Source organism: Rhineura floridana, chromosome 6 (assembly GCF_030035675.1).
Source record: "Rhineura floridana isolate rRhiFlo1 chromosome 6, rRhiFlo1.hap2, whole genome shotgun sequence".
NCBI lineage: Eukaryota > Metazoa > Chordata > Lepidosauria > Squamata > Rhineuridae > Rhineura > Rhineura floridana.
In genome coordinates, this window is record NC_084485.1 from 75,230,152 (window position 1) to 75,298,848 (window position 68,697).

General features: G+C 42.9%; 1 protein-coding gene across 1 annotated transcript; it reads left to right on the top strand.

The window, feature by feature from the left end:
- The first annotated feature begins 11,358 nt into the window (after positions 1–11,358).
- PI16 (peptidase inhibitor 16) lies at positions 11,359–50,212 on the top strand. The gene is made up of 5 exons (XM_061632458.1): positions 11,359–13,451; positions 36,606–36,824; positions 38,372–38,481; positions 44,918–45,006; positions 46,273–50,212. Exons 1-5 carry the CDS (start codon positions 13,281–13,283, stop codon positions 47,175–47,177), a joined length of 1,494 nt encoding a protein of 497 aa, XP_061488442.1. The 5' UTR covers positions 11,359–13,280; the 3' UTR covers positions 47,178–50,212.
- The last annotated feature ends 18,485 nt before the right edge of the window (positions 50,213–68,697 follow it).

Below are 68,697 nucleotides of genomic sequence, written 5' to 3' on the forward strand. Positions count from 1 at the left end.
GTGTAAGAGAGGAGTGAAAAAATATATCAATGGTATTTGACCCCATTACATTTTAAAAATCAAATCCTGAAAATGTCATAGTGATCACACAGATATGTCTCAGGTTAATGGCTGCTCCTTTGTCTAAATTACACTTGGGTTGAAGGTGTCATTCTTCAAAGAACAGATATTTGACTTAAATTGGATGTATTGTCCTTTATTTTGATCCTTTTTAAGGATAGCTAACAATTGGCAATTGTTGCAAAATGTGTATATGGCAAAAATCATGCTAGCATGCCATAAGAAAGTGGCATCAATATCTACTATTAAGAGAAAACAACACAGTCTTATCACATCTTAAAGCATGATTATCTAACTTGTGGCCCTCCAGATGATGTTGGGACTCCAACTCCAGTTAGACCCAGCCAGCATGGCCAGTAGACAGTAGGGATGGGTGAGAATTCCGCTGAATTCAGATTCAGAACTGGATTTTTCAGTGGTCCACATATTCTTCATCTTTGCAGAGCAGCAGTGGCTTTCCCCTGACACTGTTTTTTTCCCCTTTGAAGATTTCCTTGAATGTATTGTTCTTGTATTGGTTTTACTCATAGCACAGCATTACATCTCTCTCTCTCTCCCCCCTCCCCCTCTCTCCCACATTGACTCCAGGCGGTGGGGGCCCCACTGCTTTCCTCCTCAGCCGGTCTCTGCTTGCTAACATGAAAACTGACCAGCCTCAGTCATAGCAGAAAAAGAGGCAGCGGCAAAACTGCTTTCCTTTTCTTTTATCAATATTTTCTTTCAAATTATCAATATTTTCTTTCTTTCAAAATACTTGTATTTTCTTTTATTTACCTATATTTCCTTTCAAAATATCAATATTTTGAAATAAAACATCAATATTAATATCAATAGTTTTGGAAGAAAACATCAATATTAATATCAACATTTTTGTAGAGGGGAAAAATTGGACTCGTAAAAGCAGCAGAAAGTGGACAAAGAACAAACTCGAATCGATACTGCCTGTTTGGTTGACAGAAAACTTTCTAGCAGCACCAGCTAACGGATCCCATCCCTAGTGGACAGGGATGATGGGATTCATAGTCCAACATCTAGAGGGCCACAGGTTTCCCTCCCTTGCCTTTAAGACTGACACATTTATTATGGAATAAGGTTTCGGAGACTAGAGTTTATTTCATCAAATGCATGAAGTGTAATCTTTAGTTGGCAAGTATATATACACAGTATTGGGAGGGGGAAACGATAAGCCATAAGCAGTGAGATCAGAGGGAAATGAAATGCAAAACAGTGCAGATCATAACAATTATACTAAAGCCTGAATGTATGTAAAATTACTATAGTGACCATTGTGGTGATACAAACATCCTGGCATTGGTAAGTTGATTAACACTTGCAGCAGCGTAAAACCTGTTACCTTGATTCAGGCCACGGTGGTAGAATTGAGCTTCTTGATTAGTTGTAAGTGGTTTTATGTTGGAGTCTACCTTTTGAAGGTCTTCTGGTCAAGAATGGCTACCAGTAGCCCTCTGGAAATGGTTGCTATTAAAGAATAGGTGATTTAAAGATTTAGATAAATCTGAAATGAGTACATTAACAGATAAGGTGCAGCAAAGGATGGTGATGATGATGACTGATTATTATTAAATTTATATCCCACCCTTCCTCCCAGAAGGAGCCCAGGGCAGCAAACAAAAGCACTAAAAGCACTATTAAACATTTTTAAAAACAAAAGGCTTTAAAACATACTAAAACAAAAAATATTTACAAATATATTAAAACCAAAAATCTTTAAAAGAAATCTTTAAAAACATCTTAAAAAGCAATTCCAGCACACACACAGACTAGGATAAAGCCTCTACCCAGGCCCTCACCTGCAGAGTGCAGTGATCAACTAGGCATATAAGGGGTAAGACGATCTTTCAGGTATCCTAGTCCCAAGTTGTGCAGGCTTTGTACACCAAAACTAGCTGGTGTTTTGTAATTTCTGTTGGTTTTGTTGAAAAATGAGACCACTTTGTTCATGACAGGCACATGAAACCTCTGGCCCATAGGCCAGATTAAGCCCACTAGGAGTCCTGATATGGTCCATGAGATCATTCTTCCCTAGCCATGCCCTACATCTGATGTCAGACCTGACATCGGCAAAGGAACAGTTGGGAACATCAGAGTGCACTCCTGCTTGTTCTTTGGCAAGTGAGACTTCCAACTGGTCCCTTTTAAATTTGGCACCATATGCAGGCTCCATCCAGAGCCAATCCCTGAAGCAGGGATCAGCCTTTGCAGACACAGCTTAAATTCCAGCTGCAACTGCAAAGGAAGAAAGGAAAGGTTTGGGAACCCACTCCCAATTCTTTTCTTTGAAGTTAAGCCATGTGTTGTTATGGTGATGTTGTGTGATTGTAGGTGGGCATTTCTGCTCACCTGTCAAAGTGGCCCACACAGGTGGAAGAATGGATCAGTTCCTGTTCCCCTCTCCTGGTATATGTCTAACTGTCATGGTATCCAACTGGAAAAATACTTGTTCTTCTAATAGAAAGTGAGTAATTGAATGAAAATTAAGAGTATGGGACCCTCACTATTTAGGTACATTGAACTGTATCTGAAAGACAATAAGAACCCTATACTCTGGGGCACCAGTGTATTGTGCTCTTGTTAGCCCACAGAAATCAGGCGACATATGGTCTCATTGTGCACCAACTCACGTTTCTAATTGAACCTGAGGTGTGTATTGCAGTAATCGAAACCTAAAAATTATGACGGTATAAATTATTGTCATCACTAAGGTTGAATCAGCCATAAACGGTTATAGTCTTCTCACTCAGTGGCGCATGGGAACAGAATGCTTGAACCTTACTGCAACCTGAATATTCAAGCACAGCACTGGATCCAGGAGCACTGTGAACATCAATCTGTCTCTATTTTAGAGCTCTGAGCATCAATCTGTCTCTGTTTTAGAGATCAAAACTTGGAAAAATTAGAAGGCATTCCCTTGTGAATGAATTAAACATGCATTGTGCAAACATATATAACTCTTCCCACTGGAAGGATCCCCTCCTCTGGATCTAACTCTGAAGGAGCAGTGGGACTCCCACCGTCCAACGTTCTCTCCCCACGGCTCCCTTTGGCTTTCTCAAGGCTGGAATGCTGATCTCCAGTATGAGATGAAGTTTTCATGTCCCAGGATTTGACTGTTAGGTGTCAATGTCCCACTTTTAACCTTTTCAAATGAAACATGTGTAAAGCTATGAGTGTGCCAAATTTCTAGTTAGATTGAAAGCTCATACCATTTTTAGTAGAATACCTCTTTCCCTCCAGTTGCTGGGGAGAAACTTGTGTTCTTTAGCTTATTGTAGCTGTGTATTCACCATATGCGTACACCAAATGTCATCTCTCTCATATTTGCTTGGAAAGTAACTACATTGTTTGGGCTTGGTTTTGAATAGCCCATTTTGCAGGGAGGAGAGAGAGATGGATAGATGCCAGACTTTTTAGATTTTTCTAATCAGGGTGTGTTAAATGTATCAAACTTCAGATCTCTCCATCACGTGCAGGTATCCTTGGAATTTTGATACTCCAGTAAAGCCCAAGCATCTTCACAGATTTCTGTAGGCAGTTTTTAAATGGAACAGTATATTAGAATGTGCAGTGTAGAAAGAGGGATATGTTGTTTAGACAGCAATCAAAAATGTTTAGCACTGGAGCATTTAATTATCCCAAAGAAAGTTTTTTGGCCTTGAGACAATATCGAGCAATTGAATGAAGCCATCTTATAGCTAGATTAACCCACATCTGCCCGCTGTGGGTCTTGGCATTCTTCTGCAACATCTGGCTTTAGTTGTCCTTTGAGGGGACATATTGGGATAACTGCATTGCAGCTCTGAGCCAGTAGGACCGTTCATATGTTCCTAAAAGTTTTATGTGCAGAAATACAGGGCCTCACTGCAAGTCTGTCATCTTGGCTTCAAGTCTACAATGTGTCAAAATGTGAAGCACATGCAGCTGTTACGTAGGCACATTTGTTTTTCCCTAGTTACAACTCAGCTTGTTATAGTTGGACCATATATTTCTATGTTAAAGCACTTAATAATAATGAGAGCCACATTTTCGTATGCTTAGTTAATATTTGTCTAGCAGACCCTGTAAAAGACATATTTGTCAGTCTGTGGGTGGGTAGTTGATCTGTCTTCTAGAATTTGTTGCTACAAATATCAGTTCCAAAACAAACTATTGTGGGTAGGATTCTGAAATGAAAAAAAATCACCTTCCCAAACCACTTTTCGTTATTGTTCGGTGTAAAAGCATAGGTAGATGCATATAAATGTTTCAGACAAACCAGAATCAACTGTTGTTTTGTATTGATTTTATGTACTGTAATATTTCTCAACCTTTTTTAACCCATGCTCCCTTTTAGCTAACATAAAAATCCCAAACACCCCTTCAAACCTGGCGGCTGTAATTATTTCATTTGACTTTTCAAAAGGTTTGAAATATCATGACTTTTAATGATAAATAAAATGATAAATACAATTTTAGGCTTAATAAAAATGAATCAAAGTACTACCAATTTTTTAAAATTATATTTAATCAAACTTTGAAAAATCCACATGTATTTTCAAATTTCAAGGAGTCAGCATGTTATTAATGTGAGCATTGATGCTGTATGCTTGTCACAAGGTTTTGGACTCTGGGCACCATGGAAGGCAGAGCACATCTAAGGTCTCTTTCAACATCCAGTTTGTTGCGCTGCTTGTTTTAATATCCATAAAAGCAGAAAAAACAGCTTTGTAAGATATGTGCATGAAAATGGAATAATGATGCACAGAGCCTGCTCTCCTGTTTGGGGGTATATAGGGAGATATTTCAACCGTACTGTTTCCAAGCTGAATTGTTCTAAATCATCTTTAGCAGTTGAATCAAACTTGAGTTCCAAAAACTCCTCTTGGAAATACTATGGCAAGCACTGAATGTCAGTGATAAAGGGTTTCTCACAAGCTTCCAAGATAATGTGGAGGGGGTGTTCTGCAACTGACAGGAGGCTGGCCCTCCCTGGGTGTGAGATTGGAGGGGGAGTAGATGTGCCCAGTTTGAAAGATATTGAGTGGGTCTGGTACAGTTCTAATAATTCTGTTCTCAATTCTCTTAGAGTACTGTGATAACTGGTTCTGGTAGGTTTTGTTGGTGGGCTGTTTTTGTTTATATCACATTTAGGTGGAATCTCAGGAAGGAGAGACATATGTGATGCCAGTCCAGTTTCAGTGATAATCGGAAGAGGGAAGTATAGCCATGGGTGGTGGTGGTGGTAGTGGTAGTAGTAATAATAAGTCACTATGGAAGATGAGAGCAAGGCTATCTACATCTTGTTCCTCACTCTCACTCCTCCCATGGAGAGGTTCCTGGTTGCTCATGTGCTGTGCCCACAGGCCTGTGTGTGCTGTTGTTTAATGCCAGCTTGGTATGAATAAGACCACACTTTTCCATGATTTGATCATGGATGAGTGTATTATTATTATTATTATTATTATTATTATTATTATTATTTATTCAACTTTTATACCGCCCGACTAGCAATAGCTCTCTGGGCGGTGAACACAAGTTACTGATTTGGTGTGTATTACTGAGACCCAAGTGGGTGAGCTGGGCGGAGTTGATCTGACCCAGCTTTGCCCACCTGAATACTTGGTGCAACATCAGCAGCACAGACTGCAGGGATGAGGGGAGGAGGGGTTGCTGTGGTCCACAGAACTTCCATCTCTCACCAGGAAACCACTCCGTCTTAAGAGCTGGCTGTGAGGGCCTGCACCTGGTGTGTGGCCAAAGAGACAGTAAACTAAGGTTGCTGATGGTGTACAGTCCACCCTGCTGCCCAGCAGCTTCTCTGACTGAGCTGGCAGAGGCCATCTTGGCTGTGGTATTGGAGGAGCCCAGAACAATAGTCTTGGGTGATTTCACTGTCCATGCTGAGGCCGCCTCTAGTGTTCTGCCTTGGGACTTCAGGGCTTCCATGACAACCATAGGGCAATCTCAAGTTGTCACTAGTCCAACACATAGAGCAGGATGCACCCTTGATTTGGTTTTTGCTCCAGATGGAAGAAGGGATGGTCTGGAGTTGGGGTGGTGGTGGTGGCTGTTACCCCATTGTCATGCTCAGATCACTTCCTGGTGAAGTTTTGATTTAGGGCTCTGATCTTCCCCTGCAGGGGTGGTGGGCAGACTAAGATGGTCTGCCTCCAGAGACTAATGGAATCCACTGGATTCCTGAATGCCCTGGAGGGGTTTCCAGTAGATAGAACAAGTGGTCCTGTTGAAGCTCTTGTCATAGTGTAGAACAATGAGACATATCAGGCTATTGACACGGTTGCCCCTGAGTGCCCTCTCCAGTATTGTGGAGCCTGTTTTGCACATTGGTACACTAGTGGTGATCAAACAGGCCAGACACCGGATAGAGCGCAAGTGGTGAAAGACATGCTGTGAGGCTGACCTGGCATGAGTGAAACAACTGCGTACTGTGTGGTGGTAAGGGTGACAAAGAAGGCCCACTTCTCTGCCTCCATTGCATCATCAAGTAGCCATTCAGTGGAATCTTTTCATATTGTCTGGGATCTGTTAACACCTACTCTAGCAAAAGGAATTTTAGACCCTTCAGAAGCCTACTGTGAATTGTTTGCAAGGCACTTCAAGGTTAAAGTTGCTGGCCTCTGTAGCAATCTTGTCACCCCATCCACATTTACTGTAGTCCCCAGTGAGGCATCCAGTGCAATGTCTGTTGCAAATTCAGTTGATGTGGCCTGATGATGTGGACAAGGTGCTTGCAATGATGCATAATATCTTCTTGACCCTTATTAAAGCTTGCTGAAGGGGGTATGAATGAGTCAATCCAGTGTGTGGTCAATTTGTCTTTGTGAGTGGGAAGCCTCTCTGAAAGAGGCGGTGATGGACCACCCCTGAAAAAGCCCACCTTGGATCCACTGGTTTGTGACAATTACCACCTGGTCACAAATGTCCCCTTTTTAGGGAAGGTGATTGAGAGGGTTGTTGTGCAGCAATTGCAAATACACTTGGATGAAACAGATTATCTTGACCCATTCCATTCTGGGTTCAGGACTGGTTATGGGATTGAATCGGCCTTGGTCAGGTGACAGGGGGAATGCAACCCTGTTATTCATTCTTGATCTCTCTGCAGCTTTTGTTACTATTGACGATGGTATTCTTCTGAGCTGACTTGGTGAGATTGGCATTTTACAGTGTCTCCAATCCTATCTCAGGGGTTGGTTTCAGAGATTAGCATTGGGTGATGGTGTTTTGCCCCCCTGGCAGTTGTGCTGTGGAGTGCCTCAGGGTACCATCTTGCCCTGATGCAGTTTAACATCTATATGAAGCCATTGGGAGTGGACATTAGGACATTCGGGGTGAGGTGTCAGCAGTACGCTGATGATACCCAGCTCTATTGCTTGGTAACAACTGAATCTGGAGAGACCATGCAAGCGCTAGACCAGTGCCTGTACTCAGCAGGGGACTAGATGAGGGCAAAACTGGAGGCACTGTGGGTAGGTGGCTCCTGAATCCAAATATTTGGTCAATTGCCTGCTTTGGGTGGGATCATATCTTTAGCATTCACTGCCCTTAAATATTAGACAGGTGCTGTCTCTGTTGTGTTTTCAGTTCCTATTGAACACCCTCCTCTTTCAACAAAACTTTTAAGCAGAGATCTTAGCCTGGTGTGTATCTGTGTTGGAATTAAGATTTTTTTAAAAAGATTTTTTTAAAAGATGCTTTGTTTTTAAGATGTTTTATAGATATTTTTACTATTTTATCATTTGTTTTCTGCCTTGGGCTCCTTCTGGGAGGAAGGGATATACATTTAATAATAACTAATGATCATGAGATAATGCCAAACTACAGCACACCTGTGATGTAGTGCAGATCACGTAATAATCTGCATATGATCTTTTCACCTTTGAAAACATAACATTTCATACTCTTATATTTTAATATCGATTTTTTACTTATATTGTACATACTTTTTTTGAAACACTCAGCCCCACCCACCTGAGATCTTCATGTGCACCTCCCTCTCACCCCGGTTGAGAAACACTGGTGTACTATATTTGTTGTCCGCTCTGTAATTGTTCTATGGCGGAAGTGTCCAATAAATCCAATAAATAATGATTTGGGACTCTGCAACCTCATGGGAAATGGATGAAGTGCAGATGCCGTTGGGTAATTGTATTGTAAGCTTGTGGGATGGAATAGATCAGAGGTGGTTAGGCAGGGGCTTTTCAGACTGGACTTTTGGGGGATCCACTTCTGCTGTGATTAAAGTTGCCTCAGTTGATCTGTTGTTTTTCTTCATCCTTGTGTTTTCTCTCCATTCCTACTGGAATGCCTGCTCACCTGCTTGTTTATCCCCTTTTGGAGTCTTCACTGATGCAAAAGCATACTGATGAAATGCTGCAACCAAGGATTTAAGCAGCTCTTTTTGAATCTCCAGTTTCTCTTTTGCAGCTTATAAGTTTTCAAAATGTTCCCTGAGCTGCTTTCACTCTGAATAATTTCTTCTAGGTTATCGGCCAATAAACTTAGTGCAGTCTGTTGGTAGTGCTATATTGGTTTTTAAAATACTGTGTTAAAATCCTTGATGTTCTGCATTTTAATCCCTGTACTCATCATCTGGAAATTGGTCTGGAGCATGGTAGAACAAAAGCAGTGTGTGTATATTGGTAAGTTGAGTTGCTGTCCGCAGCATGGGGATAGTCAAAAGCCCTGCTTCAGTGTAATACTGCGAAGGAAGCACTTGCATGATCTTCCAGGAAACCCAGAGCTTTCTCTGAACTGCTGTCATGTTTGTTCGATAGCTGATCATGGATAAACCCTCTAAGTCTTCTTTCATGCTCTCTGTGCATTATCACATATAGCACAATAGGCATTCTTCAAAAAATAGCATGGCTGTGGGGTAAACACCTCCTAGACACAGCCAGTTTGCCTGGGTGAGGAATATGTCATGGACTCTTGCTCCACTGTCAGAAACTGACCAAGAAGGCATGGCATAAGACTTAACAATTCTGTGGGAGCAGGCCATCTCTGCAGCTGTCTCTTGGCCCCCTTTGACCTGGCTCTTGTCTGTTCGGACAGTTGCCATTACAGCTTTCTCTGGACTCACCATGAGTCCTCTTGCTTCATCTAACAAGCTGGCTCCAACATTGCTTCAACTTGTTTTTGGCGCTTAGTCTAATGCCCTTGGTGTCACTTGCAGTCTATAGCACTAAGGTAGCAAGTGGGTTGTGTGGATGATTTCCCCCTTGAGTTTGAGACCCAGCTCATTCTCAGAGCATGCCCAAGAAGTACACATTGAAGACTTGTACATCAGATGAACTGAAAAAGATTCATAAGAAGCCGGATGTGCCAGCAGCAGCAAGGGAGCACTTCCACAGAGTCAATTTGTCAGTCTATTACATTGTGCCTCCTTGGTGAATTTCTTAACAATGGGTACATCTGTTGGTGATATATTTGTCACCCAGACAAAATGATTGTTGGTTGGAGAGAAATCTACCCCAACAGCTTTTTTTTTTTTTAAGAACACCTGTGTTTAACAGGTTTAGGCTGCAATCCAATATGCAGTTACCTGGAAATAAGTCCCATTGAATCCAATGGAGCTCACTTCTGAGTAGACATGTGTTGGATTACAGCCTTAACCATTCCATTCCCTCAGGGCAGTGTTTTCTCAACTGGTGTGCCTCCATATGTTGTTGGACCACAACTCCCATCAGCCTCAGCCAGCATTGCCAATGGTCAGGAAAGATGGGAATTGTGGTCTGACAACATCTGGAGGCACACCGGTTGAGAAACACTGCCTTAGGGATTACCTTGGACAGAAGCAAGTTAATGAACTTTCTTATGAAGTGATGATACCATACTACTAGCAGAAACCAGTAATGATCTGAAATGAATGCTGATAAAAGTTAGAGGAAAGCAGAAAAGCAGGCCTACAGCTGAACATCAAGAAGTTGAAAGTAATAACAGAAAATTTATGTAACTTTAAAGTTGACAACGAGGACATTGAACTTGTCAAGGATTATCAATACCTTGGCTCAGTCATTGACCAAAATGGGGACAATAGTCAAGAAATCAGAAGGCGGCTAGGACTGGGGAGGGCAGCTATGAGAGAACTAGAAAAGGTCCTCAAATGCAAAGATGTATAATTGAACACCAAAGTCAGGATCATTCAGACCATGGTATTCCTGATCTCTATGTACGGATTTGAAAGTTGGACAGTGAAAAAAGTGGATAAGAGAAAAATCAACTCATTTGAAATGTGGTATTGGAGGAGAGCTTTCTGCATACCATGGACCGCGAAAAAGACAAATAATTGGGTGTTAGAACAAATTAAGCCAGAACTATCACTAGAAGCTAAAATGATGAAACTGAGGTTATCATACTTTGGACACATCATGAGAAGACCTGATTCACTAGAAAAGACAATAATGGTGGGAAAAACAGAAGGGAGCAGAATAAAAGGAAGACCAAGCGAGATGGATTGATTCCATAAAGGAAATCACAGACCTGAACTTACAAGATCTGAACAGGGTGATTTACAACAGATGCTGCTGGAGGTTGCTGATTCATAGTGTGGCCATATGTTGTAATCGACTTGAAGGCACATAATACACATATTATTTTAAATGGAACTTATTTTGACCAGCTGTGCCGGTGTTTCCCTTTTAACTATAGCTCTGGTGAACTCTCAGTCTCCCCATGAGTTTTTACCAGCTCTTAGATATTTCATTTCTGCTTGAAACAGCTTTATGTTTAGTGTGACATAAAATCATAAGAAGGACTCTTCACTAGGCAAATTTTCAAGCTACCCTGCATACTCTACAAATCAGAATGGAAAAATAGGTAATTCTCAGCTATAGGCAGGACTGAGCTTACTTATTTACAATTTACATATAGGAGTCAGTTGGATTGCAAACCTGTTAGGACTTTATATACAGTGCAGTAAACTGCAGGGGGATATGAATGGGGGATACCAATGTCACATAATATTACAACAGATAGCCCTAAGGTTATAAGCACCTCAGCAAATCATATCCCAAACCCTCCAGCTATTATTTCACGTCAGTCCCATTCTAGGTAAAGACATAATCCACCAAACATATTGACTGGTTACAGGTAAATTCCAACATCCTTATTCTGTGTATTTTTCGTATCTGTATATTACTTTTAGCTTTTTATTGCTTTAATGTGTATAATTTTTATATTTTGCATCTTTATATTTGTTGTAAATTGCCTTGAAACCTTTGTGGTATAAGGCCAAAAAATAAAAAAAATACTCTGTGATGAGGGCCTTTCCAGATAATTTACAAAACTCCAGATAATCAAGGAAGGCTTTGACTTTTAAAAAAAATCTTTTTAAAAAAACAGATTTTAATGTATAAACTGTTGGAGCCCAAAACAGTGTTATGTTGTTTAAGAAGAAGCCTTTCTGTAGCGGAATAACCTTACTGTCCCATATCCTATGTTTGTATCTTTTAAAAATGTTTGGTACAGATGTGCATTCCTTGAGGGAGTGGGGAGCACACAGCCTTCAAAGAATGTGGAAAGAGTGTGTAAGAAGATGGAGAATTCACAAAATGTTGGGGGCATTGCTATGAGGGAAAAGTTAGCATTGCTGGCTTTAAGGGAAGAATGCTCCAGTGCTTGAATGTATAGTGCAGAGCATAGCCTAGAAAGGATTAAAAACTTGTATAATAACTGTTGTTGTTTAGAAACCCATTAACACTGCACAACTGTGATATCACAGGCATATCTAATAGTGCCCATGGCACGCAGCCATGTTCTACATAGTATTCAAAATTGCAATTATGTTCGCCTGGGAGAAAAAGCTTTCTTTTTTTGTTTTGTTTAGTTGCAGTAAGTTATTACAGTTGTACTTCTGGGAAAAGTGGTATTTCACACCAAGAACTATTTTGTGGAAATACATCTGGATCCTGTGCCAGAGAGGGCTTTTTCAGTTGTGGCCCCCACCCTGTGGAACTCCCTCCCAAATGATCTCCGCCATGCCCCTTCCATGATGAGTTTTTGCTGGGCCTTGAAGACCCGGCTCTTCATGCAGGCTTTTGGGGTGGACTAGATTTTATCTTCATTGTTTTTAGATTTTTAATGTCTAGGTATTGTATGCCTATTTTGTACATCACCCAGAGTGGCTGAACAGCCAGCCAAACGGGCGACTAATAAATTCAATAAATAAATAAATAAATAAATAATGTAACAACTTCACAAGTAGTATGCATAAAGCAAACCCCATTTGGAAGCACCATTAGCTACAGGGACTGCTTCTCTCTCACCAGATGTTTTCCAAAAGGTCCAGCTCTATATATGACATTATGTCCTTTGGAACATTTTTGCCCAAGGTAGAGTGACAAACTCATGGGTCATAGATCCTCATGTTGAGTTGTCCTGACAGATTGGTATGCAGATCCTTTCATTTCATGTTCAACTTACAGATGATGCCAACGCAGGATAAATACATCATGTGATTTTTCTCATCTATTTTGCTGTTGCGATCATTCATTGTTGCTGTTGAAGCAAACCTGCCACAAATATTTTTTTGAATGCAGTGCTCTGCATTATTTATAATTTGCATTCCACTACAATTCACAAGGGGCTAATTGTTGTTTGGACATATAGTTTAGCCCTGACCAATTTCCTCAGTTTGAGCTCTGTCGATAGACAATGGTCTGAAAGGATCACAGGGCTGATCCAAGTCTGAGGAAGGCTTTGGTCCTGTTTTTTTTTTTTAATTTTCTGGCTGCACCATCGCATGCAGTCACACTGTCTGGCAGAATTTTGCTAATGGGTGAAGACATCTTTGAGGGTAGTTTGTGAGTTTGGTTTACATGTAAAATGTTTGGAGAGGAAAATGGGGGAAGGGAGATTGGATGCACAAGTGGGCTGGATGTTTAGGGTGACTGGTGTGTTTCAGTATCAGGTTACAGCACCATGGACTCCAAAGTTCCTCTTCTTGTAGAAACAGTGGATGCATCAGTTTTATGTAGACAATTGATTTCATCGAATGGGCATGGCCGTCCCTTAAGGACCATTATTCTTCTTCCATCAATGATACTATGTGAGATGGGTGTGTTCCCTCCATGGCTCTGAAAGGCATTCTAATAAAAAGATAAATTTCCTCATTGCAATCTTGGGCTTTGGGTGTTCCTTATTCTGGGAAGAGATTTAAAGCTGTCTGCCAGACCCGTGGGCTGTTAAAACAAGACAGTGCCACAATGCTGAGCTCAGGCCTGCAAATTCCCCCCCTCCTCCTCCTCCTCCTCCTGTTGCTCACAGCGATGGAGCTGAGCTGGTCCTTTACAAATGAGGACAAGAAGCTGATTGTGGACCTGCACAATCAGTATCGTTCTCAGGTTTCCCCTCCAGCTGCAGACATGCTGAAAATGGTAAGTGAGCTGTGGATAGTCCTGGACTTTGCTGTAATATGGAAATTCAGAGGCTTTCCATCTTGCTCTGAATATTTCTCTTGAAATTGCAACTTTTTTGTTTGTTTGGTTTTAATAAAACACATGTTTAAAGTTTTCTTTTGTGAGTCTGCATCTAACTGGTGAGCTAAAGAAATGTGAGGCTTGAGATCTACCTGAATTCAGTTACTAGATTGACAACCTCTGTAAACCTTCCTGGCACACTTTTACAAGACAAATGTTTATTATAACCACTGGGATCTATTTGTGTGTAAGGTGTATCATTAACTTCAGAGTTCAGTTTCCGTAACTACTTTGGGCTTTGTAGGTAGCGCTGAGCATTTTATTGGAACTTTTTAAAATTAAAGGGTCATCTACATTTTATCAACATCCTGTTGTGAATTAGTGTAAGTTAAGGAAGACAAACTGGACCCAGCCACCAGAATTCTGCGTGTGGTTTTGATTCTGAGCTATTGTGTAATTTCTGGACAAGTTCCTTTTCCTCTGTTCTTTCCCACCCGTAGCGTTTTTACTAAGAACACACAGCTACTTGGACCACAATTCTACTAGAGCATCATTTGGGCTTCAATGCACACTAACAAAGAAAAAAAAGGGGGGGATATGGCTACACATTTGTAACTCATTAGTTGCAGGGGATACAAAACAGACCTCTTCCCTTTCAATTGTGCTACTGTTGCTGGGAACTTGCCAAATTGATGATTGAGTGCCATTGCTGATTAAATATGATTCTCCTTCCTGCAGCACCACCACTACTGAGATCCTCTGTGTAATATGGTTATATAGCTACCACAGGCATCTATTGGATAGTGCCTGCGCCATCACTGATGCAAGATTCATAATACCCACCCACCCATGTCTGCCCATTTTTTAAAAAGGTTTGTTTTGTTTGGGGGTTTAAGAAGGTTTTTTTTTTTGCTGGGCTAATTGCTTCTCTTCCCCTCTTAAGATGGTGGTTCAGGTTTGTTTAGGCTCAGGAAAGCAAAAACAACTCATTGCCTATTTGCCCCTATAGAGGAAGCTGAAGCATCCCACTGGCACCTGCACAATGTTTTGATGGAGAATACTTTGTGGTGGAGGCAGGCTGGTCTGCCTGGGATGTTGAGTAGCTGGTGATTGGACTGCAGCTGCTTCTTTTAAATCTGAGCCCCACCTCTTTAAACTGGAACCAGGAAATGGAACAGATAATCTGGCTGCTTTGAGGGAAGGCTTTGGACCACAAGTGAGGTGAGGAAAAAAGAGGATTCTGCCCCCTTTCATTTTTGATAGGGGCTAAAAGAAGTGAGTCTTTTCAGGTAAATAAATAGAAGTAGAATTGATTTAGAGGGCAAGTGTATCCAAGTGGGAAATTTGATGGTGGGGGAAATTTGAAAGGGAAAATATGGAGTATTAACGTCAAACTACACCTCTGCCTTGTGCGTTTTTGGTCTTCAGCAAGTCACTTCATGTAGTCACTTCTCTGTTTCTAAGAGTCAAAGTAGATGTGATGTGGGAGAGCTGTCAACTGATCTCCCAACTTTTGTTTTGTTTTAGATTTCAAAAGCAGCTGTGAAGAAGGGAGGGGATCTGAGCCATAGTGCTTGGGAGGTGGGTTAAACTTTCTTCCTGTGCCCATTATCAGATCTAAATTGCCCTCCCCCAGCTGGTATTTGGCCAGAGAGGGAGGAAATACAGGTATGCTTGTTTCCCCACCCCATCCCTGGTCCCTGCTTTTAAGTGTTAATCCATTGGGATATCCTGCATCACATCAAGGATGGCCCCAACAGTGGCTAGCCAAATGCATCAATGAAGCTTACAACCAGGGCATGGGGATAACATCACTTGACTATATCCTGTCTCTGAACTTGGCTAGCCCATTGAGCTACCATGGCTGATAGGTGGTGCTTCCATGTGTGGAGCCAGGTAGGAGATGATCTGGGTAGGGGGAGCCAAGGTGATGGGAACTGCTTGGGTGGATGCGACTTCTAGCAGCTCTACTTTTTGGAGGTGGCAGCTGCCCCCATTATGATGTAATTTTCTGTGCAGACTAAAAACTTTTTTTAAAAAACAACCTGGACTACGACCTGGGAGATCAGGGTTCTAATCCCCACATAGCCATGAAGCTCACTGGGTGACCTTGGGCCAGTCCCTGCCTCTCAGCCCCACAGGAAGGCAATGGTAAAACCACCTCTGAATACTGCTTACCATGAAAACCCTATTCATAGGGTCGCCATAAGTCGGGATTGACTTGAAGGCAGGCCATTTCCATTTTAAAGTTAGACAAGCTTACAGATGGAATGTGAGTGATAGTAATCAGATGACAAGCAATAGCCAGCCCTATTGGGTTTATCATTTTTCTCAGCTTTTGCAATGATTAATCATAGAATCATAGAGTTGGAAGGGGCCTATAAGGCCACTGAACCCAGCCTCCTGCTCAATGCAGGAATCCAAATTAAAGCATACCCAACAGGTGCCTGTCCAGCTGCCTCTTGAATGCCTCATGTTGGAGAGCCCATCACCTCCCTAGGCAATTAGTTCCACTGTTGTACTGCTCCAGCAGTTAGGAGGTTTTTCCTGATATTCAGTCAAAATCTAGCTTCCTGCAACTTGAGCCCATTATTCTGTGTCCTGCACTCTGGGACGATCGAGAAGAGATCCTGGCCCTCCTCTGTGTGGCAACCTTTCAAGTACTTGAAGAGTGCTATCATATCTTTCCCCTGTCTTCTCAAGGCTAAACAAGCCCAGTTCTTTCTGTCTCTCCTCATAGGACTTTGTTTCCAGTCCCCTGATCATTGCCCTCCTCTGAACCTGTTCCAGTTGGTCTGCATCCTTCTTAAAGTGTGGTGTCCAGAACTGGATGCAGTACTCAAGGTGAGGCCTAACCAGTGCCAAACAAATGGGAACCAATACTTCTGTTGTATTTCATAAAACAGAATGCTCCAGAAAGTTCCTTACATTCATGTTATTGAGAGTTTTTTATGGCATTTATACCCCACTGTTTAGCAAAAAAAAGGCTCTCAGCAGCTTACAAAAATCAGTACTAAGATGGCCCCTGCCCTCAGGCTCACAATCTGAAAAGGTATGACACATGGGAAAAGGGAATGGGAGGGAGAATGAAAAGCAAGGTCAAGCACAAATTCTTAAGTTAACACTTCTTAAAGTGACACCATAGTAAATACCTTCAGGAATAAACTATTATTATTATTATTATTATTATTATTATTATTATTATTATTATTATTATTGGACAATGCTTCCTTTGGGCAGATTTACACATATGTTATGATTTTACTCTTTGTTTTGTCACATGGAGACCCATAGCTGAGTATGTGAACTGTCCTTCCTTATTGCAAAATACTGTACTTGAGGTACTGGCAATCATCTGATGCTGCAGTCGTTGAGCTTTGAACATGCATTTATGAACACCCTCTCTTAAGCATAACTGTATAAGTGCAATATGAGAGTTAAAGTTTAATAAATGCTATTTGGAAAAACAAACTTTAGCTACATCCTGTTGTATTGTGAAATATGCTGGTTTCATATTCCACATAATAAGCACTGTAAGTCTTGGGCATTTCTAGGCTCACAGTCTCCTGTATTTAATTTTAATTTCACTTTTATACCTCCACTGTGCCTGTATTAATCTTTGCATGGTTCTCACACATATACATTTCCTTCTGAAAGATTTTAATTGTTTTCCTTATAAATACAGAATTTTCTTAATTGCACAAATGTATCCATACACATTCTGATACACTTGATCCTTAAAAGGGGTTGGAGCTTGAATCGAGATTTTAAAGTTACCAATTGCAGAATGCTGATATTTTATGTATTTAGTAAGTAGTTTCATTTTAAAATATTCTATGTCACCTTTGGGTGGTTTTAGAAGAAAAGGAAATGGAATTTAAAACAACAAAAAAGAATTAAGCCAAAACATTAAGAATAGCAACAAAAAGCAGAGTTGAAACAATGTCAAAAGCTTGTTATGTGCCTTCAAGTCGATTTTGACTGATGGTGACCCTATGAATCAGTGACCACCAATAGCATCTGTTATAGACCACCCTCTTTAGATCTTGTAAGTTCAGGTCTGTGGCTTCCTTTATGGAATCAATCCATCTCTTGTTTGGTCTTCCTTTTTTTCTAAATGTTGTTGCCCCCCTGCTAAAACTCACCAGGGATGGGGGCTAGTCTAGCCTTGCTAGGAGCTCCATGACCAGGATGCTGCCACTGAAAAAGCCCTGTCCTGCTGTTCCATCAACTAAATCTCTTCTGGTGGGGCGTTTAGCTTTTCCTAAAACAAGCTAGTTGCTGAGATCCATCTGTGGTGAGTGGTTGAATGGGTGCCATCCAAACAAAAAACAACAACAACCCAGGTCTGATCAAGGAGGAGGATAACTTAGTAAGACTGATTTTCTAACCTGTGGCCCTCCAGATGTTGCTGGAGTCCTACTCCCATCATCCTTGATCAATGGCCATGCTGGCTGAGGCTGCTGGGAACTGGAATCCAGCAACATCAGGAAGCCCGTAGGTCACCCATCCCTACTTCAAGATTTCTGCCAACATCAGTTGCAAAAAGTTTGTATCCCTTTAATTAGGTATGCCCTTCTACTGTTGGGGAAGGGGGTGGCTCAGGTGGATCAAGAAATATGGTATGAAGTCTATTTCCTTAAGTGATTTTCTGTAGCAGATTATCCTCTTTTTTAAATGATACGCTGTGTTTTCCATTCATGAGCTCAAATCAGCAAACAGCAAGACACTTAAAATCTACAAATAAAACATTACAATCAAGACTGGTATAATCAGACAAGAGAGTAATCAATCTCCGCAGAAAGGTGTTTTGTCAGCCATCAGTCTCCTACTGAAAAAGCCACATTTAACCAGCTAGTGGAATGCATACAGCGGCAGACAGACTTCCCCAGTGAGGACATTTCAACTTTTTGGTGCCATGGCTGAAAAGGTTCTGCTTCTTGTACCCACCCACCGCATCTCAGCTGAGGCTTCTGATGTTGATCAGAACACCCTGGAGAGAACATGCAGAAGCAGGCAGTCCTGTGATAGGCCTTGTAAACTATTTAAACCTCACCTAAGGTAAGAACCAGTACTTTTAAAACCTTGCCAGAGCATGAACAGGAAGCCACTGCAGAGTAAATACTACCAGAACAATTTGTTGCATCTGGCCTGCTGCAGCGTTTTGTGAAAGTGTGAAAAAGCTACAGTTTTGAATGGGTCCTTTTGCTTCTTAGTGGAACAAAATGTGGTGACTGTGACATGTATATATTTTCTTTCACTTCTAGCGTAAAGCATGGGGGAGACCTGTGGGTGCGTATTATGAGGTTGTTTCCAGCTTGAAGGCTTTTGTGAGTATCAGGCAGTGGTGGCTGGTGGCTTCATGTCAGTGGGGCAGTGGAATCTGCTCCAGGTTTTAGTTTTCACTTTCAAGGAGTGAACAGCATTTGGACTAAAACCCAGAGCAGATTCCACTGCCCCACTGACATGAAGTCACCAGCCGCCACTGGTATCAGATGTGCCACAGGTATCTTATGTTTGATTATACTTGCATTACCAATGAGGAAGGGGCTGCTGGTCCAAAACTGGATTTGCTCAGGTGGCATGGCAACCGCGGTGACTAAACAATGTTAGTTGTGCTAGTCCCTATGCTAGATGGAACCACTTCCTAAAATTACCTTTGCCCACTTCCTGTATGGCATGGCTGATTCAATCTCCTGGAAATGCTCCTTCAATCTGTCCAAAAAGTGGGTGCCAAAAGATTTCCTCTATGTACTTCAGGCTTTTTTCCTTTTTTATTTTAATTTTAAAAGACCAGGATTTATAATCGGCTTCTTCTGTTACCCCTCCCCCCCCGAAGTCACACTTTTCCATTTTGTTTGGCTCAGCAGAACTGGTTGCCTTGGGAATATTTATATACATTAAGCTGTGCTTGCCAAATTATATTTTAATGGAACAAGAAAACCAGCTGTTGGATCCTTGTAAATAGTCTGGCTCTGCCTCACAAAAAGGGAATAATAAACCCAAGCTGGACCTGCTACTTCAACCCCTCCAAGAACGTATAGCGAGGCGGTCTCTGCCCCATAAAGGGAGCAATTATGTGTTCCAGGGTCTGCCTGTCTGTTCTTCCATCCTTTCAAAGCCAGTGCTTCTGAACTGAGAGTGTTCATGAGAAAAGGAGTGATTACACAACAGACTTGAACAGGTTTTAAAAATCATACCTTCTCCCAGGGAATTATGAGCTAGTCTTGTCTCCTGAAAATGGAAATGGACTGCCTTCAAGTCAATTCCGACTTATGGCGACCCTATGAATAGGGTTTTCATGGTAAGTGGTATTCAGAGGGGGTTTACCATTGCCTTCGTCTGAGGCTGAGAGGCAGTGACTGGCCCAAGGTCACCCAGTGAGCTTCATGACTGTGTGGGGATTTGAACCTTGGTCTCCCAGGTCGTAATCCAGCACCTTAACCACTACACCACACTGGCTCTCCTTGTCTCCTGAATGCCCCCCAATTTTACAATCCTGTTTGGGAGTGGTGAGTTGGCATTGCCACCAGGTTTATGGGGTGGGCTTACTTTTTAGCAATGATGGTGGGATCTTTCATTCCTTTTAAAAACTTTTTTGCCACCACCAGAGATGGTGGAAGCAGACCCAGACACCATTGTCGTTACCTTAGAGTTAAGTAAATTGAGGGAATTGGTCTGAACGTAGCCTGGAGACAAACCCTACTCAAAGCATGAGGTGAATCTTCAAAACCCTCAGACCTCCTCCGCCAACTCGGATCAAAACATACATGACATCAGAGGTGAGGCAGGTACAGCTGCAGCTGGAAGGACCAACTGGGAGCTTCAAGTGCTCTCCCCACTGTTCCTTGGATAGAAGGGCTTGCTGAGAGTCTTGATAATCTCATTAGCACTGATAGCAAGGCATTCTGAAGTTGTCCATGTGCAGGCATAATTTAGATGTAAATTGCACGTGAAAACAGACGTTCTTCCTTTGCAGACAGCTTTGCCGGCCTGCAGAGGGAAAACGTTTGTTTGCAGACAAAGTTTGAATCCAAAATGGCAAAGTACGGCTCATTGTCAGTGCCAATTAGCTGATATGTGCTGACAAGCAAGTCCCTTTGAAGCTGTCATGATGCTGTCAGGTAACTGGCAGGTGGGCATGGCAACGTGGCCGGTGGGGGAGGTCAGGATCCAGGCCACTAGGCACATCCAGTTCCCTACACCCTGATCTAACAAATGGGCATTTTACATCATCACCCATTTCCAAGCTTTCTTTAGACACCACCTGAAGCTGCACTTGTCTGGGATGAAGAAGATGCTCTACCACCTAAGTAAGAACTGAAATACAGTGTGCTGTTTGGCCCTAGTTGCTAGGCAGCATATTTCAGCCTTGCGGGTGTGTCAATTTTTCCAGGGGTGACCATCTAACCTTTGAAAAATGGCCAGAGCAGCAGCTGTAACATCACTCCCCAGGAGCTTCATCAGTCACCCTTTCCTCAAAGAATGTATGGAGTGGGGTGGGGAGGAGGAATGTTACTTTTCTTGCACGGTTCTCTTATTGTCAACCCTCTTGGAGGCCTGTTGTCTCACAGGAAACCAAGTGTGTGATTTATTTATTAAATTTCCACCCTTCCTCCCAAGGGAGCACAGGGCAGCAAACTCATAAAACAGCAAAATAATACAATTAATTTTAAAAAATATTAGATAATTTCATGGTTGTCAGGAACAGAATATTTCAGCCATCAAATACTTGGCTGAACAGGAATGTTTTTAAATTTTGGCTGAATGTTAATAATGAAAGACACAGATACACCTTATCAGGTAGGGCATTCCGTAAATGGGGAGCTGTTACTGAGAGGCAGGCAACACTCAGCAGTGCCACCACCAACAGGGCCTCCTCTGCCAATTGTAAGGCCTGAGATGGTTGATATTGCAGCAGGGAGGTGGTTTCTTTTAGATACCTGGGTCCAAGCCATTTATGATTTTGTATACTAATTCTAACACCTTAAATTGGCCCTGTTAGCTGTCTGGCAGTCAGTGTAGCCCTTTCAGAACAAGTGGCACATGGTTTCTTCAGGTTGCTTCACCAATGCGACAGCTGCGTTCTGTGTTAGCTACAGCTTCCAGACTGTCTTCAAGGCAGGCCCAATGTAGAATGCATTGCAGTGGTCTAGATAGAGGTCGTTAAAGCATGGACTACTGAGGTCTCCATTCAGCCACAGATTCCAGGCACTGGTTTAACACCTTCACAGCCTCTCCTGATTCAGATAGAATGGAGAGATAAAGCTGATGACACCATGCTCCAAATCCCTGCATGATAGCTCCTAATGGTTTCATATGATGTACAATAGCATAGGAGACAGGATAGACCCCGTGGGACCCCACAGCTCAAAAGCCATGGGGCTGAGTAATAGTCTCTGAATTTCGCATTTCTCTGATTTTTGCAGTGCAGTTCTCCAGCTAAGCAATGTTTACAAAAATGCATATACTAAACTAAAGTGTGCATAAAATGTATGTATTAGTGAAAATTACATACAAAAATGCAGTATACAGTGGAAGCTCATTGTAACGCATCTCACTGTACTAGGTATTCAGATGTATCGCAGGTTTGACCTTGTTTCCCAAGTCAAATACTGGACACCCTACTTTTCTGTTTGTTATACCTCTTTTTTCATCCTCTGTGCGCTTTGTCCCCAGTGAATCCTCAGTTTTCCCCTGGGTGTTTCTGAGTCTTTTTTCCTCTCAGTGTTCTTTTAAAAAAATCTCTTTCCTGACGTCCCCCTCCCTCCTGCCCTTTTTCTTCCTGGTGGTTATTTCCTAAGGGACACTTATCTCCAGAGCCTTCTCCAAGTTCTTTTGTGACTGTCTATGGAATGTTATTTTTATTTTCGTTAACTTGTTTTTCTCTCTCTGTTACCTTCCTGCTTCTTCCTTCCCGTTCCGTTCCTCAGCTTCAGTGGTGGAGGATTTTTGCTTCTCTACGAACCAGAACTCATTGCTTTAACCCTTTCAGTGCAGTTTTCATTATAGCGCAGAAGCCCTAGAATGCAGGTGCATCCTTCATCCTCCCCCCCATGTCACAATGCGTTTTCACTACAGTGGGGTCTGGTGGCTCCATGTCAGTGGAGCAGTGAAATCCACTCTGAGTTTCGGCCCAAAATTTCAAGGAGCTGTCCAAGGTCCTGAACCTATCTTAGGAACAGATTTCAGTGCCTTCAACAGCTCCTTGAAACTTCGGACTGCAACTCAGAGCAGATACCACTGCCCCACCGACATGGAGCCCCCAGCCCCCACTGTTTCACTGTATTAGGAAAACTGTATACAAAAATGTGTATATTAAGAGAAAAATCACACTAAAATGCTGATGAGGACTTTAAAAAGGATTCACAAACGTGGAAATGTGGAGAACTGAATTTAATATTGGAAAAAGGAGAAACTGAGAGAAACTGAAATGGACAAATCTGGGCATCCCTTGTTTCTACCATCACATTCTGCAGCATTTGTGTGCTTTGTCTCCGTTCGCTCCTGTGGGAGCTTTAAAGTTTACATCGAAAAATGTGCAGGAGAGTAAACATTCCTATTCTGTTCCCTGTAACTGCTCACACTTCTTGGCATCCTCAACCTCACGCAACAAAATGAGCTTCAAGAGAACTTGCCTGTGCTACTGCTGGATCCCACCTGGGCAGAAAAAAGTTCCAATTATTTATTTAAAAATCACAGAAGATTCCTTCTCTTCAATACTTTGATTTATTCAGCACTTTCCCTTCCTTGTTGAAACACCACCAATATTACAATAAAATAGTTATGGGGAGCTAAAATCTTTCTTTAGCACCCACCAAGTTATATAGCCAAATAATTCTGGGAAGTGTAGTTTGTGAAGAGGGCTGAGAGGAGACTCCTATTCCCCTGACAGAGCTCCAGTGGCCAGAGTGGTTTAACAGTTAGCTGCTCTGATTGAAGCTCTGTGAGGGGATTGGGGCCTAGAAATTCTCAGCACCCTTCACTAACTACACTTCCCAAGATTCTTTAGGAGAAGCCATGACTGTCTAAAGAGAAATAAAGGTCTGGTGTGGATGTGGCCAGGGACAGCTTTGTTTTAAATGTGGGTGGTAGGCTACATGTACCTGCTGTAGAATAAAAAGGTGGGGGAAATGCTAAAAAATGATGTTTTCCTTTTGGAAGGAAGAGGGGCTTCCCCTCTTCACAGCTCCTACCCATGCAATCTCCCCACTCCCACTCCCCCCCTTCCCTTCCTGTCACTCCCCCAGGTCAGTTTCACCTATCCTAAGCATGAGTGCACAGGATTAAATATCACTGAACTCAAAAAGCATGCAAATGATCAATGCTGACCTCTCCTCCTGCCTCCTATTGCCTCCCTCTTGCCCCTTCCCTCCCCCTTCCTTTACCCTCCCCCCTCCCAATCCCCTCCTTCCCCTCCTCCTCCTCCTCCTCCTCTCCCCTCCCCTCCCCCATCGCCAGTTTTACCTATCCTAATCATGATTGCACAGGAGTAAATCCCATTGAACTCAATAAGCATGCAAATGATCTAACCTGCCCTCTCCTCCTCCTCCTCCCCATCACCTCCCTTTTGCCCCTTCCCTCCCCTTCCCCTTCCAACCCCCTCCTTCTGTTCCCCTCCCCCCTTCCTCCTCCCCTCTACTTTCCCCTCCTCCCCTCCTCCCCCATCGCCAGTTTTACCTATCCTAGCCATGATTGCACAGGAGTAAATCTCACTGAACTCAATAAGCATGCAAATGATCAGATCTGCCTGTTCCCTCCTTCCCCTCTCCTCTCCCTGCTTCATCCCTTCTTCCTCTCCTCCCCTCTTCCTTCTTCCTCCTCCCCTGCCCACTCCAGGCCTCCATCCCCATGGTTAGTTTTACCTATCTTAAATATGATGGCATGGGAGTAAATCCCACGGAACTCAATAAGCATGCAAATGATCAATCCATTCTCAGCAAACCTGCACAGGATCCCATTTCTTACCTCCTGGATTAAAAAGCAGAGAAATTCACTAATAGGCAAAAATCCTTGTGGTTTGAGAACGTACCTATAGCCAACATATTTCTATCAAACTTTAAAAAGCAAGGAAATTGGGCAGCTATAGTGAATGCACCAGGGGAGCAGGAGATCTGACCTCCTCTCTGAGGTATTGTACTGCCCTACAAATTTGTAAAAATACAAACATAATTTGGGTTGGTTTTTCACAGTCCAATCCACTTCCTGTGTAGCTTGGAAGATTTTAGTGACATGTGCCTCTGAGCATATGGGGAGTGGTGGCAACACCTGCCATCTCCAAAGATGGAGAATTACATTTTTGTTTGTTCTACAGAAAATCTAACCTAGAAAATTATATTTCTCTCATTATTCATCCTAGAAATCTGTGTCAAATTTATTTTATTAATTTCAAAGCCTTTTTATTGGTCAATGTCATATGATGGTGAAGACAGCCTTTTGTGTTTCAAACTGGAGGTTATGTTCTATTTCTATTTTGCGTGCATTAACAGTTGAATCTGAAATGGCAGTTTGATGTAAAATCAGACTGATTACAATATGTTACTACTTAAGCTATGACTCTGGCTGTTGGAAAAAACAAACTTGGCCTGCCCAAGATGCATGTTTTCAGCCTGCTATGCTTACACTACTCCACTTAAGGAAAGGTGGGCATGGTCAATTAAAAACACAGAGGACACCTAGACGTTTGCTAGAATATATTTCATCTCCCACTGTTTTATTTTGTGCAAACTGAGACACTCCTCATGTCCATTGGAAACTATTATGCAGAATAGTCAGTATCATTATTCCACAATTGTTTTTGGAGTTTTTTTTTAGTGTTGCAAAGTGTTGCTGTCCTTCACATATTCACAGAAACAGAAGCAAAAGAAAATGATTTACTATAAGAAACTTCACTAAAATTGTGAAGTAAATCAAACATATTTAAAGTGACTGTCTGAACTATATCAACTTTCTTACCTCCTGGATTAAAAAGCAGAGAAATTCACTAATAGGCAAAAATCCTTGTGGTTTGAGAACGTACCTATAGCCAACATATTTCTATCAAACTTTAAAAAGCAAGGAAATTGGGCAGCTATAGTGAATGCACCAGGGGAGCAGGAGATCTGACCTCCTCTCTGAGATATTGTACTGCCCTACAAATTTGTAAAAATGCAAACACAATTTGGGTTGGACTTTCACAGTCCAATCCACTTCCTGTGTAACTTGGAAGAATTTGATAACGTGGTTGTCTTTCTGTTCCCTGGCAGTTGTGCTGTGGGGTGCTGCAGGGTACCATCTTGTCCCCAATGCTGTATAATATTTATATGAAACCTTTGGGAGTGGTCATCAGGAGATTTGTGACAAGGTGTCAGCAGTACGCTGATGATACCCAGCTCTATTTCTATATAATATCTGAATTGGAAGAAGCTGTGCAAGCTCTGAACCGGTGCCTGGACTTGGGGGTGGGCTGTATGAGAGCCAATAAACAGTCTGAATCCTAGCAAGATGGAGGAGCTGTGGGTTGGTGGTTCCCAAGTTCAGATAATTGGTCAGTTGCCTGCTTTGGATGGGGTTGTACTCCCTCTAAAAGAGCAGGTTCATAGTCTGGGGGTGCTCCCTGATCCCTCTTTGTTGCTAGAGGCCCAGGTGACCTCCTTGGCTAGGAGCGCCTTTTACCAGCTTTGGCTGGCAAGACAACTGCAGCTGTTGCTGGACCGTGATAGCCTGACCATTGTTGTCCATGCACTGGTAACCTCCAGGCTGGATTACTGTAATGCTGTCTATGTGGGGCTGCCCTTGAGGTTGGTCTGGAAGCTGCAGCTGGTGCAAAATGTGGCGGTGCTACTGCTCACTGGGGCAGGGTATTGCCAACATGTCATCCTGCTGATGAAAGAATTGCACTGGCTGCCCATTAGCTATCAGGCTAAGTTCAAGGTTCTGATTTTGGTGTACAAAGCCCTATACAGCTTGGGACTAGGACAGCTGAAAGATCGTCTTACCCCTTATATACCCAGTCAATCACTAAGCCCCCCAAGGTGTGGACCTCCTGCAGATACCATCTTATGAGGAGGTCTATTCCGCACAGAGCTTTAGTGTAGCTGCACCTACTCTTTGGAATTCCCTCCCCTTAAATATCAGACATGTGCAATTTCTGTTATCTTTTCAGTGCCTACAGAAGACCTTCCACTTTCAACAAGGCTTTTAAGTAGAGACCTTATCCCAGTCTGTATCTGTATTGGAATTGCTTTTAAAGATGTTTTTAAACCTTTTTTTAAAAAGATGTTTTTAAAGATGATGTGTTTTAGCCTGTTTTTTTAAAGTTGTTTTGTTTCAATATGTTTTTAGTGTTTTTGTTTGCCGCTCTGGGTTCCTACTGGGAGGAATGGTGGGATATAAATTTAATAAATAAATATGTAAGTAATAGTTAAGGATGCTGATAATTTGTAGCTCTGTGAGGGGAGAATCACAGTTCTCAGGATTCTGTGAGGAAAAATACATCTTTCAAATGTGCATTGGATGTGTTTTAAATGTATGCTGTGGATCTGCCCTGTGAAACACAATACATATGCCAGGAGTGGGAAGCCTCAGTCCTGGACTCTCCAGGCTTTTCAGTGGCCCTCACTAACTATAGCTGTTGTGCCCCAGATGCAGGGAGAGGAGTCAGATGAGGACTAGGTTCCTGGGGGCATTGGAGGAAGGGAGGGTTCTGACAGCCTGCAGACTCCCAAGGCTGGCACCCCCATTGAGGCAGTTCCAGCCCTGCCTGTGAGTCCCCGGCCTGAACATTTGGGAAGTGACCGCTCACGCCAACCCTGGCCATGCAGGAATCCCCGCCTGGCTCTTCAAATGCTTCCCCGCCAATCAGCATCCCACTTTCAGAGCCCGCGTTGTTACCTAGCAAAGCCCTGCTGTCGGATGGGCCATTTGAGTCTCTCCCCCCCCTCGCCCTGTGCGAGGAGGCACAAGAAGAGAGACTTTCAGAGGGTGAAATTCCATTGGAGTTGTCGTTTACATGCAAAGAACTTCCCTACTTAAGCAGGTGCCTCCCAAGACTCAAGTGCTGAGTCAACTCTACTCACATGCTGCAGAGACTGCTTAGGTAGAATAGCTAGGGAAAGGAGTGAATCAGGGTAGACAGGTCTATGAAGCGCACCGCTTTGGATGTGACCATCACATTAATAAAATGAGAAACAGATCACACCTCGTCTCAGTCTGGTTCCTTCGTCTCTGGGTCGGACAGCAGCCTTCACCGGCCCTCCTCAAGTGCTTTTGTCTGGCTAGAAGGGGCCTTGGACTGAGATCATTTGTCCTTGATGCTTAGACGGAGGATGGAGAGAGGTGTGTGTATAGAAACCTCTGACTTTTGCACAAGTAAGAGTCACATCCATTTCTCTGCTCACTTCTACATCTGGCCCTGCACACTCCTAGCATGTGGCCCCTAGAATGTTGTTCATGCGGGAATGCGGCCATTGGGCTGAAAAAGGTTCCCCACCTCTGGCATATACTGATGGTTCTGTAAGTATCATCATTCTGAGGACCTTCTTCATGTGCCCCCTTTGAGGGAGCTGTGGAGGGTGGCAACATGAAAATCAGCCTTTTCAGTGGTGACTCCCTGACTTTGGAAGGCCCTCCCCAGAGAGATGTGCCTGGTGCCATTGTTACCAACTTTTAGGTGCTAGACAGAGGTGTTCCTGTCCACCCACACCTTAATTGTAGTTATAGGGTATGATTATATCCAAGCCTATATTTGGTGTTTAACTTTAGTAGGGTGGGGTAGGATTTGTCCTTTTTATGTTATTGCACGAGTAGCACTTATAGTCAATTAATGTTATCTTGGGTGTTGAGATCATCACAGGGGGCCCTTTGGTAGTTCTGCCACCCTCAGAAGTTCGGGGGGAGATGGCCCAGGAGAGGGCATTCTCTGTGTCAGCCCCTAATCTGTGGAACTTCCTCCTCACTGAGGTGTGTCTGGCAACTTTGTACAACTTTCGGCGAATTCTGAAGATGTACCTCTTTACCCTGGCCTTCGACACCTGAGATGTATATTTTTAGGACCGAACCTATTTTCTGTGATGTTGTTTAGGGTTTTTTTTAACTGTTTTTAATTGAGTTTCAAATTGTTGTAACCTGCCCTGGGACCTTTGAGTGAAGGGAGGGTGGTGGTGGTGGTAGCAGTAGTAGTAGTAATATTTTTGATGCACGTTAAAATTTGTATCACTGTAAGTCATTTTGTATCACTGTAAGTCATTCTGAGACATTTTTATAGTAAACAACAAATAAATGTAACTGTTACTACTACTATATAAATATAATAATTTCAATTTTCAATCCCTTTCCTAATGATCCCTAACATGAAAAAGGTAAATTCCAGAGGTGCTCACCTGGCTTCCCAATGCCAAGCATCATTGCTAAGAGGGGGAGGGGCAAGGTAGCAGGGAGCTTAGTGCAGGTGCAGTGGGGGAATCAATCTGCAGCTCCAGCTGCGCCCACACCACACCTCACCAAGTTCCCCACTGCTTTCCCCTTCCCCCTCTTGATAACTGGCAGCTCCACACTGTGGTGGGAAACCATGTGAACAATCCTGTGCTCTGCTGCCGGCTGCCACTGATGAATTCCATGTTAGGGATCACTAGAAAACAAAACTTCCAAAATAGTAATCACGCTTGGAAGACTGTGCTCAGTTCAGGTTGCTGCACCTCAAAAAAAAGGATATAGTAGAGCTGGAAAATGTGTAGATAAGGGCAACCAAAATGACTGGAGCAGCTCCCCTATAAGGAAAGTTTCCAACATTTGGGGCTATTTAGTTTAGAAAAAGATGAGTAATGGGGGACATGACAGAGACATATAAACAGTGGAGACTGGTGGCTCCGATGTCAGTGGGGCAGTGAATCCACTCCGAGTTTTAGTCTGAACTTTCAAGGAACTGTCCAAGGTGAAGTGCCTTAATAAGCTCCTTGAAAGTTTGGACTACACCCTGGAGCAGATTTACTGCCTCACTGACATCAGAGCCACCAGTCTCCACTGTGTATAAAAGTATGCATGGGGTGGAGAAAGTGGACGGAGATTTTTTTCCCCTCTCTGTCTCATAATACTAGGGTCATCCATTGAAGGTGAAGGGAGGAAGAATCTGTGTAGACATAAGGAAGTACTACTTCACGCAGCAGATAGTTGAACTATGTAATTCACTCCCACAAGATGTGTAGTAGTGATGACAACCACCAATTTACACAGCTTCAAAAGAGGATTAGACAAATTAATAGACGATAAAGCTGTCAGTGGCTACTAAACACAATGGCTATATAGGGTCAGAGGCGCCAGGGCAGCTGCTTGGGGACAAAAGCAAGAGAGGGCCATTGCCTTCATGCCTTGCATCTGGTTGGCCACTGTGAATAACAAGGTGCTGGTCTAGACAGACCTTCGGTTTGATCCAGCAGGAGGACTCTTCTGCTATTCCATGTGGGGAAACCCCATAGTCATACAAATCTACGGAGAGCTGGTCTAGCTGTAGGATGGGATTCCTACCCCTCTGTCTGTATTGTTTGGTAGCTCTCATCATGTGAATCCTGCCTGTCATATAGGAAAGAAGAGAGGGGAACTCCCTGTGTTGAGTTCTACAAAATGATACGGCTAGAACAGGGTGGGCAATTCACCCCAGGACTGCTGATTCTGTGTCAAGAACAGCTTCATGCTTGGAAATGGAGTAGAACCAGGACCGTTTCTCGTGCTTCCATCAAAGTAAATGTTTCTCCTCCTCCTGGCTAAATAGGTGACACCACTCCTTGTTGCAAATGGCTCTTAGCGTGTGGGCCTCAGAACCTGTTAGTCAGGGTTTGTGCCTTGTCTGTTTGGGGTAGGAGCGCAGAGACAATGCCATATCCTTTGAAGAAAAAAAGTAATGTCCGATTTGTACAGCAAGATTCTCTATCCACTCTCTCCATACCTAAAAGCTCTTGTCTCTTCCTGCTTAGCAACTACTGCTAAAGTAGCCTGTGGAGCTCAGCTGGATAAGAAGGGACTGTCTATCACTGCACTGGAGGGATCTGTTGGCAAGCAGCTGTTGATCTCTGTTAGGTAACAACCTTTCCAGATGTTTGCATTGGCTCTAACCAAGCACAGATGTTAAACTGGGCATAACTTTCTCTTCACAGCAGGGAGGAGTTCTTCATATTTATTTACTATCTGCTCCTCTTAGCAGGGTTGTAAGGGAGAGAGGGCTTTATACCCAGCTCTGCTACTGGCCACAGAACCATCCGACATGTTACACCAAATGAGGTGGTGGGCTGTGAGAGTTCTGGACTACAGCCCTCACCCCAACGTGCTAGATCATTATATTTAGGAAACATTTTTAAATGCCCCTCCCCATAAAATTCTCACAGAGGATTTCAGAACCGGCATGTAAGAAAGAACAGCAGAACCGTCAGCTCTGGGTATGCATGTTTATGATGGCATCAAATGAGTCCCTGTAAGTCTACCTCCAGTGGCAGGGGTAATAAGTTGGCAGATTCCAGGCCTCACCCTAAAATGTCAACAGCTTCCAGCTTCATTACAGCCCCTTTCAGGAAGGCTGGGATACCAGGCTATTTCTTTGGGGTCTGAGAAGGCCTGCTTTTTGAACATTGAGAAGCCCATTTCCAGCCCAGCTGGTTATTATAAGGCCATTGTAATGTTAGAATTGTGTGCCTTAGTTTGTTTTCCTCTTGATTGGGGAATCAAAAGGAATTCCTTTTTCCTTTTATGTCATGTCCTTCTTGTGCCGTGAGGGCAGGGGCTGCGTCATTTTTGACATGTCACCCACTCTGGGAGCATTTGTGGCTGAAGAATGGGATATAAATGCTTTGAATATATAATAAGTAGATAAAAATATATTTTTGTAGTAAGCTAGCTCATCAGGGCAAGGACAACACTAATCCTTTTTTTTTTTGCAGATGTACTATCACTAATCTATTCCATACCAAAAGTTGGAGCCTTTAAAAAAATGGAATCTCCAACTGGCAGTCTGAAGTGGTTGGCCCAGAATTTGACTGCTTCATTCTGCACAATGCTTGTCTACCAGTTTTTACAGCACCCTGGCTTAAATGTTTTGCTGTGTCTAAAAGACCCAACTGAACCTCAATGTTTTGCTACTTTACATTTACATATATGTGTGTGTGTGTGTGTGTGTGTGTGTGTGTAAATTAATATTCAGTGGTGTGTGAGGCTGAGCAAACATCTTACACTCCCTGTGCCTAAAATGTTTCAAGCAGTAAAACAGGGAGAGTGCTGCTGCAATATTTTCACTATCCATGGATATTGCAGATAGATTTGTCTTTGGCTGGTAGTTGCAAAGGCAGCTAAGGGGGTTAAATGTTCTCCAGTAGTCAGAAACTTTTAAGACTGTGCCTTACAAATGGCTTGGGCTTCTCAGGAGTTTCTGAACAAATTAGGATGAGGTGGCAGTGGGTATGCTAGCTAATTAGGATAGGTAATATCTTAGGTATAAATGCAAATGCTGGGTGACTTTGGGCCAGTCACAGTCTCTCAGCCTAACCTACCTCACAGGGTTATTGTGAGGATAAAATGGAGAGGTGGGAGAACCATGTACAGCTTCTTGGAGGAAAGTTGGGATATAAATGTAATAATGTAATATAGCCGATCTGGCATGTATAACAGAGACCTGGGTGGGTGAGCAGGGAGGAGTCAGTCTCTCCCAGCTATGTCTGCCAGGGGACCTGGTTCAGCATCAGGGTAGACGTGAGGGTTGGGGACGGGGGGTGCTGTGGTCTGTAGGAGCTTCATCTCCCTCTGCAAGCACCCTGTCCATGTGACTGGAGTGTTTGCACCTTATGTTGGGTCAGCGGGACAGACTGGGGATTCTGTTGGTGTACTGCCCACCTCCTGCTCAACAGACTCCCTAGCTGAGCTGACGGAGGTGGTCTCGGGTGTACTGTTGAGATCCCCCTGACTGTTGGTTCTGGGGGATGTCAACATCCATGCCGAGGCCACCTTATCCAGGGCGGCTCAGGATTTCATGGTTTCCATGACAACCATGGGACTGTCCCAACATGCCATTGGCCCAACACATGTAGCAGGACATACTGTAGACTTGGTTTTTGCAACTGGACATAGAGATGGTGATCTGAATGTGGGGGGCCTTACATCAGTCCCTCTGTCATGGACAAATCACTGTTTGCTGAAGTTTAGACTTACAGTGGCTTTTCCCCTCTGCAAGGATAGGGGACCTATTAAGTTGGTCCACCCCCAGAGACTAATGGATCCAGATGGTTTCCAAAGGGCTGTGGGGAGTTTTCTGGCTGATGGGGCTGGCACTCCTGTAGAAACCCTGGTTGAACTGTGGAATACAGAGATGACCTGGGCGGTTGACATGATTGCTCCTGAGCTTCCTCTCCTGTGTAGAGCTCGTATGGCTCCATGGTATACCCCAGAGCTGAGAGCGATGAAACAATATAGGAGATGGCTTGAGTGCTGATGGAGACGAACTCCTGGTGGATGCAATTACACACTGGCAAGTGCCAATGGTAAGCTGTGTTTAGGGGCAGTGAGGGCAGAAAAAAAAACAATATTTTGCTGCCACTATCAAATCATCAATCTGCCACCCAGCGGAGCTCTTCAGAATTGTCTGGGGGCTATTACATGCTGGCCCCAAGGACATGGTAGAACCATCTGAGGCCCTCTGTAATGAATTTGCTAGGCACTTCCAGGATAAAATCTTCAGTATCCGCCTGGACTTATACTCCAGTGTTATAGCAGGTGAATTAAGTGGGGTATGCAGAGTGCAGCCTTGTCCCGATTTCTTGGATGAGTTTAAGTTGGTACACCTTGAGGGCGTTGACAAGGTGCTTGGACAGGTTCGTGCAACCACTTCTGTGCTGGATCCTTGCCCTTCTTGGCTAATAAAAGCTAGCAGGGATGGAACAGCCAGCTGGGCCAGGGAAGGGATTAATGCCTCTCTGTGAGAAGGGGTGGTCCCTGACTGCCTGAAAGAGGCGGTAGTGAGACCACTCCTGAAGAGACCCTCCCTGGACCCAGAAAATCTTAATAACTATAGGCCAGTAGCAAATGTTCCATTCCTGGGCAAGGTCCTTGAACAAGTGGTGGCAGGCCAGCTCCAGACACTCTTGGATGAGACCACCTGGATCCATTTCAGTCAGGTTTCAGGCCTGGTTCTAGCATGGAAACAGCCTTGGTTGCCCTGTATGATGACCTCTGTCGGGAGAGAGACAGGGGGAGTGTGACTCTGTTGATTCTCCTTGATCTCTCAGCGGCTTTCGATACTATCGACCATGGTATCCTTCTGGGAAGACTGGCTGAGTTGGGAGCGGGAGGGACTGCATTGCGGTGGTTCCACTCCTACTTGGTGGGTCGGCTCCAGAAGGTGGTGCTTGGGGAACATTGCTCAGCACCCTCAACTGTCCAGTATGGAGTTCCGCAGGGGTCAGTTCTGTCCCCCATACTGTTCAACATCTACATGAAACCATTGGGTGCGGTCATACAGAGATTTGGAGTGCATTGCCATCAGTATGCTGATGACACGCAGCTCTATTGTGAGGCTGTCAGTGTGCTGAACCAGTGCCTGACTGCGACAATGGACTGGATGAGGGCTAATAAAGTGAGGCTCAATCCAGACAAGACTGAGGTGCTGCTAGTGGGTGGTTCTTCTGACCGGATAGTGGATGTCCAACCTGTCCTGGATGGGGTTGCACTCCCCCTGAAGGAGCATGTGCTTAGCTGGGGGGTTCTCCTAAAACCATCTCTGTCACCTGAGGATCAGGTAGCCACGGTGGCAAGGAATGCCTTCTATCAACTTCGGGTGGTGGCCCAGCTACGCCCCTATCTGGACAGAGATAACCTGGCTTCAGTTGTCCATGCTGTGGTAACCTCCAAGTTAGATTACTGCAATGCGCTCTATGTGGGGCTGCCTTTGAAGATGGTTCAGAAACTGCAGCTTGTGCAAAATGCAGCGGCCAGATTGGTAACAGGGACCAGATGGTTCGAACATATAAAACCGATTCTAGCCCTCTTGCATTGGCTGCCTGTATGTTTCCGAGTTTGATTGAAGGTGCTGGTTTTAACCTATAAAGACTTATACCGCTTAGGACCACAATATCTGATGGAATGCCTCTCCTGACATGAACCCACCTGTACACTACGCTCAACATCCAAGGCCCTCCTCTGGGTGCCTACTCTGAGGTAACCTCGTAGGATGGCAACAAGGGACAGGGCCTTCTCAGTGGTGGCTCCCAAATTATGGAATGATCTCCTTGACAAGGTGTGCCTGGCGCCAACACTGTTATCTTTTCGGCGCCAGGTCAAGACTTTCCTCTTCTCCCAAGCATTTCAGCATGTGTTTAAAAAAATTTTTTAATTGTGTTTTTAAATTGTTTTTTGTGTTTAAAAAATTGTATATTTGTTTTTAATGTTTTTAATTGCTGTAAACCGCCCAGAGAGCAGTAAGTACATGGAACTGAAACAGCCTTGGTCGCCCTGGTGGATGATATGAGGAGGGCGTTGGATAGAGGAGAATATACCTTCCTCATCCTCCTGGATCTCTCAGCGGCTTTTGATACCGTCGACCATGGTATCCTTTTAGATCGTCTGGGGGGATTGGGAATTGGGGGCACTGTTTTACGATGGCTCCGTTCCTATCTCTCAGACAGACATCAACAGGTGGCATTAGGGGATTAGGTTTCAGACCCTTGGCCTCTCAATTGTGGAGTGCCACAGGGATCTATCCTCTCCCCCATGCTATTCAACATCTATGTAAAGCCACTGGGAGCCATCATCAGGAGATTTGGGCTGCAGTGTCACCAATATGTGGATGACACTCAGCTCTATCTCTCATTCAAGTCCTCACCAGAGTTGGCTGTGGATACCATGTCCAAATGCCTGGATTCCATAAGTGAATGGATGGAAAGGAATAGGCTGAACTGAACCCCGACAAGACCGAGGTGTTGCTCGTGGGAGATAAGAGAAGGTTGGGAGACATAGACCTGGTGTTTAATGGAGTAAGATTACCCCTGAAAGACCAGGTCCGCAGCTTTGGGGTCATTCTTGACTCCCAGCTGTCCATGGAGGCTCAGGTCTCGGCAGTGAGCCGGGCGGCTTGGTATCAATTACATCTGATACGGAGGCTGCAACCCTACCTTCCTGTTCATCTGCTCCCACGGGTGATACATGCCCTGGTCTGTTCTCGCTTAGACTACTGTAATGTGCTCTACGTGGGGTTACCCTTGAAGACGGTCCGGAAATTACAGCTGATACAGAATGCGGCGGCGCACTTGATTAAGAACAGCCGTCGCCGTGATCATATCACCCCGGTGTTAGTAGATCTACACTGGTTACCAGTTGTCTACCGGGCCCAATTCAAGGTGTTGGTGTTGACCTTTAAAGCCCTATACGGTTCCGGCCCAGTTTATCTGAAGGAGCACCTCCAGCATCACCAATTATGCCGCCTGACAAGATCAGCCACACAAGACCTTCTCTCGGTCCCATCAGCTAGGCTGGTGCGGACCAGAGAGAGGGCATTTTCTATTGTGGCCCCCACCCTCTGGAATTCCCTTCCTTTCGACCTTCGCCATACCCCCTCCCTGACAGGTTTCCACCGGGCCTTGAAGACCTGGCTATTCAGGCAGGCCTATGGGGTCTCCGGGGGTGGGTCAGTTTTTAATGTTGTTTAGTTTAATGTTGTTTAATTTTAATTATTGTAGTTTTGGTTTTATATTGTATTTTATTGTGGCAATGTACGCCTAGAGTGGCCGTTCAGTCGGTCAGATAGGCGACTCACAAATAAAATTTTATTATTATTATTATTGTTGTTGTTGTTGTTGTTGTTGTTGTTGTAAGTAAGTAAGTAACTAAGTAAGTAAGTAAGTAACTAACTAACTAACTAAAACAAACAAACAAACAAACAAACAAACATATTTACAGCTGACACTGGAAAAGCTGTCTAGATTCCTGATTCCCATTTTTCTTTGTGATGATGTCTTGCTCATGTTGGACAAAGCACCAGGCCTACCTATTGCTAAGCAAGCCAGAGATGTTGACCAATTTCCAGTGGGCGAGTACTCACTCCTGCAGTTGGCCTATACAAAGTGTCTTTCTATGTGATGATGACATCTCGGTTTGTCCTAATTTCAGAGCTGGGATTCAGAACTGGAAGCCTTTGCCAAAGACTATGCAATGAAATGCATTTGGGAACACAACAAGGAGCGGGGCCGGCGAGGCGAGAACCTCTTTGCTATGTCTGGCAATCTGGATTTGAAGACAGCAGTGGAAAACTGGTACAGTGAGTACCAGTATTACAATATGACCACATCAACCTGTGAAGAGGGGCAGATGTGTGGTCACTATACACAGGTAACTGATGACATCACCTTGCGGGGAGCTTAGGGCAAAGCCTGGGAAATGGATCTAGCCACGATGGCTATGTTCTACCTCCACTGTCGGAAGCAATATGCCTCTGAATGCCAGGTGCTGGGAATCACAAGTGTGTAGAGTGCTGTTGTGCTCAGGACCTGCTTTGGGGCTTGCTAAAGGTATCTGGTTAGCCACTAAGAGACCAGGATGCTGGATTAGATGGGCCACTGGCCTGATCCAGCAGGCTTTTCTTATGTATACCCCCATGCCATTACTAAAACAGACTGCATTGTGATGGGGCTCCATTGTTTTAAGTGCCATAAACCTTGGTTAGCAGCTGAAGGGCTTCTTGGCGTCAGTTTTAATCCACAGGCAAGACAGCAGAGTATAAAATTACCTAACTACACCACTGCTCTTGGGAAGCACCTATGGGTATTTCTAAGCAACAGAAAAATCCAGTTTGTTTTTTCTAATGCTATACTACAGCTAGTTTTATAATATCTATTGGGCTCCTGCTGGGAGGAAGGGCGGGATGTAAATCAAATAATAAATAAATAAAACAAATAAATAATATCCAATCCTCATGCAATGGGAATTCTTTCCCATAAAGAGCACCTGTTGCCACCATTGCTGTTCCAAGGACTAGGTGTTCTTTTTCTTTTTAAAAGAGCATAGATGTACACACTGGTACTGATGTGCATAGTACATATTGTAACTTTTAGCTGCTCCAGGGACTGGGAGTTCTTCTTTTTCTTTTTAAAAGAGCATGGGTGTACACCCTGATACTATGTACATAGTACATATTGAAACTTATAACAAGGAAAGCATCCCCTTCCCTTAGTTATGCCTCCTGCATACTAAGGCTAGTGGGGAGACATCAGCCCCTTTCCCTGTCCAACTTCCCATTGATCCTGCAAGTTGTAGTTGCTGGAAACCTCATTTGCCCACCCCTTTTCCTGGAAAAGCTCATGTCCCCATTGATATTGTTGCTCAGTAGAAGGAGATGAGATTTGCTTCTATGACCTCCATCTCTAAAACAGTGTGGGTGCACTAGGGCTACAGCAGGACAGCACACCAGATAGATAGACAGATGAAATGGGGAGCATGTATGTCTTTTATCTTAAGTGATTAATTGTAGAATAGAAAAATGGTTGGCAGGTGATGTAGAGAGAGAGAGATGGGGTTGCAATCTCTCATCACCCACCTACTGGAGAGAGGCAGGACTAAACATTACCAACCAATGTCACCTCCCAGTGATGATTGTATTATGTTAATTCACACCTGAACTGCACTATCATTGCAGCAATGGAAGCTCATAAAATCACTACTAATGAGAAAATTTAAAAACATGCTCAACAACAAGGGTCAAGATGTAGGACAAACCAGGAAAGCAATGCATTGAGAAGGAAAAAAAGATGATCTGGATTGTCTGCAATATTTGAATGGACAAATGGTGTCAATGTGAGCGTTAAAGGCTAGGGCGGTATCTGTCAGCTCTTTTTCTGTCTGGAATAGCGAACAGAACTGGCTCTTTCTTACCGCTGTAGGTGGTCTGGGCAAACAGTGAGCGTGTTGGCTGCGGGACGGTGTTCTGTGAAACCCTGGAAGCTCTGAATGACACTGACTTGCATTTGGTCGTCTGCAACTATGAGCCCCCGTAAGTTTTCTTTTGCTGGGGCCGCGGATATGGTCTCCCATCCCTGAAGGACAATATTCCATGTGTTTTTGCCTGGCTGGAATGTGCCCTTGAACGATGATAATGCTTCTTGCTTGTCTGGATGGAGGATAGAGAGGTGTGTGTGTGTAGAAACTAGCCTACTGTTTCAAGACTTCCCTTTGTTGCACTGCCCACTTTTGCTTCTGGCCCCGCCCACCACTGACATGTGGCCCTCAGAAGGTTGCCAAGAAGGAAATGCGGTCCTTGGGTGGAAAAAGGTTCCCAAACCTTGTTAGATCAGGTAAGACTATTTGTTCATCAAGGCCAATATTGTCTGCTCTAACTGGCAGCAGCTCTCCCAAGTCTCAGACCTGCTTTTGGACACCCTTTTAACTGGGGATGCCAGGGTTTGAACTGGAGACCTTCTGCACGCAAAAATGTTTTTGGCCCCCACCATGGACTTCACTAATCGTCATCATCACCCTTAGGCTATGGCTGTGACTGTGCTGGCGTTTGTCCAAAGCAAGAGAGAATCATTGAAATGTGAAAAAAACCTCATATGTATATTGTGCATGTGTCACTGGTGCATATAGATCACACCCACACACCAGTCATGCAAAGAAATGGCCACCTATAGATCAATAACCCATAATGTATAAGGCAAGTTCGACAAAAAAAAAATCAAAAAGTCATCTACTGTGTGCAAAGAAAGAGTTATGACAATTCAGCTGAATCAATTGTTTACTTGTGCTGCTTGGAGTTCCACAGTTGTGCTTACAGTTGCGTCAGTCAATTCTGCTTTGGGGTAAACCATTCCAGAACAGAATGGCCCTGTTTAAAGAGGAACAAGGTGATGCAGAATATACGTGTTGCTCATGATGAACGGTAGATACCAGCATTGTGATTGAACCAGCAATTGTGCCTCTTTTGTGCTACAGAATGCACAGCTCAGCTGTGTGTCCAATATATATGTAATTTGCACAATGCTGCAGGTTGGCTTAGTTGCTTCTTGCAACCTGTGAATTATGCACTAATGCAAACATTGTATATGCAAGTGAATCCTCCTTGCCAGTTGTTAACTGATCATGAAAGAGGTAAGGGACTGATTCCAAGAAAAGCCTCAGGCATATATACCACCAAAGACTAGAGGATGACTCTGGTAGGTTTTTTTCCTCTGGTGGTATTATTTTTCTTTTCAAGTCAAATATACATTTCAAGAGAAGTAAATCATAGAAAATGTAAGGTCAACTGATACAGGATTGCCACCACTGCTAATCAGTAAGACTGGCTCTAAACACCCATATACAAAGGCGATAAAACTCTTGTGCTATTTGGTTGCGTATGTATCTTATTTTTATTCATTTATAACATTTATTACCCACTTTTCACTACCAGTAGTCCCCAAACAGGGTTCAATTTCTATAAAATACAGTAAAACATTATATCAATAAAACACATCAAAAACACCTTTTTAGGGAAGCTGATTGAGAGGGTTGTGGCGCAGCAATTGCAGATACTCTTGGATGAAACAAATTATCTTGACCCATCCCAGTCTGGGTTCAAGCCTGGTTATGGAACTGAATCGGCCTTAGTCACCCTGATTGATGACCTTTATCGGGAGAAGGACAGGGGGAGTGCAACCCTGTTATTCTTACTTGATCTCTCAGCGGCTTTTGACCATTGTATCCTTCTGGGCTGACTTGGTGAGATGGGTATTGGAGGCACTGTTTTACAGTGGTTCTGATCGTATCTCCAGGGTCCGTCTCAGAGAATAGCATTGGGTGACTGTCTTTTGGCCCTCTGGCAGTTGTGCTGTGGGGTGCCACAGGGTACCATGTTGTCCCCCATGCTGTTTAACATCTATATGAAGCCCTTGGGAGCAGTCATCAGGAGCTTTGGGGTGAGGTGTCAGCAGTATGCTGACGATACCCAGCTCTATTTCTCCGTAACATCTGAATTGGGAGAAGCCATGCAAGCCCAGGACCGCTGCCTGGACTCGGTGGTGGGCTGGATGAGGGCCATTAAACTGAGTCTGAATCCTAGCAAGACAGAGGCACTGTGGGTTGGTGGTTCCCAGGTTCAGATAACTGGTCAGTTGCCTGCTTTGGATGGGGTCATACTCCTTCTGAAAGAGCAGGTCCATAGCCTGGGGGGGTTCCTGGATCCATCTTTGTCGCTAGAGGCCCAGGTGACCTCCTTCGCTGGGAGTGCCTTTTACCAGCTTTGGATGGTAAGACAGCTGCGGCCGTTTCTGGACCGGGATAGTCTGACCACTGTTGTCCACGTACCGGTAACCTCCACGCTGGATTACTGGAATGTGCTCTATGTGAGGCTGCCCTTGAGGTTGATCTGGAAGCTGCAGCTGGTGCAAAATGCAGCAGCGAAGGGCAGGGTATTGCCAACATGTCACCCCGCTGCTGAAAGAATTGCGCTGGCTGCCCATTTGCTACTGGACCAAGTTCAAGGTTCTAGTTTTGGCGTACAAAGCCCATACAGCTCGGGACCAGGATACCTGAAAGACCGTCTTACCCCTTATATACCCAGTCGATCACTGTGCTCTGCAGGTGAGGGCCTCCTGCAGATACCACCTTATCAGGAGGTTCATTCTGCAAAATATAGGAAACGGACTTTTAGTGTGGCAGCACCTACCCTGTGGAATTTCCTCCCCTTAAATATTAGGCAGGCGCCAATCTCTGCTATCTTTTTGGCGCCTTTTGAAGACTTTCCTCTTTCAACAAGCCTTTTAAGTTGAGACCTATCCCAGTCTGCATCTGTGTTAAAATTGCTTGTTAATATGTTTTTTTTTAATAATATGTTTTTAACCCTTTTTTAAAATATGTTTTTAAAGCTTTTTAAAAAAAATGTTTTTAATGTTGTTTTGTTTTAATGTATTTCAAGGTCTGTTTTTATTATGTTTTAAAGTGTTTTTAGCATTTCTGTTTGCTGCCCTGGGCTCCTGCAGGGAGGAAGGGTGAGATATAAATCAAATAAATAAATAAATAAATAAATAAATAAATAAATAAAAATAAACAGAATCATCATACACATTTAACAGTGAGGTGGCCAAATTCAACCAAAGGCCTGGTTGAACAGGTGAGTCTTTAGCTGGGGCTGAAAGCTCAGAAAAGTCTGCCCCAACCATATCTGAGAGGGAAGGGGGCATTCAATAATCAGGGTTCCTGTAGCAAGAATGTCTCCTCTTGCGGTGCTGCATACGGAATGACTGACGACAGCAGCACCAACACACAAGCATCCTTCGAAATCGGCACTTCTCTGAATTTTGCAGTGCAGTTCTCCAGTCAAGTAATGTGTACACAAATGCACATACTAGGGTTAAGTGTGCATAAAAATGCATATATTAATGAAAATACCATGCAAAACGGCTTTGTATATAACTGAAGGTTGCTTTACAAAAATTTGTATATTAGGCAAAATTAAAGGTGCATATATTAAAATAAACTTGCACAAAAATGCTATTGGATTTTCATGAGGACTTTTTTTTTTTAAATGGCTTGGTAGCATATTGACAGCCAGTACAATTCCTTCAGAACCCGGTGTAATATGTTCTTGGCATGCTGTTCCATTTAACAGCCTAGCTGCAGAAGTTTGCTAATTGCTTACCATTTGTGGGGTTATAATTCCTTGTGTGTATAATGAGGAGCCAATGTAGTGCCCTTCAGATGTTGCTGGAGTCCAGTTCCCATCAGCACCAGCCAGCATGGCCAATGGTCAGGAATGAAGGGAGTTGTGGTCCAGCAGCATCTGGAGGGCACCATGCTGGCTACCCCTGATCAGCAATGATCACTAACAACTACTTGGGTTTCATTGTACATATACAATATGTACAATAGGGGCTAACAGTTTTATAAATATACAGGATGATGAAGAGTAGAAGTTTTTTCCTTATAGATCTACTTCAGGAATCAACCTTGGTTAAACTACAGTTACTCTTTGGGGCGGTTTTTGGATTAATTCCAGACGTTGCAGAGCTGTGATGCTGCCATTTCTGAGAACAGAGTCAAATTGGTCAGTATGTTCCCTGACCCTCACTATGAAATAATGGTATAGAATAGTGGTCCAATTTAAGAACATAAGAAGAGCCTGCTAGATCAGGCCAGTGGCCCATCTAGTCCAGCATCCTGTTCTCTCAGAGTCAAACCAGATGCTTATGGGAAGCCCACAAGCAGGTCTTGAGTGCAAGAGCACTCCCCTGTCCTGCAGTTTCCAGCAACTAATATTCAGATGCATGCTGTCTCTGCTGTGGAAGCAGAGTATAGCCATCGTGGCTAGTAGCCATTAATAGCCTTATCTTCCATGTATTTGTCTAATCTTTTAAATTTCGCTGTCAAAACCATGTAGTCTTAAACAAACAAATATTTTAAGATCACTTTTCAGGGTAAAAAGCACTCTGAAGTTGGCTTACATAAAAGCATAAAACTACAATAAACAATTTCAATAAATACCATAGTTTTAAATAGTTAACAAAATCCACAAGAAGTCCAGCCAAGCAGTTGCTAAAACTAATCCAATAAAGATTTAAAATGAATTGTTCTTTAATAGTGTCAGCTTGAATCTTGGAGATAATGTTGTATTCTACGGTATTTTAATTTTTTAATTTATGCATTTATATCCCACTTTCCTACCATTCAAAGCTGCCAACTTCCAAATAAAAATCCAAAAAAAGAAAAGAATTAGAACACACATATGTTAAATCAACTATCAGAATACAAAGTCATGAACCAAGAGAAAGATAATCAAACTGACTTTACTGCCCATCTTGAAAGTCCTATATGAAGAGAGCAGTTGTTTTCTTTTAACAATCCTTTTAAGCCTGTAGAGACAGGCTTAAGTAGGCATGTATATTTAGTCCACAGTCAGAACATCAGGCTACACCAGAAAAGGCCTTCTTTTGTCCCCTAATGTATCTTAACAGCTGGTATAGCACAGTGGGGAGGAGAGCCTGGCTGGGAGTCCAGAGTCTGTGAGTTCAAATCCCCACTTGTGTCTCCTGGGTGTCAAGGGCCAGCTAAAGATCACCTCCGCAGTGAGTGGCTCAGGGGTTATGTGCCCTGCTACCTGTGAAGCCGTGGGCAAGCTGCATAGTCCCAAGGAGCCCAGTTGCCCCCCAGCTGGCAGTTGCAGACAAGGAAGGGGCTGGCTTGTGCAGCTGTGGCAAGCTGAGCAGGCCCTAGCCAGCTGGGGAGGACTAGCCTCAGAGGGAGGCAATGGTAAAGCCCCTCTGAATACCGCTTACCATGAACACCCTATTCATAGGGTTGGCATAAGTCAGGATCAACTTGAAGGCAGTCCATTTCCATTTCAATGTATCTTACTTTTTGAAGTCTGGAAATTCTGAATAGGGACTCCTTGTGGCAGATCTTGGTGGATAAGTGTGCATGTGCGTGTATAGGGGGGCAGGTTATGGAGAGAGGCACTGGAATGGTCCACCCAAGTCACTGCTGTTCATCTTTGGGATATTGTTTATAAGATGCATTATTGTTAGCTTGCAAAGTTAGCAAAAATTATGAAAAAAGTAAAATTATGGGGGTTGGTGGTGGCAGGGCGTAGCAGGGGAGAGGGAAGAGAGGATAATTTAAAAATGGAGGTCACCTAATGCTTTTGAACTCCTCCACAGGTGTTTAGCTCCACAAATACGTGAATGGAGATATCAGACGGCTTAATTGTTGGGAACGTCAGGGGTTAAGGACAAGGATGAGCTGAAGTCCAGGAACTGCAGCTAATGAAAGAGCAGAAATGAGAAGGGAGGGACAACACTGTTAAGCCACTGCATCAATGGAATGCACGTCTTGAGGAAAGAGCAAAAAGCAGAGTATGAGGAAGATGGTGTGCATGCCACGTTGAAGAAGACAAGAAGGCAGAGGGAAATCCACATGAGATAGATAAGAGACGGTGAAAAGATCAAGAGTGGCCAAGGCAGCAAGTCCAGGAGTTGAGTCAAAGGTGGAAGTTAGGGGAGAAGAAAGGGGAGCTATCTAGCCAAGTAGAACAGGAGGCAAGAAGTAGCCTCCAGTCTTCTTCATAATGCCTTCTTGCTGTAGAATCTAGGTACCAAACAGGCACCAAATAGCTGATGCCCTTTGGCACTCAAAGCAGCCTACTGGCCTCCCTGGCCATGTGCTAATGCTGCTGAGCTGGCCACTCTCCATATTCCAGATGAAGCTGCTGGAGGAAAGTACCCTCGGCAAAAATCAGCCAAGGCAAAGGGAAGCAAGAACGTAGTGTTCTCTGGTGCAGCTGTTAATATGGGGGAAAGACCCAATTTTATTAAATAATTATTTGCATCATGCCAAAACTCTCCTTCTGTATTTTATTTCTTTAGTTTTAAATTTATATCTGGCCGTCCCTCCCAAAGGGAGCCTTTCCTTAGGGAAATGTCTAGTGCTTTTGAGTCACATGTAGGTCTTTTAATCTCCAGGGGGAATGTAAAAGGACGCAAACCATATAAGGAAGGAGCTCCATGTTCCATGTGCCCAGATGGCTATTTCTGTAAGGATTCTCTCTGTGGTAAGTGAATGGAGCTGGAGGAATCAGCTTCTCTGATGTGAATGCAGATGAGGCAGAGTGTTCCTTATTTGAACCCAAATTAGTGCCACTCAAGATTACTGTGAAATAAATTTCCACTGGCTGACAGGTGCAGATTATCTGGCCATGTGGGAGTTTAGTGATCTTCCTTGGCAGCCTTCACCCAATCATTATCCTTGTCAAATCTATTCTCTTGCAGAAGGAGCAGTAAATCCCTTCCTCCCTCTTGTTTTGTGGCTTTGCCAAGGATGGACAAAGATGGTTGAAGGCATAGTTTTCCTTCCAGATGCAAACACCTGTCTCTTTGCCTAAGTGCAACCACCACCACTAGACACAAGGGGTTGCCTTCATCCACATTCATCCACTTCCTGTCCCAGGGTAATGATAATATGTTTCAAACAACTGTTTATAGAGAGACTGCTTTTCTTTTCCATGTTCCAGTACTAAAACATGGCACTCATTAGTTTAGATACATTCATGCAGAGTGTTTGCGCACCCCCCAAGTTCATGCATGCTAGAGCTTTTAGCCCACACTGGTCCCCAGATAAATGGTTATGTCACTCCATGCAGACTTAGAGGGCAAAAGTGTCTACCATCATGAATGATCTGAAGTTGGCTGTAGAGAGGAGACTGGCTCTTCAACAGTGGGAGATTTGGATTCTGCGTCTATGAGACATGTCTAGAGCCAACTTCAGATCATTAATGATCTGATGTGTTTGGTTCTCATTTTGGTGCTTGAGACAAAACAACTACAACCACAACCAGGCAAACCCAAATGACTCCTTCATGGTAGTAAAAATGTAAGACACCCAATAATTGACCATTGGCTGCCCCTTCACAGTACACCATCTGAGACAGACTCCTCACCCTGCCTAATGGTAGGGCTGGCCCTGGAAGCCATGCCATTCATTTAATGCATACTGTCTCAACTTGGGATTGCTTGTGTCTTGATTGCTATATGCCACTTCACCAGGTTGTGCCCTAGAGATTTTTGCACCTTTGGCAGAAAATTCAAATGATATTCCAGCCCCTGTTGTGAATGAATGTATGGCAATGTGCTGCCTTTTAATGACATCCAGAATCTGCTGCCTGAGATATACTGGCCAGACTCAGTTTCAAAGTAGGGCTAACGCTGCATATATGAAAGCAAAACATCAGCTTTCAACTCTGATAGATCTTCTGGGAGGAGGGTGTGACTTTGTGGATGTGTTTGCTGACGGTTCTGCTAATTTCTCTGTTTTCCACCAGAATCCAATGTTGACGTTGGAGAAACCACCACATCCCCTATGCCCACAGGCATGGAGCCAACTGTTGACCTGACTGCTGCAAGCCCAGCTTTGCAAAGCACCCCAGCAGGTTCAGCACCAGAAAGTCCCCAAACTGTCATAGACGCAGAATCCAAATCCACCACTGTTGAAGGGCCAGTCTCCTCTCTAGAGCCAACTTCAGACCAGGACCTTACAGTACCTCCAGAATTACAGACAAACTCAGATGGGGCTGTTTCCTCTTTGCTGACAACAGGAATTATGTCTCTCCTGGACTTGACTCTTAGTCCTGCCTCCCCAGAAACAAGAACTAAACAAGCCACTTCCTCAGAATTTCCTTCATCTACACCCAAAGCCAACATGAAGCATTTTGAGCCACCTCTAACTCCCCTCCCACCAGTGCACTCTACCCCAAAGTCACCCTCCATCCCTAAACCACCCTCCATCCCTAAACCCCCTTCTAAGGCTAAACCTTCACCCAGCCCTAAACCTCTCTCAATCCCTAAGCATCCCTTGTTCTCTAAGCTACCTGCCCCAAAGAAGCCTTCCATCTCTAAAACACCCGCACGCCATCGCTTGTCAGCTTACTCCAAAGCAATAAAAAGGCACAGTGATGCTGTTCAGGCCTCTGTAGACAAGGCAGCTGTTCAGGCTTCTGCAGGTAAGGCATCTGCAATGTCTGTCTGCCTGCCCTGCCTTGGATGTAAACAAATTAGCCAACCGGAAGAAATAAAGACTGCACTTAAAGAGCTGACTTTCCGATACCCCTATGCACCATGCTTTTCCCCTCTTCCCCGATGGCAGAGGCATAGCAAGTGCAGTTCGTGTGGGCACACTTGGGGCAATGCACTTAGGAAGAACAGGCCTTATTGGCTCAACAGTTTATAGCAGTACTTAATCCAATATATTTATATGTGTATGTTTGTCCATGTTCATGCATGTGTATTTTCCTTTCTGAACTTTTTGTGAGTTTGTCTGTTTACTGGGAATAGCACTGTAGCAAGTCCAGTGGCTGAAAATTCTGTAGACTGTAGTACAAAGGTTGCCTAAACAAGGGGGATTGCAACAATGCTCTAGGGGATTGTTGGGAAATGTAATTTATTTCCGCAGCCCCATGTTTTATCCAGATCAGGAATGTGGGGCATATCTGATTTCCTTTCCTACTTTCCTTCCCTGTAAGCTTTGCTAGAATCAAAGTGTAGTAGTACCAGAGCCTAAGCATGGCAGACTATTACACGTGGAGGACTCCACAATTATCAATATCATCCTCCCTCTATCTGTGCACTGCATCACTGATGAGGGCCATATTTATTTGCAGGGCTATGTCTGCTAGCCTTTCCCAGACTTCCTATTCTTCTTGTAAGTTGGGGACAAGGAATTCCATGCCCTCACTGCATTTTTCATTGTCAACCCATTCTTTGACCAAAAATGCTTGTAAAAACCTGGTTCTTGAAAATTTGGATGATGCAAAAACCTTGATCTTGAAAACAGAACAAGCTATGCAAGTTAAGTAAATACATGCAAATCTACTGAATCTTTTTAGCTGATTCCAAAAGACGAATGTGTGTTTTCTTGGTATAGACTCAGGCTTTGTGCCCCAGAATTTATCAAATTGATCATGCCCATTAGAAATGTAAGGCGAACTGATATGGCTTGTTTGTAAGGAGTGATGCGGAGAAAATGAATGACTGATTAGGGAGACTGATGTGAGCCTCTATAGAAACATTTGTGTGCAAGAGCAACATTAATACATAAGGTGGATGTGGATGAAATATTTGTGTATGAAAGTGAAGTGACAGCCTCTGTATGTGTGTTTGGTAGGTCTTCAACTCTCAATTATGGAAGATCTTTCTTCCATCAGAACTCTACATCACAAAGTATTTTGATCAAGCAGCATTATTAGGCGCCTGCTAGCCTGTTCACTTGTTCTGGGCCATATAGGTATTGATAACGTTAGTCCCCTCTCTCCACCATTATTGTCACTCCTTCTACCTCCTGACAGGAATATAGGAAGCTGCCTTATACCCAGAGCTTGGAAAAGTTACTGTTTAAAACTACAGCTCCCATCAGCCCCAGCCAGCATGGCCACTGGATTGGGCTGATGGGAGTTGTAGTTCAAAAAAGTAACTTTTCCAAGCTCTGCTTATACCAAATCAGGCTATTGGTCCATCTAGCTCAGTATTGTCTACACACTGATCAGTAGCAGCTCTCCAGAGTTTTAGATGGGGACATTCCCAGCCCTATCTGGAGATTTGGTGGGAATAACTTGGGACCTGATGCATGCAAAGCAGATGATCCACCACTGAGCTATGGCCCTTCCCCTTCAGAGGGCTTGTTTGCATAGGCCAGCTTTGCATATCAGGGATCTGTATTAGGCTGGATATCCACTTTAACTGCATCTTTAGCTTTGTACACGTGCTTTAGTTGCATGATGTATCCCTTCTTGTTTCTGTTACATGGAACCAGGGCAGGTCCCCCCTCTCCTGAGCTGATCTGTGATATCTCTTAGGTTTTTTAAAAAAAAATACAATCAGATGCCAGCGGTACTGAAGATCTGCTGATTGACCCACCCGGGAAACATTCTGAGCAATCCATACTTTCAGACAGCAGCTGTTTTTGCTGTCCTCTTTTTTTGTTCCTGGGTACTCCCATTCTGATAAGACTTCTCCTCTAAAGGCTGCTTTGTACTTAAATTTGCTCCTGTTTTCCATTCTATTATGATGGCCATGGTTTGTTACATCATCCTGCTGTGTTTGGGGTGCAAGTAAGATAAAGAAAGGTGACACTCTCCTATGGGTCTTCTTACTCACCCTGACCATCTGTGGCCACTAGTTAGAATATAAATGTAGGAAGCTGCCCTATATCAGGTCAGATTATCTATATCAGGCCAGATTATCTAGCCCAGAACTATATCCTTGGACTAGCAGTGGTGCTCAGATAAGTCTTTCGTATCACCTGCTACCTGATTATTATTTTTAATGGAGATGCCAGGATTGAACCTAACATTTTCTGCATGCAAAGCATGTGATATACTCTAAAGAAGGGTATGATCACTCTCAATAAAAATGCCTGGAATATCTGCCAGAGCACCTACTTCTTGACAACTAGCCTCAAGTGTGACAGTATGAGTGTGTGTGTGCATATGTAAATGAAGGAGGTGGAATCATTTATATAACTCTGATTCACACAGCCATTTTTAACAGTTGCTACTATTGGTTGAAACATGATTGTGTGAGACATGGCTTCTTGAAGTTCAGCAAATTGACAGAGCTTTCTTATCATGAGTGCTGTGCAATATACAAAAATGTGTTGCTTGATAACTGACTAGCATCTCAGCCAGGTGTGTAAATAGGCTTTCAGCTTATCCCTAAGTTCAACCTGAACTACTTGACAATACTGGAATGCAATAGTATGCATATTTAGTTGGATGTATACTCCACCAATTTCAACTTAGCTTGCTTTCCGAGTAATTGTACACAGAGCCATTTATGCTGTCGTAGCTACAGCACCATTATTTGCTTGGCTATTTTGGTCTACAGAGTCTGTCTCTCATTTGCAGCCCCCTAAAGCAAAGGCAAGGACCCTATGGCTTTCCAGATGTTGTTGGACTCCAACTCCAATCAGCCCCAGACAGCATGGCCAATGGTCAGGGAGAATGGGAACTGTAGTCCAGCAACAACTGGAGAGCCACAGGTCCCCCTTCTCTTCCCTAAAAAAAGATTACTAGCAAGGTCAATGTGCTGACAAAACTAACTCTCTAGTAGCTGAAATGACACATGGATGAGTTTTTCACCAACTGTGTACTCAAACCATGCATTAGGTTTGTCCTGGGTCATTGTGCTATATTGATATTATCTGTAGCTGGTATATTAGAGTCAAACAAAGAAGAATAATTTAAGACAATATAATAAATCAGGATAAAAATGGCAAATATTACTATTATACCCTTGTGTACAAAATATTACAACAAGATAGAACTTCTCAACACAATAATAGTTGAGAAATGCAACACTATAAAGTGTTTATTCAGATTTATGAGTTAAAACATTGCTGTATTTAATTGTCATATTTTGTACATGGGGATTTTTTATTTTTGTCAAATTTGCTGGTTTGGGGCTTATATATCACTACCAGCTCACATTGCTACATCCTGATATGGGTCATACCACCACCACTGATTTGTGATAATGTGCTGCTGCATCACCCACTCTACCCCATCCTATACACCAGGGCTTCCAGTACAGTCATTCATAGGAGTAAGACCAGGGACCAATATTACTCCTGTTCACTTCCTTCCTGTAATTCTATAGGCTGTAATCTGCGCTACTGTCTTCATTCTGAGAGCAATATGACTAAGCTATCCAGTATCCTTGTGGTCCTAACCCTTTCCTGTTGTATCTAAGGGAGACCGAACAATGCAGGGCTGGGGAACTTGTGGCCCTCTAGATGTTGTTGGACTCCATGTCCCATCAACCCAAGCCAGCATGGTCAATGTTCAGAGACTATTGGAGCTGTGATCCAGCAATATCTGGAAGGCCATGGGTTAGCCCCCCCTCCCACTTCGATGGCTTATTTTGAGTTTGAAAGTGTAACTGAAACATTACAAATGCCAGTTTCTTTCAGATATGTCTAGAATGTCAGGCCCTAAGTCCTGCTCATCAGGTTTGCTTTGCCTGTTGCACACATTCCATCCCACTCAACAAAACAAGGTGTGCTGGTTTCCAAAATACCTTGGGGGGTGACTATGTAATATTTTGATATGTATTTCTCAAAGTTGGGGAGATATTTACTAACCACATACAAGTGAATTGCATCCTGGATGGCTCATGAAAAGATATAAAGTGGTTTTCTTCAAAGGCCAAGCCAGATCAAACTGGCTCTAGTCTATGAAGAACAGAGGCCAACCTGATGGACAATTACATCCATCATACACCACATCCAGGTTTCTTTTCTCTGTGTATTGCTGTTTGATTCTTGCATTTTACTATTCCAGGAATGAGGTGCTAATCACATGACAAACCACAGCTGGCCTAGCTAAGGTCCAGTTGAAGGTGCCACCTGAATATCTGAAGATGTGGTAATAGAGTTGCGGAGAAGGGGGAGACTTTCTAAATGGCTCAATGAACTCGCATTACAAAAGCCATGTTTTTTAACACACCTGGAAAGACCTGCTAATAATAAAGGCTCCTCTAAAAGCCACTGGTCTGGAAAATGCATTGTTTTTGTTTTGTTGGATGGCTGACATATTCCCTTGTGTATGCATTGCTATGGCAGTTTTGAAAAGGAGGATTTGAGGGAGAGAAGCAACCTAAGAGGCTTTACTTACAATTCACATACATCAGCCTGTCCTGAATATCAGTGGAGGAGAGGGCATTGGGATGAAATCTCAGGCATGTATAAACTGCAGCTGCTACAAATACATTCTAGAACACTGAGCAGCTGCAGTTAACACAGGCCTGGGATTTCATCCTACGCTGGCTTCTCCCCATGGTTTGCTCCTCTGTAATACAGATGGTGGTAATGGAGTGATCCATTCAGATTACATACCAGAAAATCATGAGATGGTCTAAGCACCACATTAGTCCCACTTTCTTTGTTCACTTCACAGATGCAATTTCAAATGCCCACAGATTTGGTTACTGTGAAATAAAGGATGCTATGTGATATGCAATACGATGAAACAGTATAAACTCATATTGGTTTTAGTTAATACCATTTTGTTTATAGTCACAGCTTCACCTGCAGAGAACTGTGGTTTTATTTGGAGAGTGTCCTGTGAAAGCACCATAACCCCTCATGGCACTACAATTCCCAGAGTTCTTTTGTAAAAGGTAATGCCTATGTCTGTGGTGTGGAGACACTCCCAGAATAATTTTCCTAATTTATTTATTACAAAGTTATTATACAATATTAGCGTTTGCACAGAAATACATAAAGGTTGTCTGGTGTCTGATGTTCACGAAGCCCAGGGAAAGTGCTTAAAGGTTTCACATTTTTTGTTAGACGTTAGAATTGTCTAGATCAGAGCTGGGGAATCGGTCCCCCTGCAGATGCCACTGGACTACCACTCTGATCATTCTTGAACATTGGCCATGTTGGCTGAGGCATAACATGGGGAGGGCATCATGGTGGCTGTCCATGATCTATTCTAGACAAATACCATTGTGAACAAAGTCATATATGCAACATATTCACATTATACATTGGCACGAGCAGGATATTTCAGCACAGGACTTGAGTGTGCTTTTTTTGTTGTTCAGCAAAGTAAATGGTTTCTGTTGTAGTTATGGATGATAACCGAGAAAGCAGCAGTTGCAGAGAGGGGAGGGTTTCCCATTGGTCAAAAGCAGATGATGGTCTGAATATATTTGGGTCTTGGGGAGCAATAGGAGGTGAGGAGGGTCAACCACTCTTTTAGACTATTTTCTGCATCAATGCTATGCCAGAAAGCAAGGCATAAAACTTTCCCAAGATGAGCTGGGTTGCCTGCATTGCTGCCACCACCACTGCTGAGGGTAGCTGAGAAGGAGAGGGTGTACCTTGCTCCCTGTACATGGACAAGTAGTGCAGGTAATACAACCACCAACATGTAAGCCACAGATCAAGGAATGCTATAGATCCTTTTCTACTAACTAGCATCCTGGCCTTAGAGGTTGCCTTGATACACAGGTATTCGGGTAACATGCAAGTGTGCACCCTCACAGTTACAGCAGCCCAGCTGTTCTGGAGAATTTGGGTAGTCAGAATTTCCTTACTGAAAACTATAGGCCACTGGCTATTCCCACCCTACCCCCCATCATTTGTTCAGATGAGAGTGGAAAGAATAAATGAGCACTTGAATCCTATACTGTATAAAGGCAGTAGGGATGGGCAATAAATTTGATTCACTTTGCTTTTGAAGCTTAATCTATCAAATTTGCACTTTCTGAAACAATATGAGAACTGAAACAGCCATCCTTCAAAATTCTCACTTATTCAAATTTTGCAGTGAGTTCACCAACCAAACAATGTTTACAAAAATGCATGTTTGGGGAAAGTGTGCATTAAAATGAATATATGAATGAAAATAACATACAAAAAATGCACTATATGAGAAATTGCTTGCAAAAATGTATACATTAGTCTAAACTGCCTACAAAAATGTGTTTGTTAGAGGAAATTTGCATTAAAATGCTGAATATTCATTAGAATTTTTTTAAAAATCACAAATTGCTGCAGAAATGTGGAGAATTGAATTTAAGATTGGAAAAAATGAGAAAATGAGAGAAGCAAAACTGACAGAACTTTGCATCCCTAAAAGAGTGAGAGGAAGAACAACAAAAGCAGCAATTCTGTTCATATTTATTTGTTTATTTAGAAAAGTATTTCTAAATGCTATATCATAAAATATCAGGGTGGTTTACCAAGTTAAAACATAAAGCACCACTTAAAAATGAAAATAAAAATACAGATCATCATTAAGGTTGCTGGCTAATCAAAATAAAAATTAAACATATGCAAAGGCCTGTCAAAAGCATAGAAAGGTCTTCAAGTGACACTTGAAGGACAAAAGCAAGGATGCACGCTGAATTTCAGCTGGAGGAGTATTCCACAGCATGGGACTGTGGCACTGTGCTCCAAACCTCTGCATGACCACTCCCAACAGCTTCATATAGGTGTTAAATAACACTGGGGACAAAATGGTGCCCTGCAAAACCTCATGGTGCAAATGCCAGGGGTTGAAGAGCCCTCTGTGACTCCCTTCCCTGGTTCTCCCTGTCAGGTTCCCACCTGCTTGTGGCTACTGCCTTTCACTAGGCACCACCAGGGACACCACCAGTCTGGACTGTCCTTTATATGGTTTCTCACTCCGCTCTAGCACAGATGTCACTAGATCCCACTGCTAGGCAACACCACCAGTCACGTCCTGTAACCAATACTCCCGGAGACTTTGCCTGAGTCTGTCTCTAGCTGGTTACTTTTGTGACTGCGTGCTTATGCTGTTCCCAACCCTCTTGTATCTTTATATATAAAGCATACAACTCTGGGTTGCTCTGGATACTTGACTTGTTACTATTTCTCCCTTCACCGCTGCCACCATTAGATACTGTTTCTGTTCAGCCTTGGTAATTACCTTGCCCTCCCTTCTGGTCTGTATATTCCCCAGCCAAGGATCAGGCCTTTGCTAAACCAAAGAAGTATTTATTTACTAATAACAGGAAATAACAAGATTACTTTAGGAATGTTTCACAAGCGTATGGTTTCATATATGGTACTCTTTATGTTTCTGTTCATATATATCCTCTTTAAATATCAGCCAAATCCAATCCAAACTTCCCTCAGAACTCTGCCAACCAACTCAACAACCTCTCTCTAACCTAGTCTCTCTCCCACCTTCCAACCGACCCCCCTTCATCACTCACAAACCTCCATTTATACCTTCAGCCAGCCAGCCAGCCACTCAGCCAATCATCATCCAGCACACTTCAGCTTCTCACCCATGTACTCCCCCTTTCTCTCTCAGTCAATTACCATACATCACCCAATAGACCCGCACTTACCATATTTACAGATGCTAACTTACAGGAACATCACACCCTCCCCCAATGTTAATCTCTGGGCTCAACTACATAGGAAGGAACAGAACCACTGCAGTACACTTCTCCTAGTATCCATCCTACCCAGTTGATGAAGGTTAATGGCATCGAAAACAGCTGAGAGATCAAGTAAGAATAGCAGGATTGCACTCCCCCTGCCCCTTTCCTAAATACAGCTAATCTGTTAGGGCAACCAAGGCAGATTCAGTCCCAAAGCCAGGGCTAAACCCAGACTGAAGTGGATCCAGATAATCAGTGTAATCCAGGGACACTTACAGTTGTTCTGCCACCACCCTCTCCACCACATTCTTTCCAAAAGGGGTTTTGGCAATTATTACACACCATTGGGTCCAGGGTGGGCTTTCCAAGGCGTGTCCTCATCACTGCTTCTTTAAGAGCAGCTAGTACCACCCCATCATGCAATGATCTGGTCACAACATCCTGGACCCACCCGGCCACCCTATTCTGGATAGCTTTAATCAGCCAGGAAGGGCAGGGGTCCAGAGGGCATGTGGTCAGGCGCATAACTGCAAGTATCCTATCCTCATCATCAGGCTACATTCATACTGGGCCAGATGTAGCATTCGTCATCTCAGCTGGATTTGCTGGGGTAAATCACATCAAAATCACTATGAAGTCACAGCATCTAAATCATTACAAAGTTGAGCAACTTTGTCCTTGAAGTGTCATGCAAGTCGCTTGCAGCTAGTCACCATGTGCCTTAAGGGTCCATCCCCCGACTCCGGGGAAACAAGCCTCCGAACATATTTGGGAATAACTCTCAGGCTCTGGGGGACTTTCTTCTTAGTAGACATGCATAGGATTGTGCTGCAAATTGCTTCATGTTGCATTTTCTAGCTTAAGCTGAATTTTAAATGAGAAATGATTTCTATCATAGAAATGCAAAGGCTACAGCTAGGGCAATTTCGATGGTGGTTATAATCCTTAAACAATGGTGAAATTGTGGCATCAGTTCACTCTAAATTGTATTGAACAACAGTTTTAGATTATTGCTTTGAATGGAAACACACCTTTAGTGCAATGTTATGCACTAAAATTTTACATGGCATTTCAGCAAAACCATTACTGTGGGCATTTCCTGAGTTTAGTGTCTGGTTAATTCAGCATTAAAATAGAGTGCTTCTTTCACTAATATCTGTATGGTAAAGCAGCAGTTTTGTAATGACAAGCTACCCAAGGTTTTTTGAGGTCATATATTCCCACCAGCTGTTCTAACTTCTGGCCAGTAGATGGCACTGATGAAGGATGGCTTTAAAATAATTTTTTAAAGGGAGAAGAGGAAAAGCAACACATATTCTTGAGCAGCGCTGGACACAGAGCAAGCCTGTTTCTGTCACAGATCTACAGAGACTTTAACTTCTTTAATTAACGAGGAAACTCACTGGTATTTAAATGCCAAATCAAAACTAATGCTTCAACTGAATGCTGCACAGATTCAGCCCATGTTCACATGCCAATTTGGATGTGTGGATTACAGATGCATACATTTGCCACCTTGTTTTTGTAGAACTATTGCACACTTGCATGGTTGCTGTTGGTGATGAAGATGCCTTTGTGGTCTGCTAGGTGTCACCAATACAATGACTAGAACAGGGATGGAGAACCTGTGGCCCTCCATACATTGCTGGACTCCAGTTTCCATTAGCCCCAGCCAGCAAAGCCAATGGTCAAGGATTAGGGAGCTGTAGTCAAACAACATTTGGAGGACTACAGGTTCCCCATCCCTGGACGAGAACGTCAGGCACAAACTAATTGCTTTTAAAATGCATTTCACAATAATTCATTTTGCTTTTATTGTTCTATCCACTGAATATATATGTTATATTTGGTTGAATCAATAAATGTGATTACCACTTATAGCAGTTTATTGTTTCAAGAATGAGCCTAGGTAAGCCTGGAGCTCACACACTTCCCCTCTCCTCCACCACTGTGGCCAAGAGGAGAAAGCTGGAAAGTGGGGAACCTGTGCCCTGCCAAATGTTGTTGGACTACAACTCCTATCAGCCCTGACCACTGGCCATGCTGGCTGGGGCTCATGGGAGTTGGATTCCAACAACATCTGCACTAGGCTGGCAAAGGCTACAGGAAGGTTTTGAAAGGGAAAATAGAACTTTTTCTCTGTGAATTTCTTCTACCACCAGAACACTAGCCAATGAAGGCCGAGAGTGTTGAAGCAGAGGGTCATATGAAGCTGTTTTAATAGGAACATTAATCTGTCTGGTCCAGTACAGATGGCTCAGACTGGCAGTGGCTGGCTCCCCAAGACCTCAGGGAAGGTCTTCCTCAGCACTTCTGCCTGAAAGTCTTTTCCACTGGAAATGTCAGGGGCTGAACCCAAGGCCTTTTGCATGCAAAGGACATGAATTATGGCTCTCTCCTTCAAACTCCCATCAGCTCCAGCCAGCATGATGGGAGTTATAGCTCAAAACATCTGGAGGATGCCAGGTTGATGAAGGCAGCATTACAGTTCGAATGACATTGCATGCATCTATTTTTTTTTAAGAGGTGTGTGGGTGAGTGAGATTACCACTTTTTTCAAGATTTTGAAACACTAGAGTTTGGCAGTGTGAAAAGCTCTGTTTAACCATTTGGCACAAGAGATACAGCATCCTTTTTTTCAACACAATAAACAAAATGAAAGTAGCACGAGAGGGCTCTTAGACGACTTTTAACAATTCCATTAACGGCAGTCCCAACTTTTTTGCTTCCCTAAATCCTCTATTGCCAGCCAGTCACATGGGTGAGGATGAGAATTATTGAACAGAACTAACTCAGGGTTTTGAGTTAAATTTTGGAAAGGGCTAAAGGGCTTCCTTCCTTCCTTTATTTATTTATTTGTTTATATATCCCACCCTTCCTCCCAGAAGGAGCCCAGGGCGGCAAACAAACACTAAAAACACTCTGAAACATCTTAAAGGCAGACTTTAAAATATATTAAAACAAAACATCTTTAAAAACATATTTGTTTTAAAAAAACTTTTAAAATCTTATAAAGCAATTCCAACACAGACGCAGACTGGGATAAGGTCTCTACTTAAAAGGCTTGTTGAAAGAGGAAGGTCTTCAGTAGGTGCTAAAAAGATAACAGAGATGGCATCTGCCTAATATTTAAGGGGAGGGAATTCCAAGGGGTAGGTGGCACAACACTAAAGGTTTGCATCCTATGTTGTGTGGAGTGGACCTCCTGATAAGATGGTATCTGCAGGAGGCTCTCACCTGCAGAGCGCAGTAATTGACTGGGTATATAAGGGTTAAGAAGATCTTTCCAGTATCCTGGTCTCGTTGTATAGGGCTTTGTACATCAAAACTAGAACCTTGAACAGCCTGGCATTCCAACCTCCCCACAATGTGAAGCCATCCATCCATTGACTTTCCACCATCATTCCATGCAACGCAGACCACAGGATGACCCAAGCAGGGAGTAGGCACCCTACAGAAATGTGCTTACTGAGCAAATAGCTTCAGATGAGCCATGCAAGTGAGCCAGGTCATGCCACCCACTGCATAAACAGCCAACCTCATCTTCTTGAACAACTGGTCTGAACTGAAAGACAGAGTAAAAATATTTATTAGGGCCGAGTAAGAAAATTCTCAGAAAAGAATTTTCTGACAAATTGTTGTTTTTCCATTTTTTGAACTTTTCCTGAACTATTGGATAATTTCAGTCCTCCCCAGAATATATTTGGCAAAAATGGCCACCCCAGTTTTGCCAACCATGATTTTTTGGTGCAGCTGTGGATTCAGCTATAATATTTTTATATTGTTGGCCAAAGTAATGAGCTTGGCCCCTGCTTCTTCCAGTCCTCCTCTCTTAGGTCCTTACTTTTGTCATCCACCAATAAGAATTCACGATAGAGTTTGGTTGACCATAAAGTAAGCTGAAATTTCTCAGCAGAGAATTTCCTGATAAAAATTGTTGGAAATTTTTATCTCCCCCTCCCCGAACATTTAGCAAATGCACAAACAGAAAATTTTGCTACCAACAAATGTGAAGAATTTAGAAGCCATTTTTGCTTAGCCCTGGAAGTAAAGGAAGCGGACTGCCTCCAAGTCGATCCTGACTTATAGCGACCCCATGAATAGGGTTTTCATGGTAATCGTATTCAGAGGTGGTTTACCATTGCCTTCCTCTGAGGCTGAGAGGCAGTGACTGGCCCAAGGTCACCCAGTGAGCTTCATGGCTGTGTGGGGATTCGAACCCTGGTCTCCCAGGTCGTAGTCCAACACTCAAACCACTGCACCATGCTGGCTCTAATTTAGATAAAAATAAATAAAATAAAATAAAAATGCAAAACAAAACAGTTGAGTCATCTTTAATTATTTTTTTTAATTTGGTGCATCTTACATCTAACATTTTGTCTTGAATTGTGACAATCCCCAATGGCCTAGAGCAGGGAAAGGGAACCAATGGTCCTCCAGATGTTGTCGGATTAGTCCCAGTGAACTTGACCAATGATCAGGCATGATGAGACATTTAGTCCAATAACTTCTATAAATTCCTCATCCCTGGCCTTGAGGTGAAAAGAAAGTTCAAATGAAATTTTGAAAAAATGTGAAACTGGTGAATTTCAAAATATTCATGTTTCAAACTTCAAATCATCAATGCCAAATTTTGATTCATAAATTCAAATCTTAGATTTTGATGTGAGATTTTGAAATCAAAATATGAATGTCAAATTTTTAAACCTCTCCAAGTTTCAGATTTTCTCAGTGTTTCATTTTAGTGCTAGTTTTCCTCTATGGGTCATTAGGGATTGTTTCATTATCTACCGCGTTACCTGCTAATGGGTGAAAAATGATGCCAAAAAGAAATATTTAGTGAATATTCTACTAAAATCCATAGAGAACTCTGAGGGTTTTTTTTTAACCCCCTCATATTTCTTTGATGCCTGGGGGAAGTCTTAAAATTATATCTGCTACAATGTGTACAGCACATAATTAAGCTGAGAGTCATTAAAAAAATCAAGTTTATATAAATCAAGCATAAGAACTACAGAAGGCATCAATCTCTTCTTCAGCCATGCACTGAAGGCAGATGAGTGGGAGCTGAGAATCCCACCCTCGCTTGCCCTGCTGGCCGTGAACATTAATTACTCTTTGCCCAAACTTGCCTCTCTGCGTCTCAGAGTTGCAGGATGGGACAGCTAATGCTCTTTATCTGCAGCCGTGTTGCTATAGCAGCTGAAGCTGTCGAACACAAGCCCTTTTGTTAGCATTCATGGACCAGCTCCAAGCTACTCCTCCCTCCACTCTGTCAGAGGCTTCACCAGTCTCTGAATTACACATTCGGCACATAGGAAGAGTGAAGCTCCAGGGAGGCAGGCTTGTGTATGGCTGGAGTTACAGCCCTCGCTATGGTGACCACCAATGGTGAGGCGGTTGCATGCAGCCAGGCACCAATGAAGCCATCTGCATGCATTTAGCAAGAAAGGCTGCTCTCTTTCAAGGTCGTTGCTGCTGAAGCAGAGACTCACGCTATGGATTTTCATGACTCACGAGACAGCTTCTGCAATCTCCCTGTCAATGTGATAAGAGCTGATCTGTTGGCATGAGATGCTGGGTTTCTGCAGGGAAACTGAGGAGAGTGTCAAACCTTTAGCTACAGATAGTGCACAAAGCATAGGCAGGCACTCCAGTGGCAACTTAAAGTCACAAACACAGAAAATCAGTGTGAAGTTCAAAAAGGCTCAGTGCTGAATTCCCTCACATCTCACTTCCTCCTTCTCACCCCCGCCCCCTGTCAAAATGTAAGGGTTTATATTACACTTGGCATTTGTCCTGGAAATTTACAGTCACCTAGGAGCTGAAGTTACATAAAGATGTCCATGTTAAGTCAGACCAAGAGGCCATCCTGTCCAGTGTCCTGTCTGTGACATCAGCCACATATGGATGTGTGAGGACATTTATATCAGCAAAAAACCATAGCAGCTGCTGTTAGCAAACCTGATCTTACACGTATCTATTCTTTGGTAATACCCCAATTCGATTATCCCAATGCATTAATTCTGGTGCTTGGAAGAATTATTTTGAAAACTTCAGCTGATACAAAATATGGCAAAATGATTAATAACTGGGATCCATAGATTGTCATTTTTATCCAGTGTTCAAAGACTTCCACTGGTTACCAGTTTACTTCCAGACAGAATTCAAAGTGATGGTTCTTACAGGGGTCATTTGTTTTCATACAATCTGATAATGAATTAAGCCAGTGGGTGGGGGTGGGGGGGACATGTGGCCTTCATGATGATGTCATTTGACTCCTGCTCCCACCAGCCTCATCCAGCATGGCCAATGGTCAGGGCCCACCTAGAAGATTCCTATTTCCCGTTGGTTGGCCCTTTGGACATCATCTGGGAATCAAAACATGAACACGACACAGTGTACTGTATGTATGAATGCAATCATTCACATTTCACCTATTTTAAAGCATGACTTAAGACAAACAAAGCCTTAATATATTTTGGGTTGTGTCCTGCTTGATGTTAGGGAAGATCTAGGTCTATTGCTAGAGGCCCAAATGGAGTAGCATGGAGCACTTTTCAGCAGCCAAGACTGGTATGCCAGCCACGACCTCTCTATAGTTTTGCTACATTTTATCAGTTATCTGGTAAACTGCAGTTTGTATAAAACAAAACACAGCTGCTGGGCTACTAACTTGGTTCAGGTGCAAGGAACAAATCTCACCAGGGCTCTACCAGCTTCCAGTTCATTTTCAAGCTCAGTTCAAAGTGCTGGTGCTTATCTTGAAAGGCCTAGATAGCTCAAAGTCTAGATACCTTAGTGCAGGGGTAGGGATGGTGGCGGGAGGGGGGGAATGGAGTTTGTTTAGCGTTTTATTATGAACCTCCCTACTTCACACTGCTCAAAGTAGTATGCAAACTGAAACACAGCTGTCCTTCAAAATTCATGCTTCTATAAATTTTGTGAAGTTCTCCAGACAAATAATGTGTACAAAAATGTGTGTATTAGGCGAAAGTGTGTATAAAATGTTATAGATTAGTGAAAATAACATACAAAAATGCATTGCATTAGGAAAAATTGCTTGCAACAACATGTGCATTTGGAGAAACACTAAAATGCTGATGGGGCACATAGCTGACAATATAAGACAGCATTGTTAAAACATCTACGCTGGCTGCCCATTCACTACCAAGCCAGGTTCAACGTTCTAGTTTTAATTTATAAAATCCTGAACAACATAGGTCCTGGGTACCTTAGGAACCACTTGAACCTTCATATCCCAGCTTGATCTCACTGAGATCATCTGCAGGAGCGTCACTGATTGTCTCCCGAGTTGGTGAGGCTCACTTGATATCATCACGAAACCAAATCTTCAGGATTATTGGCTCACTCCTGTGAAATGTTCTTCCAACAGCAATTCAGTAGGCACCTTCTGTATTAACTTTCAAACGCTTGCTGAAAATGTTTCTTTGTCACCAGGCTTATGCAGATAATTAAGAAAAACATTTTCCAAGAGAGTCAGCTGGTGATCTGTTTTAATTTTTGTGTTTTTAAAGTTTTATTATAATTGTTTTGATATTTATGATTTTAATTGTATTTTATTGTTGTATGATATATTTTTATGAAATTGCAGCATGCAAATATTTCTATAAATAAATAAAATGCTGATGAACTGTCATGGGGACTTTTTAAAAAACCAACTAAGTAATGTAGAGAACTGTATTTAAGACTTAAAAAAAGAGATAAATTGTCCATCTTTAGCACGGGGGTGTGCAAAAGATATTTGGGCAATTTGTAGCAGATCAGCAAGGGGTTCTGACCTCCCCATTGTCTAATCATCAACAACTACAAAGCTCCCTGCCCTGCAAAAGAAAAAAAAGCAGATTGCTGAAATAATGTGTGAAACCAGGAGTGAACCTTTGTGTGAAATTACTTGTGAGCTGGTGCTGATGGCAAATTCCTGGGCTACACATGTGCTCGGAGGCACCCTGTTTCTTAATTCTTAGTGCATGTCTGCCTACCTGAGCTACTGTTTTGCATCTGACTCTGGTTGGTGGATCTCAGGGTTCTAGTAATAAGCAAAGTGGATCTTGCAAACCTGATGTCTATCTACTCCTGTTTTAGTGAATCTGCCCATATGCTGGGATCTTTGAAAGCCTCCTCCAGGTGCCCTTGGCATGAGTGGATTGGGCGGCAAAAAACGTTGAAGCTGGTTTTGATACAGGGCCCTGCTCAGGAAATTATATTCCTGAGGATCTTCACCTGGTGTCTGTGCTGCTATCTTGAAGGTGTTAGGCAAAGATGTTTTTATTTTCCCAGACTTTTAATCTCTGATGTATTTTTATTTCTGCTGTGACTGTTTCTAGTGCTGTCCCTTACAGTTGGCAACTGACGTTCATTGTTTGATGCATGTGTTAATGACTTATTTTAAACCATCCTGGAAAAGTTTAATGAAGAGCAGTAACAGAATGTTTCAAATAAATAAAAATGTGTTTCCTAGCTTATTTATCTCACATGCAAAACCCAACATGCCACTGCAAACAGAGCCCTCTGTTGAAGGCAGTAGAGCTCCAGTGCATTCAGATCTTTAGAACAGTCTCTTCTCCTTCAAATTCAGATTATACCTGAATGATCTGCAGACTAACCCAAAAGCAGAGCTTGGAAAAGTTACTTTTTTGAACTACAACTCCCATCAGTCCCAGCCAGCATGGCCACTGGATTGGGCTGATGAGAGTTGTAGTTCAAAAAAGTAACTTTTCCAAGCTCTGCCCAAAAGTATACTGTTTTTGTCAGCAGGGCCAGCACCAGACTTGTTTGGTGGTGAAGGAGAGTTGGCCTGATGCTGACGATGGGCTCCTACCCACAACTAGGGATGGAAAGATTGTCAGTTTTGATTCTTCCAGTTTCTCATTTTTCCAGTCTTAAATTCAATACTCCACATTTCTGCAGAAATTTGATGTTTTACAAAAACCTCATGAAAATTCTCCAGCATTTTAGTGCGAATTTCTTCTAATAAACACAGTATCGTAGGCAGTTTTGACTAATGTACACATTTTCACAAGCATTTCTCATCTTATCAAGGTTTATTCTAATGTGCAGCTAGACACATTTTGTGCAGTGTCAAAAAACTTGTCCAGTGTGAAATAAGTGTTTGTGCAGTTCAGCATACAGGATTTAATAAGGACTAGATAGTTTCTACAAAAGAAATGGACTGCCTTCAAGTTGATCCCGACTTATGGCTACCCTATGAATAGGGTTTTCATGGTAAGTGGTATTCAGAGGGGCTTTACCATTGCCTCTCTCTGAGGCTAGTCCTCCCAGCTGGCTAGGGTCTGCTCAGCTTGCCACAGCTGCACAAGCCAGCCCCTTCCTTGTCCGCAACTGCCAACTGGGGGGCAACTGGGCTCCTTGGGACTATGCAGCGTGCCCACGGCTGCACAGGTGGCAGGGCACGTAACCCCTGAGCCACTCACTGTGGGGAGATCTTTAGCTGGCCCTTGACACCCAGGAGACAGGAGCAGGGATTTGAACTCACAGACTCTGGACTCCCAGCCAGGCTCTCCTCCCCACTGATGAGAAAATATTATAATAAATATAAAATGAAGATAAATAGTGGTTCCTTTCAAATCTTCATAATCTTGTACTACTAGTTAGTGCTGTTTTGGTGAAAAATAAGGCACCACTACCATCTTAATAAAAGTACACTGGGTTCCAGCGCAAAATGGCTGGCACAGGCGGCAAAAAAAGAGGCGCTGGTACTCCATACTGGTGAGCACTGTCACCAAGAAAGCCCTGCTAATAGTATATTATGGGACTTATTACTTGGAATTGTTTGGGGGGATGGGCAGTATGCTGGCTGCTTGTGCATTGGAAAAAAAGTTTAGAAAAGCTTAGAATAAACCCTGCATCTTATATTCATTCTTATATTCATTTTTATGCATACTTTCTCTTCACATATGCATTTTTGTAAACATTGTTTAGTTGGCCAGCTGCACTGCAAAATTTTAATAAGTGCATATTTCAAGTTATGTATGGTTGTCATATTGTTTTGGAAAGTGCAAATGTGACAGATTCAGCTTGAAACGTGAACTGAATCAAATTTCTCACCTGTCCCTACCCACAACATACCTAACCAGGGCAGGGCCCAGCCACTTACTGCCCTGCACTGGGCTTCTGGCTATAGTCCAGTGGGCAGTGGCACTTTTGAATGGGAACCAAGCTCAGCTGCTATCCATGGTGGCCACCTACTATCTTAACTTACCCAAAATACAATGCCCCAGCCCATAAGTCTAGATTTCATAGATGTATAGTCCTATCTGGACTATAGATCTAGGCAATCAGTAATACCGGTGACTAGATTTTCAGAAGTTGCTGGAATTTTTTGGGAGGAGGTAAAGGAAAACAGCAGGAAGAGAACGTGAAAAAGTAGGGATGGAGAACCTCCTACTTGGGAGCCCTTCAGGCCTTTCTATCTGGCCTTCAGGATTATTTATTTATTTATTGAATTTATTAGTCGCCCATTTGGCTGGCTGTCCAGCCACTCTGGGCGACGTACAACATAGGCATACAATACGTAGGCATTAAAAATCTAAAAACAATGAAGATTTTCCCCAGGGCACACACTATCCAAATCCACACATCTCACCAGCCCAGAGTTGCACCCTCTTTAAGTGTTTTTGCCTGGAATATGTCCTTGAACTCTGATAAGGCTTATTTGCCTCGGTGGAGCATAAAGATGGATGTGTGAGTGGCACTGTAACAAGGTCAGTGCTCTGCCTTTTTTTTTGCCCTGCCCACTTCTGGCATGTGGCCCCTGGAAGGTTGGCCAGAAGGGAATGTGGTCCTTGGCCTGAAAAAAGTTCCCCATTCCTATAGAAAAGGGAAGGAAAGTGGCATGTGGAGGAGGGTAGAAAAGAAAATTCATGATGTGCCTGGTGACTGGTCAGAAACAAACACTGGTTGTGCATAAAGTCTGGGCTTAAGAAGTTGTTGCAGCAAAGTCCTCAGAGGCTTTCTTCTTCTAATATGCAGACTACTGAAGAGTAAGCTTTATAAGACAGAATAGAGGAAGGGCCCTGTGTTGTCACTAGGTTGCTCACTGATTCTGTGCCATGAAAGGCATGTGCATCAAACACTGCCTAAGGCAGATTTGCTGCTCCTTAAGGAAGGCAATAGACTGTATAGTTATCACCTGAAATGGGATGCAGTCCCTCCCACAAACTATACAACCTACTACCTCACCTCCACGGAGCAGGACAGGCGGTCTCACAAATTTTGCAACAGCTGTGGATGTGTGGGCCCAACGCGAAAGTGGTATTCTCCATCGCAGGTTTGTTGAGCACAGGTAACCCAATGCTAAGAATGGGGGATCTGAGAGGAAGTGACGACCTGACTGTCTCCTTAGGAAAGACAGTAGATTGTATAGTTAGCTCAGAGGGAGAATATGGCTCCACAACTATTCAATCTACTACCTCAGCCTCAAGGACAGCATCGTTTTGCTGATCCGGAATGGTAAACTTGGTGATGAAGCAATGGTGAAGGAGAACGGTGAAGATTTGGGGCGTTAGGCAGAGGAGGCTGGAAAAATGCAACCTGTGAAAAGAGATGAAGAACTATCAGCAAGTGTAAAAGTGATGGCCTCTTGCAACCATAGTGAGGCTGTTCCTTCTTCGCTTGCCTTCTTTGAGTTCCACAGAAACCAGCTATGTACTTGGCAAAAATATGGAGGTGCATTTTGAAGCCAAATTAGATGAGTAGTTTGACAAGCATATAAAACCCAGCAGTTAATATGCAGAACCTACATGCATCTATTATGAGTGTTATATAATGAAAATAATAGTAAACTGAAATCACTGTGTAGATTAGCTTATATTCCTCTTCTTTATTTATAAATTAAAATACTTGTATGGTTGAGCAGACCCCAAAGGTGGCTAATGATATATTTAAAAAGCAAAACATTAAATGCTTTTAACAACTAAAACATATACATTCCTAGTCATAATTTTTAACAGGACAACAGTGAATAAACTGTATAATGAATGAAGCCCAAAGACCTAGGGCTTTGATGCTTGCTGAAGAGTAAGCAATGAAGACTCCACACCAGCTTCCTGAGGGAGGTCATTCCAAAGTCAGGTACCATGGCCAAACAGGCCTTGTTTTTAGCATCAACCTAATACAGGGTTGGGTAACTTTTGGTTCTCCAGATGTTGCTGGCATACAACTCCCAGGATCTCTGACTATTGGTCATGTTGGGTGGGGCAGATGAGAACTGGAGTTCAACAAAACCTGGGAGGCCACAGTTTCCTTACCTTCCCCTAACCTACTATATGCATTCAAGATATTGGCATCCTGTTAATTTTTTATTCTTGATGTACTTATCTCTCCCACCCCACCTCTAAGGATGGAAAGATCTGTCAATTTTGGTTCCCTACATTTCTCATTTTTTCATTCTTAAATTCAGTTCTGGAGAAATTTGCAATTAAAATCCTCATGAAAATTCTTTAGCATTTTCATGCAAATTTCTCCTACTAAGCAAATTTGGTATGCAGTTTTGAAAAATGTACACATTTTTGCAAGCAGTTTCTCTTAATATAATGTATTTTTGTATGTTATTTACATGAATATATTCATTGTTAAACACATTTCCTCTTTGTGTATGCATTTTTGTAAATATTATTAGGTTGGAGAACTACATCACAAAATTCAGATTATCGCAAATTTTGAAAGATGGCTGTTTTTTGGTTCTCAAATAATTTCAGAAAGTGTCAATTTGATAAATTTGGCTTTGAATGTGAACTGAATCAGATTTCTCCTCCATCCTTACCCAATACCCAATAATAATCTAAACATGATGAAGTTTCTCATCCGGGAAAGATGATTGAGATTAAAATATAACCCAGCACACAATTGGCCATGCCTCAGGCTGTTGATTTTATTGGGTTTAGGTCAGGGAAACCCATGTTGGATTGTGAATTTATAAATGATATATGGAATATGTTATTAATATTCAAGACGCTATTGATAAACTGGGGAAACTAGAATGAACTTAGGAAATGAAATTTGGTCAATGTCTTATTTATTTATTATTTGATTTATATCCCACCCTTCCTCCCAGCAGGAGCCCAGGGCAGCAAACAGAAGTGCTAAAAACACATCAAAATATCATAAAAACAGACCCTAAAATACACCAAAACAAAACAACTTTAAAAACATTTTTTTTAAAAAAAAACTATTAAAACATTTTTAAAAGGGTTAAAAACATAGTTTTTTAAAAAAAATATTAAAAAGCAATTCAACACAGACGCAGACTGGGATAGGTCTCAACTTAAAAGGCTTGTTGAAAGAGGAAAGTCTTCAAAAGGCACCGAAAAGATAACAGAGATGTTGCATCTCTGTAACAGAGATATTGCAAAACATCAGGAGGTATCTACAAATCTAGGAGCGGTTGTGCTGTAGAAGCAATTCCATTTGGCAAGCCAGATTCACAATGCAATCTTTCATATGTCATCCTTTCCACATCTCCTCAGAAGAAGGAAGTCCTATTGAGTTCAATGGGACTTAATTCCAGGAAAGAGTGTATGGGACTTAGGGATGGAGAATTTTGTTCAGCTCACATTTTTAAGTGAACTGATCTAATTTGCACCACCCGTACTAATATCCAGATTGGATCCTTTGGACTTCTCTGTATTTTTCAATACAGTTCTCAACCAAAATAAAAACAAAAACAAAAACTACAAAAATTGCATGTTTTTGGACAAAATATTTAGAAACACATACTTTGAGATAAAATTTAAATACATATTTTGTGATAAAATAAGTAGTTTAATATGTATTTAAATATGAAGTTCACA

What these genes read in the sequence shown, in the direction of transcription:
- PI16 (XM_061632458.1), top strand. Translation starts at nt 13,281, where the DNA reads ATGCTGAGCTCAGGCCTGCAAATTCCCCCCCTCCTCCTCCTCCTCCTC. An exon ending in GTCTGCAACTATGAGCCCCC is followed by an intron (nt 38,482 to 44,917) that starts GTAAGTTTTCTT and finishes TTTAATCTCCAG; the next exon opens with GGGGAATGTAAAAGGACGCA. An exon ending in CTGTAAGGATTCTCTCTGTG is followed by an intron (nt 45,007 to 46,272) that starts GTAAGTGAATGG and finishes GTTTTCCACCAG; the next exon opens with AATCCAATGTTGACGTTGGA.